Here is a 55339-nt window from a genome sequence, read left to right on the forward strand (position 1 = left end):
TAATAATAAATTAATATCATTCATATTAGGTTTACAGAGAATTAATTATTGTAAATCTCTGATAAAATTTTTTTTTATTCTTTTCAGAAGCAGAGACGTTTTACAATAGGTAACGTCTTAAGATTATCTGCTTAGGAATAAAATTCTCTCATTTTTACACAATTAAAACATATCTTTAAATACGTTTTACGATAGTTTATAAGAGATACACAATTAATAATTGTGTTTTTCAGACATACATTTAATGTAGCTAACGCCATCTTTGATCTAAACCAACGATTCCCAACCGGGGGGTACGCGCTTCGTGGTTTACAGTACGCGAAAAAAATTAATAATGGCGGATTACTATAAGAATAATCGGATTCTGCGCCGAAACGTTTTGCGACGTCACGGCACTCGATATTTATTTTAAATTCTGTGCACTTCCTCCAATGCTTTTCGATTTAAAAAAAAAACAAGTTTTTTACATGTAATTATACAGCGCTGTATAATTAATTGACTAAGTTGCCACTGTTTGAATAAAACGGAAATAAAACTTAGTAGAAATTGGAAATAAAGTTGGGAAAATGGGCTGACAAAGGAGAGGCAAACCAAAAAAGGTTGGGAACCGCTGATCTAAACAATCTAAATTAACATCGTTCTCGTAATAAGTTTATATTTATATCAAGAATTAATTTCTATTTAATTTTCTAGGAGCGAGAGAACAACTGAATCAGTTAACAGCTTACATCGATGGGTCAAATATATACGGTTCGACTAAAGAAGTGGCGGACGAATTACGAAGTTTCAGCGGTGGTACGTTGTATCGCGTTAGTAATAATAAAAATCCATGTAAAAAGACATCTTTATAATCTTTTTCTTTGTAATGTTTTAGATCTGAATTTTGACTAACGCTAATCAAAGTTTTACTGACGTAACATACTTTTCTTTCGGTGTGAGGCTTGTAAATTGTCAGACTTCACAAATAATTTATCTACAGTAAAGACTATACTTTATTGCAGATATATTCGTATTTCTGTAATCATAAGATATTTGTTGTTTTATTATGAATATATTTAATTAATTAATTGTAAAGCCATGCTACCTAATATCGTATTTAAGTATAGTATAATAACATTTTATAACGACAGGTAAATTGAAAATCAATTATCAAAATGGAGCGGTGATGTTACCGAGAGTGAATAAAAGAAACGAACAATGCGAAAGAAAACAAACAGAACGCTTTTGTTTCATGTCTGGTAAAAGTTTGATTAAATCAATTATATTATTTAAATATTAAGGAAAATTAAAGAAACATTCTTATAGTTATAACTTCGATAAACTTTATATTGTTAGGTGATATAAGAGTAAATGAAAACATCAATTTGGCCATTATGCACACCATCTGGTTAAGAGAACACAACAGAATCGCAGGAAAACTCCAGGAGATTAATCCTTCGTGGGACGACGAGAAATTGTATCAGGAATCGCGTCGAGTAGTTGCTGCTCAAATCCAGCACATCACTTACAAAGAATTCCTTCCGTTGTTACTAGGTAAAATTTACTCTAACTTCAATCAATATAATTAACTAACGTACGTAAGTTTTTGTTAAGAGTATGGGTTCGATCCATTCGTTTCAGGACATACGGTGTTTAATATTTTCAAACTGAATTTAAAATCGAGGGGATATAGTTACGAATACAATCCATCAATTAAACCGTCGATATTGAATAGTTTCGCTACGGCAGCTTATAGATTTGGACACACTTTAGTACAAGTAAGCACTTTGTTATTTAATATTTTTTTTGTTCTTTATCCATTCTTACAATATTCCGACCAACGATGAACGAGTGAATTAATTTTCCCATGCAGGGCCTAGTCGATTTGAAGAACGAAAAAGTCGTCACTCGTCAGTTCTCTCTTTCCGATAACTTATTTAATCCGGCATTGTTATACAGAAAGAATCACATAGAAATGTTACTGAGAGGAATGATCGATCAGCCGTCTCAAACGTTCGATAGATTTATTACTTCACAGGTCAGTATATTTTTTCAGAAAATATTGATATTAATTCTATTCGCCACAACAATTTTGTTCGTAACAAAACAAATTCTTTGAAATATCCGTATTTTCTAGTTGACCAACCATCTTTTCGAGAGACCGGGAGAAAAATTTGGACTAGATTTGATATCGATGAACATCCAACGAGGAAGGGATCACGGTCTTCCCGGCTACAATCAATGGAGGAAAATCTGCAAACTAACTCCCATTACAACTTTTTCGAAGTTGGAAGAAGTCACTGGAAAACAAACGGCTGATATATTCCGTCGGTTGTACAAGTCAGTTTCCATTGATATTTTTTTTTCTATTACAAAAAATATAACAATAAAATGTAATGTATTTTTTATTCTACAAATAAGCCTACAATGCTTGTTCATTTGTCATATACCTAATACATATGTATGATTATTCTTGTATTTAAATTTATTTTTAATATAGACTATATATTCATTTCATTGAAATTTTTACTTCTATTTCTGTACTATTTCTGGAATGTTTTATCTACATAAATTAATTTAAATTATTATTGTTAATAGTATAATTTTATTTGTTTGTTTGTCTTTCCATATGAAAGACGGAGTTTTCCATCACAAGCACACGCCTGTGATGGAATATTCATTGACAAGCGCACTCTGTCTTCTACCAATAGATATGATCATGCTTAACCTACAGTAAATACTACATATTGAACAAGCCTAAACAACGATTTCTTAATATTTTATGAAAAAACTAAGAAAAAAACAGTGTGTTTAATGCTCGAATGATTAGCAACGTTTATATCTTTTAACATTTGTATCATATATCTTTTACTCTTTTTAATTTAATGCATATAATAATTTCGTTTCAGATCGGTCGATGATATAGATTTATTTGCGGCAGGAATTGCGGAATATCCTATGTCGGACGGCATCGTGGGGCCGACGTTTGCTTGTATAATTGCCGAACAGTTTCGGAGACTTAAATACGGAGACAGATTTTGGTACGAGAATGGCAAACAAGAAACGTCTTTTACTCCGGGTAATTAATTTTAAATACAACTACTTTAGCCAAAAGACAGTCATTTCTTTTCAATTGCTCGTTACAAATTTAACAACCAGAAAAAATTAACATATTTAATATAAAGCTAAAGGTAGTAATATTTGCCAGATCAAAATCCTCCCAAAGTTTGTACATACGGCACTTTAGAAAAATAGCAAAAACTATTCGATATGCGAAAGTAAAAGGAAAAGAAAATAAATCACCTGAAAGATTATTACAATATTCACATAATAGCAAAAAATTAAAATCATTTTCGTATTTTTTAAATACCTATGCTGTATAAATTCTACTTCTTGCATGGGGGGATTTTGAGGCATAAAGTAATTTGTTATAACATCAACGTTAAACAATGTAATTTCGTGCATATTAACGCGATATTAGCGTATATTTATACGCTAATATCGCGTTATGCAAATGAACTGCTACTTGATATGCGTCATCAGGAAGAAGCTTTCCAGTGAGGAGAAACTTCGTATTGTAGACCTGCTGAAGAAAAGGTTTTCTGTTGAGAAAACATCATCAGAAGTTGGTGTTGTGCGTACGAGTGTATCAAGAATACAAAATAGTAAGCTAGCATATCACGAAAGTTTAAGAGCCGGCAGGAAGAAAACGTTGAGCGCCAAAACAGAAATGTTTGATAACGAATAGACGTTGCGATCACAAGTAAAGAGGGACTTAGGATAGAAGTGAGAATTATCCGCACACAGTAACAATTTGAAAACCCAAGAAGCCTAAACTTACCAAATTACATAAACAGAAACGTCTTTAGCCAAACGCTATAAAGACTGGACCTTAGAAGATTGGAAGAGGATTGTANGTGAGAATTATCCACACACAGTAACAATTTGAAAACCCAAGAAGCCTAAACTTACCAAATTACATAAACAGAAACGTCTTTAGCCAAACGCTATATAGACTGGACCTTAGAAGATTGGAAGATGATTGTATGGTCAGATGAATCCAAAATTAATAGTCTATACCTGTTTTCAGATGGCTGAAAACAGGTATAGACTACATCGATGAAGTCTATAACTGAGCGAAATTGAAATTTGGTGGTAGTGGTCTGGAGCTGTAGGCCTATTACATATTTTGGGCCTGGAATGCTATTTTCTATACCTAATAGAACGGCTAGCGTTATTTACACTAAGATACTTGACAATCTGTTGATTATCATAACATTCATAGGAGCCCTTTCATTTATCAGCATGATAACGATCCAAAACATACATCCAGAAGGGCAGTGTCTTGGCTTCGGGATCAAAATATTAGCCTGCTTGAGCGGCCGCCTCAATCACCTGATGTCAACTCGATTGAACACATCTGATCCTTCTTAAANCACACAGTAACAATTTGAAAACCCAAGAAGCCTAAACTTACCAAATTACATAAACAGAAACGTCTTTAGCCAAACGCTATAAAGACTGGACCTTAGAAGATTGGAAGAGGATTGTATGGTCAGATGAATCCAAAATTAATAGTTGGTTCAGATGGCTGAAAACAGGTATAGACTACATCGATGAAGTCTGTAACTGAGCGAAATTAAAATTTGGTGGTGATAGTCTTATGGTCTGGAGCTGTAGGCCTATTACATATTTTGGGCCTGGAATGCTATGTTCTATACCTAATAGAACGGATGGCGTTATTTACACTAAGATACTTGACAATCTGTTGATTATCATCACATTCATAGGAGCCCTTTCATTTATCAGCATGATAACGATCCAAAACATACATCCAGAAGGGCAGTGTCTTGGCTTCGGGATCAAAATATTAGCCTGCTTGAGCGGCCGCCTCAATCACCTGATGTCAACTCGATTGAACACATCTGATCCTTCTTAAACGTCGCCTGTCCGACTATGCAGCTCCACCTGAAAGAATAAACCAATTATGGGAACTGTGAACGTGTACAGGATGATTGAAACAAAATAATATTGCAGGTTTGCACGAATATTATTAATTGTATGCCTGATAGCATTAGGAAGGTTTTAAAGACCAAAGGAGGCTATACTGAATATTTAAGTGTACTTTTTCCACAAATATGATAAAGATTTTTGTCTGCGTCAAAATCTTTCCAATGCATATATCCTTTGTAATTATTTTATTAATAATAGTAACTTTCATTGTTCAGAAAATTATATTATAACTAGCAGATAGGCCCGGCGTTGCTCGGGCAAAAAGTAACGACAACAAAGATTAAGATTATTACGTTATAGTCAATCTTGCCCGTTTTCACAGAATTCAAGAATTAGGTCCCCCTGTTTCCAGACTAATTTAAAAAAATTTTAGATGGTTCTAAAAATATTTTCGATTTCCCGCAAAAACGAAAAAACTGAGTCTGCGTCTGTAAATCTTGCAAGTCGCATTCTCTTAACACTTACATTGTTGAAGTCTTAATCCTGTCCTCTCCCCCGGGGGGAATTTTGAAAAATCCCTTCTTAGGATACGTTCTCGTGACGTATCCTAACTGTGTACCAAATTTCAACTTTCAACTCCTAACGGTTTGGGCTCTGCTCTGATTATCATCATCAACCCGTCTCGATTATATATATAGATTATATAGGCTATGTAAACAAATAAGTATGCAAATAAATATAAAGTTTTTCGTACTAAATGTGCTTTTCAGCATTTTTCAGTTCTTTAAAATAGTCTCCTGCGTTCTTTGGGAGGATTTTGAGTCTTACTGTATAATCACTTATTTTGGCTTATTTAGCTTATCATTAACTTTATATTGACTTATTTTTAAAATTAACTTTAATTTTCGTGCTTCGACTACAGAAAATTAACCTATTTATTTTTCCATTGTAACTATGAAGCACTACAAATAATTTTCGATTAAATTTTAGAGCAACTAAAACAGATAAGAAAAGCCAGTTTAGCTAGAATCCTCTGCGACAACTTTGATAACTTACATCAAGTTCAGAAAGACGTGTTGATTAGGCACGCCGATTGGTAAGGTTCAAATTTTATATTTAAGGTGTTAATATATTTAATATTATAATACTTTTATCTTAAAAAGAAAAAAGTTGATTAAACTTAATTCTAATAGGAATCCCAAGACATCGTGTTCGGACGAAAACATCCCTCGTCTTTATTTGGATCCTTGGTACGAAGAAACTGGAGATTCATCCTCGAAGTAAAGAAAGAACACCTGTTTGAAGATTGTCCAAAGTTGCCAAATATTTGACTGCGCAGTATTTTTTTTTTCTTGTTAATTTTTACACCGTTCTTCCTAAAATTATTATTTAATAGCTATTTAAAATTAAATTATTGTCGAAATTCAAATCGGAGACTTTCGTTTATTGTTACCAGAAAAACGACTTATGTGGAGACAATTTTCAAAATTCAAAAATAGCCGATTTTCTGGTAATTCCGGATTTCTGGAAGCTTGATATTTGGTCCGGTACTTTATAAACACCAGACAGAATAAGCTAACGAAACCGCTCTCCGTGCTGCACGTCATTATGAAGATCTACCGAAAACGAAGGATTATTAGGGTCACATGTTCGTATGATAGTATTGTGTTTGTATATTGTAGAGAAGAGTACGGTACTTCTGCGCATTCCTCCAATTTGACCGATTTCACTTTGCAGGAATGGGAATGTGTAGAAATTAATGTTTCTGAAAAACAGTGCACCTTCGCGAACTGATCGACGAGTTTAGGAATTTCTGCTAACAACTTTAGGAGCTAATCGAATAATTTATAGAGAATTTCCTCGTTTCTAAATTCTTGCAACTGTGTTTATGTCTTGACCTACAGTCGCTTATCGATCTGAAAGCGAATGTTAAATGGAAATTAGCCAAAATCTACATACTACACGAGACTGTAACCTTCATTTTCGGCATATTATCTCCAACGATGTAGATCAGCTCCTGTAAAAATACGTTCGTGAAATCAGTAAACACGAAATTGCTATCCATGTCCTCCTATCTTGTGTTTATAATGCCATTTTTTTTCTTAGTAGGCGAAAACTTAAATAATTTTTCTCGTTAAATCTGTACGTACTTTAGAAAAGCTCATTTGTAGGTAGGCTATATGTATATCGGATGTTTTACATGTATATACATACCAATAGGTAAAATTTCGATATATATATTAAAACGTTAGCATTGTACTTTTGATGTGCAGTGTCTACTTACAGAGACGATTTATCAAATAGTGAATATTTCAAAATAAAGCAAAGCAATATACAAGCGCAAGAATATCTAAACCAAAAATTTATTTGTATAATCTCTCTTCTAAGTAAGCCTAGGCCTATAAGGCCAGTAAATAAAAATATATTTATTGTCTTAAATAAGGTGACCCGAAAATATAATTTTAAAATCGAATTATTAAACGAATTTGTAAATAAAAAAATAAACAAATAAAGATATTTAATTAAAATCGAAATTTTAATCGAGTTTGATAATTAAAACAAGGAAACGTTTATCGATATTGTTATATAAGTGGCCTTCAAAAGGAAAATAAGTGCGCAAGATTTTTTTTACCGTTCGGTTACTTTTGGCGCCATCTGTTGTACCTATTACAAAATAAAAACAGAACGAATTTCTCCTTCGCGTACTTAAACGATTTATCGAAGTCGTCCAATTAAATTAAAGAGTTTACCGGAGAAGACGCTATCGGTAAGCGTTTTAGCTGGCAAAAGAGCCAAGAAATGAGAAATACATTTATAATCCGAAATGACCGGTCATTTCGGATTATAAATGTATTTCTCATTTCTTGGCTCTTTTAGTAAAGAAGCGGAGGAAGAGATGCAAAAAGTCGCGAAATTATTCGGACTTTCTGCTTCTAAAATTCGAAGAAATTATGCCAACTTATTTACGTAAAGTGGTAGCAGTAATTCTTAGTATTAACTCCTGAGTTCTATCCGTTAAACTTTGATAGATAATTCTGCATTGCTATTTAGAATTACGATTTTAAAAAATTCAAAATAGGAGGAGAACGTTCTTTGGACGCTTGTGTAACTTACGATTGCGTGATAACGAGATGCAGAACAAATGCAATTTTTTTCTTGTGACGTCAGATATCTTGTTTTGTTGCCAGAAGCGTCGTGTGTAGAAAACAAGTTTAATTTAACCAAAAAATCGTACGTAATTTGAGAGCAGAAACTGTTAACAAAAAAGCATTGATAAATAAAAGCAATCTTCAATATCGTATTATAATCTAACGTTTATCAAAACAGATCTGTTTTTATATTTTCGAGACTTATTTGAAATGATTTCAGAAAATACACATTATTATAATTATGTATATAAAGTAAATTTTGAACATTTTTTCTCTGTTTTTTTATTATGCTAAATCGGAAATGTTTAACTTTTTCTAGAAAATAATAATATAAAGTTCTGGTGATAAACATTTTCTAAGGGAAATCCTTTGTTGTGAATCCGGAAAAAATGTATGTGCATTCGATTTATTGCTTTCAAAATTGACTATATGCACGTTGAATTACGTCATAGATATATAGCCTAATTATTTATTTGCCATTAGTAACTGTGTTCGCCCTTTAATTTCCCTTTAATTACAGTATTAAAGGAATTTTTGTTTTTTTATTTTTACAATAAAATAACATTCAGTAGTAATTTTTAATTAACATTGAAAAAATTGGTTTAAAATTTTAATTTTTGTTAAAACTTTAATTTCGAAATAAGCCGGTGTTCACGGATTTCTCAAGTCCATCGCAGATTTCCAAGAAGTGGATGAATCCTGAGCTGAAGACTTCATACATCATTTTGATTCTATATGTAATTCGTAATATAATTAAGTAGTAAATGCTTATGACAAACCGATTTATTTAATATCTTTAAGACTGATCGACTAATTTATTTAGAAATATTTCTGAAACCTTTTCCCCGAAATTATTCGATAACAGAGATTTTAAATGTAATGAAATATACGAATATAAATATAATAAAAATGGAATAACGTAACATGTAAATGACACACGAACGTCTATAATTATAATTGGAAATGAGTACGATTACACGCCAACTATTATAATAAAACTATAAATATAGGGAAGTTGTGAAACAATACTTAATTAATTAGCCATTATATTTTTAACATAATGATGCGTAACAAAATGTCAATTTTAATTTCCTTCTCCCCTGAAATGCGATGTAAAATGGAAATAATAAAAATGTTTTATTTGTATTTTTTCTTTTCTTGGGAAGTTTGTTTTTGAATGTTTATCGTTGCATTTGCGTAAATCAACAAGAACCATCATTACAAAAGTAGCCTACTTGTGGCATAACGCTTTTATATCTTTCGTTTGATATTAAAATTTATTTATTTATTCCATTTTCTCTTCCATAGCCTTTATTAATTGATAAAAATTGATACATTTTATGTGGAGTGGCAACAAAACGGATGACTATCGTCTTGATCGATGACGACATTCCGGTTTTAACAATTGTAGGATTTTCGAAGTGCCTTTCAAAGAATATCAAATAAGCTCTTCACGACAAAACAGGTTTTCAGTTTTTTCCCGAGAATTTACTGGTGGCGCAGGTCAAGTACGTTTATGACGTTTGAAAGGACAGACAGTCGCTTAAGAGCAAACCCAAGTAATTTTGCAACGAATGACTGATAAATATAATTAGGTAAATTCTTCATTGTTTGAAAGACAGCTCGCTTTATCCGAATTTCCGAAATGTCAAGGCGATAATGAATGTTAATTCGTTTCAGAATATCCGAAAAATGTACGGTCTGACAGTATTTTTCTTGCTTATATTTGCATCTTGTTTATTTCGTGAAACTCTGGTGAAAGCGAAAAAACAAGGTGGGTTGTTAAAGTTTTATTTTATTATCTACATTCTTTACTTTATAATGATATCTAGAAAATTTCGAGTTAAATATTATGTTTTTTTTTAATATTCGAGCATTACGAAAATGTTTTGTAGAGGAAGCGTTTGAATATAGGAACGTTTTCTTTTTATTAATGACCTTGAACACGGTAATCGTACTACTCGCGAGTATTGTTAAAAACGATGTATTGTTACTCTATGTGTATGATTTCTGTCCATCTTTGATAAATAGGTACGCATCTTAAAGAAGCAAAAAATAAAAATAAATATTAAATAAATAAATAAATTAGATTAGCAAAAGAGGATGTGGACAGGAGAACATTTCTATAAAATGTCTTGCACCGATAAATGGAAAAAATTTGTTATAAAAATGTGTAAACAGAGAAACAATGCAGATTAATAAAAAAATACTTGATTTACTCGATTATTGCTAAAGCTAATTCTTTAATTTAAAATATTTAAAACTAAATTTGAAAATTAATTAAATCGTTATTATGGACAAGATGATAAAATACAAAAAGAAAAAAAACTGGTAGCATTTCAACCGAGAAACTGGAGAAAATTCAGCTATACGATGTCGTCAGTGGCCGAGTGGATAATATCACTAAACTCTGGTTCTTAATTTGCGCCTGACGAAAGAGCCGGCACACGGAGTTTTCCGGGTTTTCTTCATCTAACAACTGAGTAGGGGCGTTTCCCATAGAAAGCCCTCCCTGGAGGATACCTCTTGTCAGAATGATTTCATGTTAAGTTGCCTTATCAAACAAACATGCAGACAACTACGCTACGAAATATTTTCCTCGAAGAAAGGAAGAAATACTTCTCGGAAAGCCATCAATATCTCAGTTAATTAGCATAAAATTGGGAAAAAACAAAGTCTGTCAAATATACTGTCTTTAACCTTTGGGAACTCAGTGGAAGACCACATCCGCATTCAATGTCTACACTCAGAAGGCGTTACACAAACTGCCTATTTTTATAATAATTTTTGGCACAAGTTCAATGCGTTTTTATTCGATATTTCGTTTTGTTTCGTGGGACGGCACCGAATTCAGAATAGACACTTACAAATTTCATTTTAAAATTTGGTAGCATTTTCAAATAGTAAATATAGTAATTAAATAGTGACCTGAAATTTCTCGCAGATTTTGAATATTTTAAAATTTTATTTCAGTCGGTAAGCGCTGATATTTCAGAATCTTATGAACTTGATAGATTTAACTCTTGTCTTCAAGCGTTCAAAGATTCAAAGTTAACAGAATGAAAAATTCAAAGAAAGTCATTTTATGTAGGCCTATCATACAATATAACCTACTCCAAAAATTATGTAAATCAGAGTAGTCAGAATACAAGTATTTACAGAAAGCCACATTTAAAATAAATTCTTTCTGCAGTTACATACTTCTGCCAACGTTCGTACCATTAAAGTTATTAAAACGGTCTTTCAACCCATTCCGCACCTAACTCTTGCATTCTTTGTACCTCGTCGCAACCTTATTTATAAGTGAGAAACCTCATGCATTACGATGAAATTTCCGGCAGTAAACTTGTCAACACAGGAAGATTAAATTTAGCGCATTAGAGAAAGCCCGAACCGCGATTTTCCGGATTGACGGGAAGAGATGTCAGAAAGAGGATCTGTGCTCCTATCTTAAGTGTCTGCTAAAAATCAGAAGTTGACGATCTTATTAGAACCCGGATTCTTCTGATAGGGTTTAACTTTTCGCGCTGCCATCTGGCCGAATAATAAAAAAAGTGATAGCGTTATTCCGATATTTCTGACAAAATAACTATTTTCATCCGCGAAACAATTGTTTTGAAGAGTATTCAGAGAGAAATAAGCCGGGGATACTACTTTTGGGGTAGAGCTTTGGTGTTTTTCCTCTACTTTAGTCCAATTTTATTAAAGCATCACATGCATATCTGATTATTCTAGATACCACTTGATTAATAGGATTGTTTACAACAGATTAAATATTGCCGCTATGTAAAGTCTGTTTTAATACGAATAAAAAACAAGTATCCGTTAGAACAGTGGTGTCCAAATCCAGTCCGCAGCACACGTTAACTCGAGAAAATATTTGACGTATCACTTACAAATAACAGGAATAAGTCTACTTTTAGTATAGCCTACAATATATGGAATAAACAAAATATCTTTGGAACGCCTACCTACGACTTATGAGCAATTTGGATTCGCCAATCGAACAGTTTGGCACCACTGCATTGGAATGGTGTTTGCTCTCTTAGTAGTTATATCTTTATATTATATACAATCGGTGAGAAACGATTAAATTAAAAATTACTTCTTTTAATGATAAACAATATACAATAAGTTTAAAAACTGATATCATCGATGGATAGATGAAATATGTATAGATTCGGTTGAATGCTTATTCTCATTATTTACTACGAGCTGTTTCTTACGCCATTTTGAAATAGTAAATCACGACACCTCTGTTGTTGTAAAATAACAACGCAGATTAGCTGACGATTTCGTTCTTTAATAATCGGTCTTATTTTATTGTATGCGACGTTTCGGTTCTGTATGGAATAACTCCATATACAACAGAAGCGTTGGAATGTTAAACCTTTGTTAAGCTTATGAATTATCATTTACAAGTGAATCAAAACTGGAAGTTAGGAAATCAGTCAATTTATCTCTAAATGCTCATATCTAATTCCTTCTGATAACTGTGAAAGAAAACAATTGGAGTTTTTATAGAGTTGAAATGTTAAGAAAAATGTACGGTTTTAATAATACTCTGCAAGCAAAGGATTAGCTCAAAAGAATCTTTAACGAAAAATAATTTCTTAAGCAATAATTGGATGAAAACGATGTGTTCTTTTCTTCTCCGACAGCATTTCGTTTCACCGAGATATAATCTTATTTTACATAAATAATAATACATGATTCGTTGCATATATTGATAATATATGATGAAAACTTTCTAGGCTCAAAAATTTATTTTTGAGCTTAGAAACTTTTTTTGAACGTCTCATTTTTAGAAAAACGGATTTAAAATGTGACCGAAAATCAAATGTAACGTTACGATTTCGCGACTTTTATATTTTCGTAATAGAATTATTTTGTTTTCTTTATTTATTAAATATTGAAATAATGAATTTATAAACCCAGAAATGTAACTTGTGCAAACAAACAAATTTATTTTATTCACGTATTACGTTATACAATTATCGTCAGATACTTTTTCTTTTACGATAACTTTCCTGATATTTTATTAATAAAACAAGTTTATTAAAAATTTCGTGGAAGCAATGTTTCAAACAAGTTGGGAACTTATATAGCCTATAGTAGATCTACATAACTATGACGACTTTCCTTATGCAACCTAAATCTCTGTTAATGCATAAATATAACCTACTTATTTCTTATTTTTCGATTTAACTACGATTCCGTTCAATAATAATAATAATAATATATACGTATTAGTTTTTAATGGAGCCAATGTAATATATATGTATTTCTTCTACTTTATTTTTCTTCTTGTCTTTTACTCTCTAACAGTTTACGGAAGCTACTTAGGATTGTGTGGATCACAGATTATGTACCATAATGTGTGGTGTGGATCGCCTTGATCTTCTGTCGAGGTGAAAGCCTCGATTGCTTCGCTCGAAATGAGACTTTTCTAAGAAATCTAAATTTTTCAACGTTATTACGAAAAAGATTTGAATTTTGATTGCTTAAATCATAAATTTTATTCTACTTACAATCTGAAAATATCCTACTGTTCTTTAAAAATTATCCTCTTCTAGGGAATATTATTATTATTATTATTCTGTACTGTACTTTCATTCTCTTCTGTCATTAAATGTTAATTTTTTTACAGTCGGCATGTTAATGTTTATCTATAACAGTTTCAATTAGTATTCTGTAATCTGGCAAGATCGAAATTTATCTATTTAAGATTTATCTACGCATCACGTAAGAGGCCGTCCATTAATTACGTGTAAAGTTTCTAAGCCGTTTTTGACTTTTTCTTTCCCTATCGTGCACAATGATATACTTTTGGCAAACCTCCTCTCGCTTAATTACGTATACATTAGTTCATGAACCTTCCTAACAATCAAGAAATGGCTTAAAAAATGTTCTGCAAATATTTTTTGATAGTTGATTTATATGACAAGTAATTAGGCTTGTAAGGACAAATCTGTATGACTCTAATACCACTAAAAAGGTTTAGGTAGACAATGACCCTCTCTCTCCCCATCGCTAACATTTATGTACTTTTCCTGACCCTCTCTTAATCTGTGAGCATAGTTAATGGTTTCCGCTAACTCAATCAGAAAAACGTTGGATCGGTTTTGAATGAAATACAAAACAAATTCAATTTATAAAAATTGTTTTGAAACTTCGCATTTTTAAATTGTTGTCTAGTGATACTTGAACTATCTCAACAGATATGATCGAAATTTTTTATTACTCGATTATAAACAATATTCAAAACAAGTATTTTTTGACTTTGACGGCAGAGATGTGTAAGTTCCGTCTGACGCCCAAAATATTCGTAACCTGACAAACCTGCTATCACAAGAAAACTGCGTTAAATTTTCATCCACCAGTTCTCCGGGTAATGCCAACTTGCTATTTGTACATTGAGAGTTTGGAATTCTTTTTAAATAAATTGAAAGAACATTGCTGTTAATTACGTACAGTACATTTATATTGAATTTTTAGAAAGAAACTGTTCAAGGCATCGGTAAAGCAAGTAGAAATTTTGGCACGTTTACGAGCTCGAAAAATGTTTGTCTTTTAAAAATATTGTTTCTGGAATATTTCTCAGTCGTATTACATTATATTGTAATATAATGCAATTCATAGACCAGCTCGCAAGGTCGCATGATGGCCAGACGTTTTATTTTGAATAAGACAGTCCTATTTTATAGCATTACACAGTATACAGTACGTCCAGATGTCACAGTGAATGCTTTCGTGATTGGTCCCGGTGCTGTTTTTGTAGATAAATTTCTACGAAATTTATCTTTTTTTTAAATGCAAAAATATTTATTAAACAATCTTTTAGGTGTAATAACAGTCGCGCGTTATAGCTTCGTGGAGACCAGCCAAGATGAAATCGTAAGTGATACAGATCGTTGAATATAAGTTATGTCCGCGTCAGTTAAAAGAGTTGTTTTGCTCATTACGAGAATATGAGTTCCAGATAAAACAGTTATCAATAGCAATTTTAAGGTCATTGGTACTCCAATCAGGTCATTGGTACTTAAAATTGTGTATTAATTTTTAGTACATCCATAAAAATAAATTATTCAGAATTTTTTAATTTTCTTAAAACTCAACTATTAAAAAAATTAACAAACAAAAATATATGTGAATTGTGTCATTAAGTGATCATTCTCGAAGAGAGGTTAATTTCTTTCTATGTTAATTATTTTATTAATAACCAATAAGTTTTTTTGATTTTTGCCCTAAAAAATAATTTTGTTTAATGTAATTTGCTGTTTACTTACCTTATACAATAATATATATTTTAATAATAACATAGTAAAATGTAATAGTAAAGTGAAAATGCTTTAGAACATAGGTTTCCTATGTTCTAAAGCATTTTCACTTTACTATTTTCATTCTGTTATTTGTGAATGTTTCATTCACAAATAACAGTCTTTTCTGTTATTTTGTGAATGTTTCATTCACAAATAACAGAAAAAAATACTATAAAATTTTTCCGAGGAAAGTCCAGGACATTTTTTCACCCTTGTAATGAAAAACTATGAATTTGTTTCTTTTTCCTTTTCAACATGGTTTTTCTTCCCTTGATAGTGTCTCGTTTTGTGTACAAATGTATTTTTTTTTCATCTCATATTACATAGAATTTAGAAAAGTGTTATATGTAAAAATTTTCAAAGCTTTGTATTTGTGTCCGAAAGATTCACAATACAAAGCAGAATGCTAAGAGAAACGTAAGGCTATTGACAAATATTGGAAATTCTCTTAAAAAATATTAATTTTGTTGACAAAAGCATAGTCTGACCTGATGCGATGGGTTGAGTCGATATCTTTAAAGAAGAAAAGTTTTCGCAGACATTGAACATTAGTCAAATCTTTCCGTTTTTAAAAGAGGTTCTATTAGTTTGTCCCAAAATTACCAGGCTATTTCTCTATTGAAAAGTCCTTCATTATAATAATGTAGTCTTTGCTATTATCGTAAACTTAATCATAACTTATAAAAGTTATCATGAGAGTGGCTTCTTGAATTTTCTCGCGAATCAATGCCAAAATCATCGTAGAAATTTATGAATAATAAAAATGTTTTTTAAAATTCAATTACTGAATTTTTGCTAGAATTTACTGAAACTTTAAATTATGTAGTTAAAAAAATTCTGGTGTAAAGTCATTGTAAATTCGTTTTAAAAGAATAAAGTTGGAACACAGTGTCAAGTAAAGTACTGTACACTACATGCAAAATAAATTAAACGTAACGTGATTGTGATTTATATGAGTTGCGTTTCGAAGAGCGAATCCTCAAATCAACGCCTATTAACCTATAGAACTATATCAAAACTGAGATGATTAAAGTCCAGGAAAGAGTAGTCATTGACGTAACATACTCGTATTTCGGATGTTTATGAATTTAATTTTTAATACTAAATTATTGATTTTGAATTAATGCAATTGTAAAAATTCTCGAAAAGTTCTCAACGATTCGAAACGCACTCGAAGCGGATCCTTTAAAACACCGGTTATAAATGCAAAGTCTGATAATTAAGACGGCCAAGATCCACATAAATTTTTAAAATATTCACACTATTCAATATCCTCTGTATGCTTCATCAACAGAAATGGCTTATAATTCACCTATAGTTCACCATCTGTCAAAAAATTTACCCTCATTGAGATTTCAATTATGCATTACCCATTTAAAGAATTTTTATTTTTGGTCTTACCCAAAATCTTAGCTATGCTTTACTTCTCAGTTCCATATATCTATTAATAACAGCACTATCAGTAGATTTTATCTTCTGAACATATTTAAATACTGATTCCACTGCAAAAGCCAAAATCACCCTATGACATTAGTAATCAAACCAATGCCAGTGCTTTTTATAATAGGTTACGTATTATTTAATTTATTTTACAGGTTACTATTTCAGATTACTGGAAAATGTTCTACATTTTCAATAAATCTGCATTTGTATAAATCTCCAAAAAGTTGTTAAATGTTTCAGAAAAGATATCTATATATTGAAAATAAGTTAAAAATACGTTTCTTCGGCTGTTATTTAATATTAAATTATTACGAAATTAAGAAATATTTTAATAAATATAAAAATTAACTCTTGCAAAGAAAAGGAATTGATATAGAAAATAAATATCTTACCTTAATCGAATTTTTGACGGGTAAATCGTACATCGAGGATCAAAGTTTCTCTAAGTGCTATTCACAATTTATTTATTTTATTATTTTACCACAAAACAGAATAGGTACGACTACTCATAAGGATTATAATGGAAATATATGTTTCTTTCAGGAGGAAATGGTAAAGGAGGCCAGGGTCTGCCTCCCGGTCTGAGAAAGCAGATCGAAAGGGGAGGAGCTCTACCACCGGGTTTGCAGAAGCAGGCCGAAAGAGGGCATCTACCTCCGGGACTGAGGAAGAAATTGCCACCCGACGAACAACCACCTGAAGAACCACCCGAATGGGATCCCTACGAACCCTCTAGACCGGTCAACCAACCGGTCAGCCTGTTCGGAGAACGCGGAGGACCGCCTATCAACGATTCCAAGGCCCTTAAAGAACTGTCCGATCTCATTTCTGAATCGGAAGGGCGATTCGGATTACCCGCCATAAAGTTATATGTTTATGTACCGGATGCGCAACCTTACCACAAGTTCGAAAGTTGTAAGACTTCGAATGACGAAGAAGGACACTGTCGATTTCTACAGTTTTGTGTTCTGCCCGACTTTTTTTACGACACCAGCTACTTCTTTAATCAAGTATGTATGATTCGCAGAAGATTAGTGGGAGTTTGTTGTCCCGATAAATTCTTCGATCGATGGAAAGACTATAATTACGTCTATCCTCAAGTACCTCCGAGACCGACGACGGGACTTCAGCCACCTGTAACAGTACCTTCGGTACCTAAACCCACCCCACCTCAGGTCTACAAAGGTAATCTTTCTGTCTTTTTAAATAACAAAGCGCTTGTAGACGGTACAATACTAGTGGGAATTTTCTATTTTTAGATTGCGGATATAATTATAAAACGAAAATTGTCGGCGGAATCATTTCGGACCCCAAAGATTGGCGATGGATGGTACGTTCCTATGAACGGAGATGATTTCATGTAGAAGTGAATTCGCTTATTTTTCCCGTTTTGTTTAGTTTCGTATATTTAATCTTACCACGCAAAATATTGATAGTTACTTTTTCAGGCAGCGTTGATGAAGAAAAAAAAACCTTATTGCGGAGGAGCTTTAGTTTCCGAAAGTTTCGTTTTGACAGCCGCACATTGTTTGGAAGGGTAAGTTCATTTAGAAATCGAAATCATTACAAACTATATTATAGTTTATATATAAATCATCCTACAGCAAACTTATGATAAAGATTGTTTTGTAAATATTCATCCAGCCTAAAATGCTGTGTTATACAGTTACAGCTATACGTTACAGCATCACAGGCAAAACTGTCGCTCTCTGAAAATATGAAGCACACTTTATTGAAGCTGAGGAATTTTTGCTCAAATTGAGTAATTGTGATCAAAATAGATTTATAAAATATGTCCGATATCGCGACTGCTTATATGTGCATCATTTATGGATTGAAAGCTACTGTTATTTCTGCATCGCTTCTCCCTTTCTTGACTAAAGATTTATTAATTAATTGCAAAAATAATTACTGCTAAGATTATACTAGATAGGGGTAGGCAACGCGGCGCCCTCAGTGAGATTTTAATGCGCTCTCATTATATTACACATATTACTTCACTTCGTTAACGCATTTTCCAAATGTAAAACGTATTCTTGAAAGTTTGGTTAACAAAACATTTAATGCTACATCATATATAAAAATTATGGAGAATCTTTCAGAAAAATTTTCTTCCCGATTTGCAGATTTTACAAAATTAGAATCTGCTATAATATTTTTGTTAATCTGTTTAATGAGTGATACAATATTACGGCGTGGATAACAAACATACCAACGACCTTCTCTTGCTGTTAAAATTCTCATACAGTTAAAATTATTAAAATTATTTAAAATTATTTTAACTGTATGAGATAACTCTAAACGATATATTATTTATTTATTTATTTTATTTATTTTGCTTTTGGTGAGTTTGAATTCCAAATATTTTGTATTTCCAGTTATAAAGAGTCGGATGTGGAAGTTCGTTTGGGAGAATTCGATTTTAGGAGTGACGACGACGGTCTACCCGAAGATTATGCGGTGGTATCCATAGTTCGTCACACCCAGTTTGATCCTTTCACGTATAGAAACGATATCGCATTGTTGAAGTTAGATCGATCGGCCATCACAAACGAATACACTCATCCTATCTGCCTGCCCAATCCCAATCTTGATTATACCGGTCTGGTTGGAATCGTAGCCGGTTGGGGTACCATGACATATGGTAAGGATTCTTCGCTCGATTCAAAATTTATTACCAATAACTTAAGAGTAAAGCAATTAATTTGTCAATTTACATTTAGCGTAATGGTTTCAGCTTCCAAACTGGCTTCTGAAAACTTGTAGGACAAGATAGTGAGTTCTTGTTTCAATATTGATCTAACAATACTCCTATGAAGTCTAACTGTTAATGAGACGATAATCTTGAAATTCTGATAGACAGGTCTATTCCGAGTTAGCTTTACGTAAGAAATATAATTCTAAAAAGAATGAAATATTGATTGAATTTTTCTTCTTACAACGGAAGGATTCTTCAAATCATCTCAGATTTAACAAGATTTTCAATAAATTTTTTATACGAATTTTTACACTTTGTTGTTCTCACGTTTTAAGGATTTCGTTAGATTTTATAACACATATTTTAAGGGACATTTGACCGACATCGGTTTTGTCCGTTAGAGCGAACCTAAAGCACTGATGTCGTTAGCGGAAAACTAGAAGGGATGAGAATTGAATACTTTCTTACACATAAAGGTCGGAAAACAGATGTAAATTTAAAAAGCGAGGATCAATGGCGCAACCTTTCCTGGAGAAACTTCGCTTGATTGTTAAAATGAATATACACTAAATAACTGAAATTTCGATGTTTAAAATATTCATTTGACGTAGCATTAAACGCTATAACGAGGTTCATAATGAGCTCATTATTCACGTTTATCTCGAAATAGCGTAATCCTTTAATATGAGTAGATTTTAATGAAATTTTTGTATCAAATTTATTAAATCTAGCAAGTATTAAAATCTATTTTAAATAGAATAGCATAACGGATAATTGGCAATATATTGTGTTATTTTAGGAGGTGTCGCGAGTGATGTACTTCGTCAAGTTTCTCTTCCTATATGGAATAACAGCGAATGCGACGGTAAATATTCTCAAGCCATTACTCGTCATTATCTTTGCGCAGGGGTAAGACAGGGAAAAGAAGATTCGTGTCAAGTTAGTATATTAATTAAATACCTTAATTCTGATTTTATAATAGGATGTACATTACTAAAAAATAATTATTACGGAGACAACTTCATTTAATTCGTTATTCAAACAAATGAATTTTTCTTTAGGGAGATTCCGGAGGTCCTCTGATGGTCGAAGCACGCAATAATAGATGGATGGTGGTAGGAATTGTGTCATGGGGAGTCAGATGCGCCGATCCCGGGTTTCCAGGCGTCTATACAAGAGTTACCGAATATTTAGAATGGATTAGATTCCATATGGTATAAGAATCTTTTGCCAAACAAACCCGAAAATCATTCACAATCGCATCGCAAATAATAAAGTTTACATACAATTAATTGTATATTAAAAAAAGAAATTAATTGATTCAAATCTTGTTTGTAAGTTTAGTAAAACATATTTCATAAAGAAAAAAGTTGGAATTATTAATAATTTATAATTGTACTATTTCGAATGAAAAGATGATCGGCACCATTTTATTTTATATAAATACCCAAACATGTTATTTTGTCATCTCTTTTTACAAATAAGCTACAAATAAAATATTTTTATAAAAAACATTAAAATTTTTTACTAATGTCTTTTAGAAATTATATTCTTCTCGTTATTTGTTGTAACATAAATTTATAGAGAAACGTTCAAACTTACGCCGTAACATTAAAATTCTGTAGTAATTTTCACGACAATTTTTCTTTACTTACAAATACGGAATTTCATCGTAATCATCACTGCTTTCATTTCTTCCGTGCAAAGCACTGTTCATATCGTATAGTATGTGTGTTTTTGGCGTTAATAATTATTTGTTAATTACGTCTTGTAAAAAATCAAAATAAACAGATATATCTTACGAATATTTATTTATCAGAAAGAGAAGAATAAGGTAGTGTTTTATTGCTAGTGAAACATTTATTGGTATAAAACATTCAATTTTGTATGGCTTCGTTATCATACGTGAATATGAATAAATAAGAATGGGAAGTTTGTGTTCACATTTAAAGACGGTAGTCTCGATTGCATAGAAAATATAACTTATTAATCTATAAGCAATAGGAACTGTAAAATTGGCAAATGCAAGCATATATTAACAGCAATTATTGTTTTAAAATAAAATAATTTTTAAAAATGTATATAATGAATTACTACACCTTCGATTCATTTTTATATTTTATTCAGAATTTGTATTATTTAAAAAATTTTTGAATTCGCTAAAAATAAATCAATTATATAAAGTAATATATGTAAGTGAATGTTTGCAACATTCAAAATTATGGAAATATCATCTAATACTATGCATGAAAATAATATAATTATATGTTGCTCTTTATCGGAAGACAACAAACAAAAACTATATCTCAATCAAGTTAATTGTGACGAAGAAATGACGTCACAAAAATTACTATGCTAGGTGAACTGCCGAAATACACTAATATACTTACAATATAAAGTTCCATCAAAAATTCATTTACAACACGATAATTTTTTGTTTACTTTAAGACTATTAACTTATGAAAACTAAAAACCAGTATACAATAATAAAAATTCAAATCATGATGGAGTGGGAAATTCAATTCTGTTCAAGATTGCTGAGAGCGAAGTATTGTTTACCAAGCACAAAAAAAAGGCAAGGCGACGAACAGTGGTAAAAGACAGATGGTTTTGAATATTTATAACACTTTCTGTGTTGCTTATTGTGAGTAATTTTATAATGTAAGGACTGCTGTAAATAAATATTTTGATGTAACTATATTGTGTGTAAGTATAATGGCGTTCTTTGGTAGTTCATCTATCACGGTGATTTTTGTGACATCATATTGTCTACGTCACTATCAACTTGGCTAAGATAAAGTATATTACAATTACAAGATAAATACTAGAATAATAGACGCTACCATTCAAGTGTACTGCGTATTCTTCGTGAATACTAATTGTATCTCAACTATCTACAGCGAGTGTAAGCGCGTCACGCCATTTTTCTTCAAGAGTTCAATTTTGTCAATGATGTATGCGAAAGAATGTTAATCCTGGTTTTCTCGGGAATATGTTTTTCACACATGAAGCGATATTCACTCAATGTTATGAAAATGTAATTGTGAATTTTCACAACAATCATCAGGAAAATCCTTATGCTATCAAGTCTCGATATCAGCAACAGTTTAGTTGAAACTTTTGTCGGAGTAGCTGATTATTATTTGATAGTCTCATTTTTTCTGCCTTTAATTCATAGACCAAACTTACAGATATTTCTTGAATGAAGAACTGGTAATCTGTAGGAGGATATTACTTTGAATTTAACTGAAAAATGAGTTTACTGAAGAAATTATGATTACTAATATATTACATAGTTATACTTAAAACCGGAAATGACGTCACTACACTTCGATGTTTCATAACTGGTAGTTAAGGTTCAGATCAAAACACGGCCGTCAACATTTTTAATTCAGGTTTCCCCACTCTATAAACCTCTAAAGTTTGACCAAAATTTTCTACAATACCATGTATAAATATACTTTAATGTTCAATTATTACTTTTATTAAGTTTTAATTAGGTTTATCCTATTTATATTTATAAAAAGTCCTAATTTCATTTGTTAAAGGAATCTTAAATTCTGTAATAATAAATGTAGCAGTATTACATTAGTAAAACTTCTGTATGCAGCTAATCATAATAAATTACTGTAATGTAGTCTATATAAATCATTTCCTTTTCCTCGGAGAAGATACACGCTGGTTGGAGTTAAATTTTTGCGTGTAGCATTTAGCATGCAGCAAAACGACGTTAATTTAATGTCATATCAACGCTACGCAAAGCTTTCGCTAGCATGGATATGAATGATATCGAGTCATTTTGCTGCACGCAAGATGCTACAGGGAAGAACTTAAAGCCAGCTTAACTCGGACTTTCGTAAACTCAGACAACCGTCATATTTATTTGACACTAAGCATTCATACCGTATAAATTTCTATGTTCGATTGCAGTTACTGGTAGTTATCTCTTTTTGCTGCAAGAAAAGAGGGTGATGTTAAAATACTTTTGATCGAATTTTGCTGCTTAAAATTTTTTATTTAGTAAAGTTTACTTTTACATTGCATCATCAAGCTATTTTGTACTAAACTTTTTTCCATTACGCGAAATGGTATTAAATTCAGTTGTAGCAAAACCTCGTTAAATTGAAATTTAAGAAGTAAAAAAAAATCCCGACTTCGAATTAGAGAGTTTCAAGTTAACGAGTTTAATACCCGATTTTCTCAAATTTTCCTGTGTCCGTAAATCTCCCGTTTTTCAAGAATCTGTTCATAGAATTATTACAAAATTTTACATAGTTTATTGCGCTTTTGAGGGTATTATCAAGGTGGCTCTTGTGTTCCAATCAGAACGCCTGCAACAAACTGTATCAGTAAAAGGATGAGGACTTGAAGTTGTAGTGGCGTGGAGTTGTGCTAGTCAGGTTCAGACGAACGAAATACACGGTGTTTATAATTAAAGTTCCACTTTGAAATGGTCATAAAATGAAAACTGCTGGACAGAATGTTATCAAACTTGGTAATAGTGTACAGGACATCATAGGATTTTATTTCCCGTAAAAAAATAAATAAATTTATTTTAAAAAATTTAATTTTAATTTTTAATTAAAAAAAAATATTTTTTCGCGGAATCTGTACCTACACCCTGTATCTGCGGAACGTTGGCCACACCAATTGTCATGGTATACTAATTTAAATGTAATAATTCATATTTGAAAAAAAGTCTGTGGTTGAGGAACATAACCAGCAGCATCCCCTATGATGGCGTGGCAGCCGCAGACTGCCTATCTGCTATTGCATCTTTCCAAATAATTCACACCAGCGGAAGCGACAGTTATGCGGAAAGTGCATAGTCGACGTATCGCGCGCCTACTGGGATTACTCTGCATATTTATGACGTTATTACAGACTAGAGGCCAGCATTCTCTCTAACCGATTTCTATTGGCTAATGAACTTAAGTGATACAAGGACGCCATATTTCGTCTGCAATCTCCTATTACTGTTATACGATATTAGCTGTTCGGATAGTTCAAAGCGCAAAAAATAAACAATAATACAACATCGGGTAGCTTTACGATGGATTAGCATAGAAAAAAATTGGCTGCAAATCTGTTTTTCTTTTTGGTTAAGAAGGAGAATGTTTCTCAGTTAACACTGACAATTGGAAACTCACTAGCAATTCATACTTGTGTGAGGAAAAATAAGTGTAGTATACTTTTTAGGATTTGAATGTGCAAAACATTTTTGAATTGACTTTACACGTAAATTGTCATTACTGTGAGAAAACAGCTAATACTATATAAGATTTTTCCGCTTACGAATACCTGGAAAGAATGACAGTTTCGTCAAAAAAAATGGCTCCCACATTGACGAATATGTCTTATTACATAGGGCTACTATTCCTGACTATGTTAGCTACCTCTTAAGTCTTAAGAGAAAGCTTGCCGAAACGGTTGCAGTTAACAGGATATGCATAAATTTAATTGAAAGTTTGAATGGTATATTAACATTTTCATGGCTAATAGTGGCCAGTTAATCAATGCATTGATCATTTTTATTCCAAAGTAGTCTAGATAGAAATGATAAACAAGAGTAAATGAAAGATTTTATCACTAGCATCCGTCTTAAAGATAGAGGAGGAAAGCATAAAAAAATCAAAATTTTCAAAAGAATTTGTTATTCCATTGAGTAATCAATATTTTATAATTTTTCGAAATTGATCTCTGTCTCTATATATCTGAGAAACAAAAAAAGGATTTTAGAAAGCTTCGATAAACAACAGTATCGGGCAGAATAGGAAAAGAAGGCGATTTCTCGGAAATTAATTAATACAGCAATATTGCTTTTGTTAACTGTCCCCCCAAAAAATATTTTGCAGGGACTTCAAAATTATGGTTACACCATTGGGGAATTGCTAAATATTCCTCCAACATTTTTAATGCTGTGTTTAGAGTGCTCCTATTTGTAACCATTTTGGAATTTGTCTATTGATAACATTAAGCGAGTTGAATAAATCAGACAATTAGCGGAAATTCTAATATTATTAACTCTGATGCTAAAGGGAGACGCTAAATCCACATAAAAAATGCATAACTCGAATGTTTAGTAATTATTATTATTAGTTAATAGTAATTCATCCTGCATTGATTGCCTGCTAGTTTTGTAGTGCAACCTTAAATAACAATAAATGAGATCTATTTAAACTAATGTACCGTTATCAAATAATCATTAAAATGCTAAACGATTGACATTTGAAGTTCTAGTTAAAACAGATTATGATAATTGATAACGAGGACCGCAAAAAAGACATCTTAAAAATACTCAATTTAACTGTAGAAAAGGATAACAGTAACCGAAATTCCAATTACAATAAGCGACGTTTTATAAGCTTTTTTAAAAAACACGTTTTGAGATATGTTAATACTGACACCTTAACATTAAACGACTGATTACAAAAGCCGCTATTACGAGTACAGAACAATAACGGATTCTATTGTGCGTATAATTTCCTTCTGTTTTTAGGGGGCTACAACAGAAATCATTCAATTAAGCTGACATTAATTTAAAATTATATGCGAAATAGTAAGTTATAGAATGAAATAAACTTACAGAACTTCATATGCTATCTAACGAAAATATACTGTAACAGCTGAAAAATTAGCTCTAAATAAAATATCTAATTTGCTCACTAAAGGTTTCTATCCTTTAGTGAGGTTATATAATTTATATAATGATTATATAATGATCGATACCCAAGGTATATACTTTTATAAAGTCTTTAAAGCAAGCTTATAAAGTCAAACTGTACTGTAATTTAAATGTAAGATAAAATTAGTCTATCTTGAATAGCAATAAAAATTTAAATTTAATTGCTAATTTTATTCCGTATTTACGTATAATACAGAACAATATACATAATATAAAAAAGACTATTGAAAAAAATACGATTTTCATATTAGACTGGGGGAGGCGCGAGAAATGTTACGTCCTTGTTCACTTAGAAGAACGATATTTACTTTAAAAAAATAAATTCCGGTCGTTTATGACAGAAACGTAAATGTTTAGTCTAGTTAATCCGTCAGTTTACACTCTATTTACCGTAAATTTCACGAAAAAGAGGAGGAAATTCGATTGTATTGGCTACACGAAACGAAGCGCATCGAACAAATATAGTATATATAAATTTATATTGGAAGAGGTTAACGTCACTTAGTTTTAAAATTTATGGATCGCCGACTACAAAAGTATATTTTTATTGCTATTTAATTTATTCGGATGACCGTTTTTATAAAGAAGTGGTTTTCTAGTCTAAATTAAAGTATACTTTCAATGCAAACGGAAGCAGTAGTTTCATCTCTTTGTAAGATACGTTCTATTTTCCACAATCGGACATTATAAGTTTAATGCCTTCTAAGCTATCATTTTTAACCAAATTAAACAAATGGATGTAAAGGAACACGTGGCAATGTCGATCGTAGCGTGAGTCGACGTCACAACAAAGTTTTACGGCTCGCCTGTCAGAAACATCGCACGACGCTCGAGGGACGTCGAGAGGTCACGCCACCGGCGGTCGATCCCACCGAAAAGCGTGAACTCGGCTCGCGCGCCCTACATTCGTCGCGCCGTGACCGATGCTCCGACGTCGATTAACGATAAGTAACGAGAAGATCGTTTCGAACGTTACGTCTGTTGGGGATCCCATCCTATAATTCGAGCGTACTATCGCTTCTGTCACGTTCGTGGAAATCGTTTTCAATTTGTTTGATGTATAATAATAAAAACGAACACTTTTCTCATTTTCTTCACTGCATTTCCTGCCGTTTTCGTTTCTATTTACCATTAAATTATTAATAAAACGAAGTTTATTTTTGGAAGATTTATCCGTGAGCAATAACAATTTGAGAAAATCGCTTTCCCGGTGACTGTGCCTCTAATTATCTTAAATTCATTTATCTATTTTCTCTTGTAAGCACGCAGTGCGCGCGTTATAGCTTCGCGGAACCCAGACAAATTTGTATTAGAGGGCCCCATGTACTGTGTTGACTTCGGACATTTTTCTTTGGGGAAATTTTTTGGGGAAAATATTTTCTTATAAATGATTAGTTTGGGGCCGCCTGTTGGTGGGGTCCCAAACAATTGGCTTTTTTGCCTATAGGATAACGCGCCATTGTAAGCACGTTCAGTTTTCTTCAAAATAGTTTTTATTTTTTTACTTTTAATTAAAAGAATAAAAAATGTACGACTTTTTAAAATATTTCCTAGAATTATTTCCCGAATAACGCTTAATATAATTACCTTTCTCGATTTTCCGTGATTAAAACCATTCGATACGATTATTAAATTATTTGCAAATTATTTAACTAGTATTTAATTTATTTAAAAGTTGAGGAGTTGAAAATGCGTTTTATGCGCTTAAAAATCTATGGGAAAATTATTTTAATTTAACTATCATTTTATAAACGAAACGAAAGGTCGGATATCAATCCGTAACCTACGACAAAAATGCGTGTCATGATGGTGATAAGCTTTTGTTATGAACTATAGTGATGGGAACCACAGCGGAAGTGCGAACAGTATGCGATTTTCAATAAAGGTTTATAGAAATTCGGCCTTTTTTCATTCTATGTTTCATCGAACAGGCATATTCTGTCCGGTTCCGAAAGTTAAAAATTTTATAAATATATATTCTGGAGAAATTATCTGGTGGAGAAATTATCAATTTTATTAATTTCCGAATGGCTATTAAATCGATTTGCTGTTGAATACTTTGGGCTAATGAAGGAGGACGATACCGCTAAGAAAAATAAAAGAAAAACATGAAACGAGACTTTTCGCGCCCGTTCTAAAGTGAAAATCATCTCGGATGGGTCGACGACCAATAACGGAAAGCGGTTCGTTTTGGCCAAGGACGAATTTAGAGGATGACGTCGAAGACAATTTTCGGGCATCTTTTATAAAAGTGAGGAATGACGGGGAACCGCCATATCCGGCAAAAACGGATTATATATCGAACAATTATTATAAAAAACGAATATTTGAATGTTATTAAGCCGTCGTCGTTTCGTTCGTTTTATTTATTCCTCGTCAAGCTTTCTCTTTTCTTTCCTTGTCAGAGACCTTATTGTCTCGAATGCACTTCTCTATCTTTTTTAATTGCGTTTATGCATCCCGACCGCTTTTCCTCGCTATGTTCCTTGCGAAATGGCTTTTTTGTTATTGGTTGACGACTCGTCAGTCACGTCCTCGGGATGTGACGGCAATAATCTTCACTGTTCATTCTATATACCGGAGTAAAAATTAATTAAGTAAAATAAAACCCGAAAAAATTGGCTTTCATCTGGATTTCTGACCTGATATTTACACTCTTTACGTCATATTGAATCTCGAAGCGCTTTCTGTAATTAATTTAATATGTAGTAACACGAACGTCTCTACGAAATGATGTGCTCGGTAATTAAGTCTAATGACGGGCCCGGTTTCGCATTGTTCGTGACAATTTGCAAGCAGTATATTTTGACACTTAAAAATATGTTTAAGAGAATTCCGAAATATATTTTTAATACTTACACGCTTGTTTAATAAATATTTAAGATAATAGCATCGTAATAAACGTTCATATTAATGTATTAATTGAAATAATTTGTTCTTCATCGATATAAAGAATAAATAAATATCTACTTAAACACCTCTCTTGACAATATAAGTGTTACAACATTAGTTTTCTAGGAGAATTTCAACGAAAGTTCTGAAAAGATATTGAAACTGGAGAATTTTGAACAACCTGAATCATTTTGAAATCTAAAAACAGTTTAGAAAGAATAGCTGAATCAAAAGTATACTTTAACTATTAAAACAGGGGAAAATTTTTAATTATTGAATATTTAATTTTGAATCAACATAACGAATGAGCTGTTCTTCNGAAGCTATATATATATAGTATATAGCTTCATATTAAAATTCGTAGTTAATATTCTCTACGATGAAATCGGACAGCTTCGATTTTATTTTCTATTTTTCATAGACTATTTTTCATTAGAATTAGTTCGGAACGTTATGTCAAATATAGTTTCGAGACCCTCAGGAAAGTACTCTCTTTTCATCCTATTTTTGGTAAGATAAAAATATTTGCAATTTTTTTCTTTTTTAATTTGTAAACCGAATTTTTCCTCCGTTGTTCGCTCGGTTATTTCCACTTTTTTCGAAGCACGTATGAAATCTTTGTATGAAAGCTTAAAGCGTAATTTTCCTTATTTGGTAATCGATTCTTTCCTGCAAATCTACTCTATGAACAATATGAGTGTCAGTTTTTCTCTTTCTCAACGCATCGCGCTGATAAACTAGAATTATTTCGATGACGTTTCTACGATAAATGGCGATTAAATTTTGATTTAAAAATAATACTCGATAACGAGGGAGAAATTACGTCTAATAAAAGTTCAAAATATAATTTATTAATAAGAATATATAAATAAAAACTTATTAACAATTAGGGAATAAAGACCCTGTAGAAAAGAGGAATACAAAACATCTATAAATTTAAACATCTTCAGGTTTGAACATAAATCATGTTGCTTAATTAAATAAAAAATAAAGCTGAGAAAAACGTGAAAACGTGATGACAAATGACGAAGGTAAAAAATAAACAAGACTGCAATCACGTGATCAGATTAAAAAATTTATTTCGATCCGATGGTCGAGACAATAAAAGCTCTGGGACATTCGGGTCAAAACCTCGGAAATTTCGTGACGTGCGTCGGGCCGTCTCCATTGTGGACTCGGCCGAACCCGTCGTGTGTTTGGAAAAAAACGACCTCCAGAACCCTGGAGGCTGAAAAGGTCAAAAATAAAATATAAAGAAGAGGTAAAATTTAGATCGGAATGGATATTTTTTTACTTGAATATAAAAGATATTAAACTGTATTCGCCATGAATATTACATCATTCTTTAATTTGAATACGGAAATTGATAATATTGCAAATATTGGAGAATGTAAGACTGTGAAATAGGATGAAATTTATCTCTAGAATGAATGAATACAGGTACAAAGTTGAATTCTATAAGAAGAAAAAATATGTACAACATTCCATAGATGAGCAACACCAAATTGCCCTTCTATACAATAGAAACATGATTGATCGTCTTTCGTAATAGGTATATTTATTTGATATTTAAAACTGTGAAGATTAAAACCATGTTAAATAAATTTCAATAATTTTTCTATAATTAAATTCTGCTGTTTCCAGTCCTCTGCATAATCCGAAAACGTAGAAAGACACAATAGGGGAAGGTCGGGTAGTACAGGACAGCGGCTAGTATCGGACAAGCGTTGTTTCTAACATTTGCTACAAATGACAGAACCTGTGAAGATACAAGCATGTTGGGTGAATAAAGAAAGTTCAGATTTCCATCGTATTTAGTCAATCAGTAGTGCTGTTGACACGTGGCAGAAAATTTGGTAGTTTTAATAGTGTTTCGAGTGAACGAAGATGACTTCTGGTTGTCATAGCTTGCCTGAAAATGAGAATAAGTTGTTTTTTTTTTTGTTTATTGTTGAAAACAACATTTATTGTTCTTTAACTTGTAGGCCGGAAATCTCCCTAGGCTTACTAATATGTATGTGGTAACCGATGTTTTGTTCTATGATGTTTCGGGTTGTATCAGACAATAACGTTGCGGTTTGTATGAGACAGAGGTGTTACAGGTTATATCGGAAACAGTTTAATATTGATAATAATTATATTCTCACGGAACGTTTTTGTTTTACGAGACGATATGGGTAAACTAAGGCAGAATAAAGGAAAGAAAGAAGAAAAAGAAAGAATCTATGCAGCTAAGAGAAAACTGCTGGGGGAAAATCGTCTACATAAAGAGAAACAAAAAAGAAAACAGTAAATAGACCTAAATCAGTTCAAGAAAAGAGAGAAGGCCAAGAGACTCACTGCATCATCTGTGGTGAAACCTTTGAAAAAGACTGGATTCAGTGTAGGATTTGTGAAGGTTGGGCTCACGAAAATTACGCAGAGGAAACAAATATTTTTATGAATGTGATATTTACATTACCAAAATAAATAAATAAATAGAATAAACTAAAATAAATAAATAAACACAAAATGCATTTGTCATTAAAACGAATTGTTAAATTTTCAGACTGATAATTTTTAAAATTTTTCTCATTTATATCACTTTCTTGTCATATAATAACTTAGTTTTACGATCAGTAATTTGTACTTTTATAAATTTCTCAATAATAACTCTGCCTAATAATAAAAAGTTGTTTGCGAAGCCAAAAGTAATTCTCTTCTTGCAGATTTTTCTCATGCCCGATACAACCCTCCAAAATTAAACTTGATAAAAATGTAATGACTGTAAAAAGTGTAAAAAAAATTATTAATATTTTTATCTTAGAAAAATGAGTTTTAGCTGGTGTTTTTATAAGACGATGAANAACTAAAATAAATAAATAAACACAAAATGCATTTGTCATTAAAACGAATTGTTAAATTTTCAGACTGATAATTTTTAAAATTTTTCTCATTTATACCACTTTCTTATCATGTATTAACTTAGTTTTACAATCTGTAATTTGTACTTTTATAAATTTCTCAAAAATAACTGCCTAATAATAAAAAGTTGTTTGTGAAACCAAAAGTAATTCTCTTCTTGCAGATTTTTCTCATGCCCGATACAACCCTCCAAAATTAAACTTGATAAAAATGTAATGACTGTAAAAAGTGTAAAAAAAATTATTAATATTTTTATCTTAGAAAAATGAGTTTTAGCTGGTGTTTTTATAAGACGATGAAGTTTTATATGGAATGTAATCTGGACAATTGATCTGTAAATTTTTTTTATAATATAGGCGAAGTTTAAATGTCCGACCTTCCCCTACTGTCTAAAAAATTATCAGTTGTGAAAACATCAATTGAATTTTCCTTGTCACGTTTTGTAAATTAATATTCATTGAACAATTAATAGCTAATTAGCTATTGATTATTTATCTAATTATTGATGACACGTATTGTCTAGCCTACAATGCATGTCATCGATATAAAGAATAAATAAATATCTACTTAAACACCTCTCTTGACAATATAAGTGTTACAACATTAGTTTTCTAGGAGAATTTCAACGAAAGTTCTGAAAAGATATTGAAACTGGAGAATTTTGAACAACCTGAATCATTTTGAAATCTAAAAACAGTTTAGAAAGAATAGCTGAATCAAAAGTATACTTTAACTATTAAAACAGGGGAAAATTTTTAATTATTGAATATTTAATTTTGAATCAACATAACGAATGAGCTGTTCTTCATTCTGGAAGATAAGCAAATTTATAATCAAAAATGAAATTAGAATTTAGTAACTTTTTTCTTTATTTTGTTGCAACAAATTGAAAAATTATTAGAATTTTTGCAGTTACTATTTGCAATAATTGTATTCCAATCTAATAAAATGAATAAGTAAACAATTTATCGAAAATTTTGAATAATAAAAAAAAAAAGTTAAAGGAAGTGAGTAAGACGGAAATTACAGAAATTCCATTACATTCTGGCGAAAAATTTTTCTATTTGCATCGAAAAACAATCTATAGTAAATTAGTATTTAAAATATTATAAATAAAAAGCATACATTTTAAGAAATTCTTTTCTTCGATTGCTAGCAGATAAATCGATAATAAACCAGATGTTACAGAGAAAGATAAGATGGCATCTTCTGTGAATCTGTTAACATATAAAATTACCGTATGTGAAACAGAAAACACTTTATAAAAATAGAGCGATAGAAATTCATACTCTTCTGTAATTTGAAGGCAACATTTATTCGTTTTCGTCCACAAAAGAGTTATAGCTTTTTCATGTTAACCAGCAAGTATGAGAGTATAATGAGGCAATTTGAAAAACGAGAATACAAAAATAGGAAAGAGACAATTGTTTCACGCGAATAAATTCATAGCAATGAATATGAATATGTATTATACTTTAAAAGTTTCTCCGAAATAGTGAATCTGAGCGAACGACACGTAACAAGAAAAATTTATTTACTGCGTTCGCGACCAAGCATATAGAACAAGAAACAAATTACCATTGAACCTTCGAATCTTGCGCTTTGTTTCCCAACACCAAGAAGTAGCTTGAGTAGAGATTCGGCCAGAGCTGTTTCTAAACAAGCCAATTTTTAAGATTACCAAAAAAACTCTTTTAATGACTATTGGCTGTATTTAAAAATACCTTTCAGGTGCTGAATTTAACATTGTGAAAGATGCACGGAAATTTGAAATAAAATATTCGAAGTTAAACCAGGTTTTTATTTTGGATCAGTTTTGAATATTCTATTTTAAATTACAGTATTTGAAACATATGAATCCATTAGCAAAATGCTGAGAATGACCATTGAAGAAATTTCTTGTTTGCGCTTTTGGGTGGAGTGCAGGCATGTTTAAAAGAAAGCTTCTGACTAATGGAATAAAAACGTCCCGTCTAATAACTTTCTCACTAATTCACAAAATAGGAAGCAAATAGATAAGGAATGGTGTTAAAAATATGCTGTTAATTGAAAGACAAAATAACAAACAAAGACCCAAATTCATCGAGATATTGATGAGTGCCATCTCACTAAACGGAAAGGAAAAAATGTTGGAAAAATACCTATATAGATTTAGCAAATTTCATGCATGCAAACGAATTTTCTGACGTTTATCTCAAGTTATTTATTTATGATATTAAGAATTTTTATATATCTCGCCAGTTTTCCGTTGCGCTTTCAGAAAATATTTTCTCCAACTAAATCTTGTAAAAATTTCTTTATGATCTACTATGTCAGGTACAAAAGTTTTTGGCATTCTAGTTTACATCAATAAAACAGAAAATAGTTGAGATTATTATTTGTAAAATAGTTTTCGAGTATTAAAAATTATCGGCAAAATTTAATAGCTTTTAGCTCCTCAGACAATAACTTTTCTGAATTGTTGCGTCTGAGGAACTGAAAACTATTGAGTAACTGAATGTCTAAATCTAGCTCGAAGTTCGATCAAACAACAAGATTTCGGATATTCAAAACAATCCCACAATTCGTCCAAATCGATATCTGGAAGACAGGCCACGAACATATGAAACCGATGTTTTCATAAGGCCATAATTTATAAAATCGATTTTTATTCTAAAAATTTGATTCCAGTTGTAAGTTTCCAGCGGAAATATATAATACTATATTTCATTGAGAGTAGTGGCTATGCTAAAGAGCAAATTAGAATTGCTAATGCATTATCCAATTACCATCACACTTGAGCGTAAGTTAGATTCTGTTATCTCTGGTAATTACAGCGTTCGTTTTACACCAATCACATCGAATGCAAACAAATAAACTACTAATCGATTCGCGAATGCTGAAATTTGCTGTAGTATAACATACTATTATCTTTGTTTTCGCTAGCGATTCTCTATCAGTGTGTAATAACTTATAACGAAAAATTATTTTCTATCATTCAAAAACTGACTTAAGGCCTGGTCCTACTCGCAAGTTCTTCCCGCTGCCGATATAATATATATATATATTGATATTATATCAATGGTACCAAAATTAGCGGACCAAATTGTGCTAAAGTCGTAGATAGGCGGGCAAAAATATTTTATATATTCCATATATACCAAAGGTAAGCCTATTTCTATCCTTTATAAGTTGTGTCAAATATGTTCGCTGGAAAATTAATAGGTGCCGAAGTGTGGATTTGGCCCGGGAGCTATAGTTTGGGCACTACTCGTCTACATATTTGATCAATTAATCCAGATTATATATTTTATTGAAAGCGGTTTTAGCGAAACTGTAGATTATTTTTTGAGGCCCTAAAAGATAGATTTATTTAGATGCACAATAATATATACATTTTTAAGTCAGTAAAATATACAATAAAGAAAAAAGTGTACACTATTTTTACAATGAATTGGAAAAATTCAACAAGTTTACAGAAATTACCTATAAAACTGCTTTCCTACTAAGTGCTGAGTTAATCAATTACCGAAAATGTCCAGTTCTGCAGCAATATTTATTTTAATGAACAAAATTGAAAGTGAAGAAAGTCTCTCTTGACACATTCTTGATAAATTTTAACTCTATAAATGATCGTTCTGCAAATATGATACGATTGTATTTTCAATAATTACTAATTTAATTATTTAAATAATATATACTACGAAATTTATGAAGGCTCTAAAAGCATGAAATCCTAGGCATTGCCTTTTGCTCCTATATGTATGGTCACTTCTGGGGGGAAGGAATTTAATGCGTGACAAACCATTTATGAAAAATGATGATGGGAATGAAAATTGAAGCAAGGGGAGATAATGATATAAAACAAAAACTCTAAATAACTTTATAAAAAAGTTTAAAACGATAACATGTAGTATATTATAAATTGATTTGTTTCTATTATCTTTTAACATTTGATTTCAATGTGCGACAAACCATTCGTGTTAAGATGTAGCTACAAATCTTTTACATTCTTAATTTTTAATTCGAAATGGTCGTGGATGTCCATTTTATCCGAGTTTTCAGTTATTCGAGATAGCATCGGTCCCGGATAATTGGGTTTCTACTACAACATAAAACATTAATATTAATTAACGCTGTGAAACTACGAAACCAGTTAATATTCGTACTATTAAATTAATATTACTATATTAATATAGTATTGATATACGATTTTTATATAGCATAAGTTAATACAATTAACCAAGTTTTAAGAACAAGACAAAATTTGTCCAATTTAATTATTACCCGATAGTGAGTACTGCATTTGAATTTTGATAAGATATAAATATTTAATCAATTATTGAATCGATTTCTCTTTTTTAATTTAGTGATAGAAAAACAAAGTAACTTTCATATTAAAAATTGAAAATAAGATATTATCATAGTGATAGATTAAAGTCAACCTGCAATTATTTATTGTGACATCGTCACAAAGCTGGGCTACAATTTTTAATCATATTTTTTTAAAATTAATTTAATTTAATTTAATGTCTTGCTCTGTACAGTACATACATCATACTTTTCTCTTAGCTATACGTGGTAGCTATAGAGCTACCATCTTCTACCTCAATACTTTCACTTATTTCCAAAGGTACTGTACAGGGTCATCTATTAACAACTTTCAGAAGGAAGTTTTGAATTGAAATAACGTGACTTCCGGTTTGCATCAAAAGTTCTTATATAGTTTATCGGGGCCTCCTGCCTCTAAGCTTTCTACATCTGGTCTCAACTTTCAATTAACTAACTCTGTTCTTGAGATTAAAGAAAGGCATACAGACAGACAAACGGACGGACTAGAGTGAGAATTTATAGGTCTACAATTTTTTCAAAAAGCTTTATAAAAAAGACATTTTGTTACAAAAATGTATTATGCAAACAGAAGATAATTGTCATCAATTTTCACTTTGTTGAATTAAATCAAATTGGATTGTTTTTCTTGTTTCACTTTTGACTTTCCACCCGAACGGCACTAAGAGGATCTTTCATCAGGCTTATTGTAGATTTAGGTTGCCAAAATGAGACAACCGGTAGTGAGGAACAAAACTCGACCTATCCAGGACAGACCACTCCGAAAAATTCCTAGGAATTCCGACTCGATTTTATTTTTGGCCAGAAGGCTAGGCAGACATCTTAATTGCCTTGGCCAACTGGCCATTTAAAATATTTATGAAAACAGATTGATTTAATACTGTTATATTTTTCGAAATATAAAATTTACGTACCATTTTACATACAAAACATACAATACAAACTTAATTGCTGTTTAAAAAATTGCTTATTGAATTTTGCATTTTTAATGTGAAGAATTGTGTATTAAACGTTATTTTTCCTAAAGATGAAGGCAAAACGAATTAAAAGAACTTATTAGCTACATATAAGAAATAGAAAAAGCTCTAGATACGATGCGAATTCTCGGAGAACTATGAACAAAAAGTGATTTTGGAGGTTCCTCCTTATTTAGGATATTTTTTTATCACGAATTAGTCACTCAGTCATTGAAATTATGTGTCGGGATATTCTTCGTCTCCTGAGAGAGAGACTCCATCTCAAACAGCTGCAAAATTTTGGAGATCAAATTATTGGCTTTGTACAATACACCTGCACAATAGTATCTAATTTTTACTCAATCTGGCGAAATGTGGCATAATTCTGCTCCAATATTCATGTTACTCTTACGATTTGATCCTTCCATACTTTCACTTATTTCCAAAGATAAAGTGTCTCTAAACAGACCGCGAACTGTTGTAGTAGTCAAAACAACTATGACGGCATGCTACAGTACCTGTCACAGGAAATGTGTAACAGCCGAATGGATGTACAGTACAGTACAGTACTTCAAATCGTAGCAGAAATCATCAACGAAAGCATGGTATTTATAATATATAGTGAAGTATCGGAACTTATTGACTGTATATACAATATGTAAAATAATTACTCCATTTAATATTGGAATACAGATTAAAATAATAATTAAACAAAAATATATTTTATTTCATTTATTTGGTTAGAATAAGTGATTTAATAATAAATGATCCTAGTGAAGATTCAGCATGAATTGAACTGTCATCACATTCAGGAACTTCAAAACTTTAAGTCATTTTCATATAATGAAACACTTTTGTTAATTTTATTATGTATCATTTATTATTTTATACTGCACAGTGGTATTGTCGAGTGCTCATATGTGTATTAAATATTATTTTACATAGTATATTTATTTATCCATATTCGTATACCCGTATGCTGTCGATGTTCTCGCTATGATTTCAGGCCGTAACGTTTAGGCTACCATAATAAATATTTGAGATTTTTAATCTTACATTTAAATGACATGTTATTCAAAATACACTTTGCACACCAGCTATACGTATTGGTAAAACATCTTTCTTATGAAAACGTCTAAAGAAATATCATCAGAAGTCACAAAAAATTGATAATCATCATCTGGTAAGACTCAAACAAGATATAATTAAAAAAAGAACAGATCGATAACTGTAGTTGACCGATTAAGAAATTTATCTCCACAAATATGAGCAAAGGTTCGCTTTAAGATTGAAGAAATAATGTGTAATATGTTAAACTACCATTTTTAAATCGATTAAAAATTTTGCAAATAACATTTTTAAATGATTTTATTTTTAAACACTAAATTAAATATTTATTCGTCATTTTATATCCTTCACATAGTTATTTGCCGAGACTATTGGAAAAGTAATCTTTTCAATGAAGATATTGCGAGTAGTTTCTTAAATTTCCTGCATACTATAAATAATTAAAAAAACGACTGTGAGGAAGAAAACATACTATTGCCCTCTTCTTTTTTCCACTGGCTTTGTAAAACGACACTATCAGCACTTTCTGTCAGTAAATAAATGGAAGCAATGCTATATCTCATCCGTACATTAACTTTATCGCGTTAAAGTTATATAGGCACATACATTATAATGTTGCCCTGTTTCCTTAGTAGCTTCAATAAGCTTGCATAAAATTCTCCGGTTGACAGATTTTCAAATGCATTTTCTACCACATGTCTGACTCAGTAAAACTTGTAATTAAAAATTATTTCTTCTTACTAAAATTCTTATCAAGGAATTCAGAGGAGGAGTACTAGAGCATATCCTCTGTCGTACTTTGGATAATATACTCTTAAACTCTTTTATATTACCGAATTTTATATAACTTTTAATTTAAAAAATTAGTGTTTAAAATTGATAATTAGTCCATACAGAAATATAAACATTTTTAGAGTGTAATGTAGCAATATAATTAACTTTATTATGATATTCCTCCTGATATTTTTTTAATCTGCCATTGCCATTATAAAATTTCAGTCTTCACATCTTACACGTTTCTTAACAATTCATTACAAAAAAATTTTCCAACTTGTTTGTTTATTTTTGTTATTCTATTTCTATGCAGAAATATTCTAATAGAAAATGTACTGTACAACATCGTTATATTTTCGTTGCTGTCTATTTCATATTAAAGAAAATGCAGTTGACATACAGTTCTTAATAAGGATTCTAATCAAACTTACTTCGTCGTGTTACTCCTTACAAATATATTCTTTAATGACCTCATTAAGTGTTGGTTAATACGTAAGCTGAAATATAACGGTTAAAATCATGTTGAAAACATGGATTAATAGGTAAATAGATGATTTGCAATGTTTTAGTGGTATTTAGGTAAATTGGTTGAGATGATTCGGATGGATCTAAAACAACTTAAAATTTTTCCATAAAAAATAATGGTAAAATCTTTGAATCGTTTTCTAGAAAACATTCGATTTGGATAACGAGGTATGAATGTATATCTGTTTCTCAGTTCTCTTGACTATAAAAGGAAAGCCAAGTAAACCAAGCTGAGGCTAGCCTTTGTAATTACAAAATGTCCTCTAAAAACAAGTTATTTAAATTATTTGCATGAGTTTTCATCGATAGCATCAAAACAAGGAGGAATGTTTCATACATTTCGAATGTATTTCGAAATGTTTGAAACGTCCTTTCTTTGCTAATTGGAAATTTCAGAAATTTCATTGACAATAATACCGAAAAACTTCATTTGTCTCCTCGATGACGATCGAAAGTGTCAAAAATCTTCATTTGATACGAGTAGACATAAAAATTTCGATAATTTTCGCTAAATAATTTCTTGAAATTATAAAGAAATAATAATATTTATAACTCAAAAATGCATCGTAAGAATTTTATTAATTAGCTGCTATTTGAATTCCTGTATTTATAATAGAATAATAAGTCAATTGCAGATAACAAGTCATCGTATCGATATCGAGAAACGATGTATTGCAGTGATCAATATCGATTATTGGAACATAAAAAGCAATCATGTAATTATAATTTTAAATAAAACTATATATTTTTTACTTTAATTTATACCTATTACTTACTATCTGAATTTTATAACTGTATTACAGGTACTGTAATGTACTGTACTGTACTGTACGTGTTTAAATACATTTTTTGAAGGTAACGAATTTCGCATTTCCATGCCAAATGATCAGGATCTAAATTTTTAACTCATTAGAATTATTAATAAGATAAAAATACACGCGAACCATCATTTAAACATTGGATGCATATAAAGTTTTTTTAAATGTTATGCATATATCGATGACAAAAAGTAACAAACCATTACAAGAAATTATTCGAACCAAAAGTAAGTTATATCGAAGTTTGGATTTCTAAGTATTATAATAGAACACAACTAACACAACCAATTCTTAAGTTCCTTTTTAAATCAACATTACACTACAGTTTCTCATATAATCCTTTGATCAGTCGAAGTCTTAAAAGAGTATAAATGGGCATTTATATAATATAAGTTACTATTTCTAAAACAAGTCAAATCAAGCATCAATGTCAATACTTACTTTTAAAAGACGTCACTGTCGATCGGTGTCGTCTATCACTAAATTATTGCCGTTAGCCAATAATTGCTGGCTTTTTGACGTATTTTCTTTTTTGTTGGTAACAAAACGTAATACAATAATACGGAAGTCGCCATTTTGTTTTACAGACGGCGATTTCATCGTCTGGTCCGACTTCGTTACGCATTTCGAAGTCGAAACCTATAAGCCAATAAAATTGGCTTTCGGGGCTTCTCGTCGGCATCAATCGAACTTCAAACGAAATAACTTCTTACGATGGTGAAAATCATCCCGACTACACTCGAGCCGATCGACGACCGAAGAATCGAACGGCCACCTTATTCTCTTCTCAGATTGCCGAAAGATAGCAATTTCCACCCTCCATCCACCAATCCAAAACGGTAGATTGCCGATCTCGGAGAAATGGGACGAAGACAAAAAATGTCATCTTACAATCCTTTTCTTCCACGGTCATTACAGAAACATTTATCGTTTCTAGCTTTGCTCAACGAAATGGCTGGAGCAGTTTCTTCTCGCATCACTCGTGTTTTCTCCTCCGACAAAAAGCGAAGTTTCCAGTTTGGGCAGAAACTATCTGCCACCACCCGGCATCTCTCCTTCGTCTATTTTAGATTTCTAACGAAATCGGAGTTAAGACTAGTCAGTCTTCATCGACTGCTGATGGTGGCTATCTCTTTAAAAGATAATGGTTCTTTTTCTTCCTGGACTGATACATTTCGGCCGAGTACGCAATGACTAAGTGACGAAAAGAGGCGTGTTGCCAATTGTCTAGTATAAAGTAGGCTAAGTTGTTACCAAGTTCCCGTAGTTCGCATTTTCGCTGTCGTCATCACTTTCTCTAAACCATTCCTTTCAAATAATTTCCAATAGAACATAAGTAGAATTTGTTTAAAAGGCGAAGTTCTCGGCAGCGTTCAACGACTCTCCAAATAAATTCGGACAATATTCGGTTTGCCCATTCAGACTAAGGCCGTAGCCATAAACGAAGGTACTGATTATATTCCTTGACGGCTGTCCTTCTTCGTTCATTTCAAACAGCTTTTTTCTGTAAATTTTTGCGCGTCCGACAAAGTAACTCGCTATGGAGAATCCGATTCGGTTTGATTCCCTTCCTCCGGAGCGTTAGCATGGCGAAGTAATCAGAACGAAAGATGTACAGTACAGTACGGTACTTACCTCATCCTTCACCCGACGTAACGGAAAAACTGACGAATAAACGTCGTCGTTCATCGATTGGGAAATTTCAAGGGCTACTCGAAACTTTTTCCTCCGTCTTTAGGAATAAAAGAAAAATCAACACAGACTTCTAAATCGAATTTTTAAAATATATATTAAATTAAATATTTACAAAGATAATCATGATAAACTGAATTAATTAAACAAAGTTACAGTACAGTATATAGTCTGAAGCCTGATAACAGATCCGTAACAACACGTATGTATGTAATACCCAATATTCACATATATTATTTGCCTTTTTCATAATATCTACAATATTAAGAAGTTAGCTTTAACATTAGCTGTGTTTAACGTGGGGAACAAATACGTTCCAATAAGCTACGGCTCTGTCGTTTGTACTTTTTGCCCTGAGAAAAGTGCGCGCTCGGGCAGCTTATACGCAGGGCCATCGAGAGTGGAGGAGAAATGAGCTTTTTTTCTCGAGCCCGAAGTAAACTTAGGAGCTCTTAGTTATTTCTACCCGTATAAAATTAACATTACTTTCCGTTAGCGAAAAAAATCTTTAAGACTGCTTTTATTAATAAAGGAACATACCACGTAGGCTATTTCATATGTTTAAAAAACAACAGGTTAAAGGACCCACTCTACTTCGGTTCCCATAAAAGCTCTCGACGGTCCTTCTTATACGATCGATATTTATGTTTTAGTTTACGCGTACAGTACTGTACATTATCTCTCGAAATTGTACTAATTCGTTGGTCAATAAACATTGTTTAAAGAAATTACAGTAATCTACAGAATCTGTCTATAATATAAATAAACCTTCATATATAATATTCTAGCCTAGAATCTTTATCCATAATAGACTATTAAAAGGATAAAGGTTTGTTTAACAAGATGTCAGCGAAACCGTTTTGTGTCATGTACAAAAAATGTTTTCTATAGATTGTTAATTTTCTGGAATTTCACACCATTAGTCAATTTAGATTTACAAATAGCTACACGTGTACTTAATAGTAACTTTAGTTTCGTCGCGATTGTTTTATGGTTCCGACGAATCTGACAGCTTACATACACCGTATACAAATATCGCAGTAGAAAGCTTTACGAGTTTAAATCTCGAGAAGTTTGTCGTTCCAGTCGGAGGCAGATATTCCCGGCTGGGGGAAAAGTTCGACGTGTCGGAATGTCGGCGTCGTCGGCCAAACGGAAAGTTTGCCGGAAACGACGTCACCGTCGACGCCACGTCGGTCGCGTTTTCCGCTCTCGGCCGATCCCGCTGGAGCCGAATTGGATGGTAACCACTAATAGAGGCCCTGTCCTCCGATGGTTTAGTTCTCGGCACCGACCGGTCCCGTCCGGAAGGCGGGAGAGAGCCGGAGGGATCGACCGGAACCGGAAACGGCCGCCCGCCTTCCTAAAAGCGCGCGCGCGCTGCCGGGCGGAGAAGAATCGGCGTCGTACTGTACGTCCGAGTCGGCGCGCTTTCGCCCGACCGTGACCGACCGGTGGCAGGTTAACGGTCGATCGAGTCGACGTTCGAATCGCGGTCCGTTATTAATAGAGCGAAGGCCAGCGCATCGGCCGTGGCCGGGCAGAATCGCGGTCGGAGAACGGAATTCTCCACAGGTGAGTCTCACCTGCAATCAAAAAGTTACGGGACAGGCGAGATGGACGACCGTCCCTTCCCTAACGATCGAAGCGACCATCGCCCTTCCGTACGATTTCTCCTTTTTCGTAAAATTAAATGCACTTCTGCTGTCCTGCGGATGGTCCGGGAGGCCTCGGCGCCACTCGGTCCCCGCACGGAGACGGGACCGGCTTCCAGAAACGGAGAGGGGTGGAGAAAGGGAGGGCGACGACCGCTTTTCCGGTAAGGAGCCGAAGGGGAGGTCGACGGAAGAGGGAAAAGTCGGGCGACGACGGCAAAAGGAGGACCCGGACGCCGTCCTATGATCGGTAACGCCTCTCTTTTCAGGAATAAGTCGACGGATGCCGAATTCCAGTCGCAGCGCCGTCCCCAGGGAAGTCCGACGACATGAACATCACTTTGGTCTTCGCCCTCGTTACCTTTAAGCAAGGTAAGTCTCCCTTTAATTGTTCTCTCTCTCCGGCCCCCGCGCCCGACCCCTTCCCGGTCTATCGCCGTCGACAATTTAAGGATTAAACTAAGGGAAGACAGAGTCTGTTATCAAAGACGATCAGCCTTTGACTTTTCGCGTCAATCGAAAATTTTCACGTGGACTTAAACGTCGCCCTCAGAGTCCGAATTAGAACCCTGGGAAATTTCGTCACTATCCCGAAAATAAAATCAACGACCGAACGCGACGCCGTCCTGTTAATGACGACGTTCCGGCCGATCACCACCGAAAATAATCGAATTAGCCGAGTTTTAGGCGTGGCGTTGTCTAATGGCCCACAGATCATTAGATCGCACGAGCGGTCCCACCTCGGAAATCGTTGAGTAACGCCGTCTTAGTCGGGAACTTTACTGGAGAGAAGGGAAAAAAGTGGACCGCCGCCTTTCGATACTTTCGGGGTTTTCGACCTGTCGTCTACGGACGCGCGGCCGTCGACTGGGAACGCAGTCCGACCGGCCGGTGACGTCTCGGTAACCCGATTAAAGGTCGGCCGACCGCCGACCTTCCCCCTGGACTTTTTTCCTCCGTTAACCACCCGGTTTGGCCGTACCGGTTCCCGCCAAAGCAGAGTGACGAACGAGTGGATCTCCAAAGATGGCAGAAAATAAGACTTTTCCACTAGCCGCTTATTAACAATTCTCTGTTTACGCAGTTCTTTGCGATTTCGTAGTCACCCACTCCGTATTTCGATGCTTACATTTTAATTTGAAACTTCAAAGTCACACTACCCGATGACTCACTCTCGGTGAGGATATCGACACTATATTGAATGAAAAATCATAGCAATGCACAAATGAGGTGTAAACGAAAGTGTATCTTCGGTTCTGTGCTAAATATATGACCACGGTTATTAAATCGGATCGGAATGGTTTAAGCAGATGACTCGGACTACGAAAAAGAAATTTGAGTGAATCTTCATCTGAAAGTATTGTTACAATTGAAAGATGATGACGTAAAAGCATTGTTGATATCCATCAGTACTAGACTTTTTTCAAACGCTAACACATATAAACGGCTAAGGAAACTTTCCATCATTTCGAATCCTGCCTTAGGATCTTCGAACAAGAATGTCCAGATACAACAAAACTTCGCTCTTAGGAGNGGCCGCCGTATCTAATAGTACATACTATACCTAAATATTTCTAGCGGATTATATTTGACGATTTTGGCTGTTCTTTTCTTGGCATATTTTGGATTGCATTTGCTTTGTTTCGGTTTAGTAGTTTTGGTTATAGACTCTGCTTTGTATTTGGCATTTGTTTTGTTTTCGTTTGGTTTAAGTATAGGTTTTGTCGGTTAGACTTTTTTAAAATGGCTAAAGAAAATCTGAACGTTAATGGAGAAGTTGAAGAATGTTCTCTCATGGACAGTTTTATGTTGCTTGCTCACGAGTAAGTTCACCCAATAGCTTGATAGTTTTAGCGCCTAATGACAGATTAGTTAAGAATATTGTGTACAAAGAAGTTTTGTAGGCCGTAATTTTTTACACACGCTAAACAAAAGTAAAGCCGCAAAAACAATACCTAATTAATAATAATACTTCTTAACGTGAGCGAAGCCGCGGGCAAAAGCTAGTTTAATATAAATTAGTTTATTTTCTACTGTCCAAGATAATTCTAATAACTGTATTTGTTATTTAACCTTACAAAATCATCTTATTTTATAATGTCTTAGAGCAAACCACATTCACAAATAAAGAGTCCGCGATGTACTGTAAACATCGCCAAATTGTAAACATCTACATTTATAAGTCTGTACGTACATGAATTCATAAATTTAGATTACTTTTTTCTGTACTATATCAAAAACTAAAATTTATTTGTTTGTAAGCTTAAAATAGATTCTTATTAACCATATGTTATTAAAAATGCATTTATAAATAAAATACAGGACTGGGAACGATTATTTGTGGCAAGTAAATTCGACTTACGTCGTTTTTCGAATTAAGTCGCCTCTCCTGGAACCAATTACCGACGTAAGGCGAGGTATACCTGTACCTGATCATCCGTATAAATGCAAACATAAACAAAATACAGAGAAATGCGTGAAGCGAAATAGGCTACAATTGTATAAATTAGGCTATATCTTAATATTATACACATAGACATTCTATAAGAACTTTTTAACAGTGAAATGATACAAAATATTAACCTAAATACTTTCTATAATACGGATATAATAGAAAAGGAAGGGTATTTTAAAATTTTCAAACTCAAAAAGAACATTTATGATTTCGAATGACATAAATATAAAAATTTTATAAAATATAGCCGATATAATAGAGGAGAAGGTGGTATTATGGAACACTGCGGGNTACTTACCTCATCCTTCACCCGACGTAACGGAAAAACTGACGAATAAACGTCGTCGTTCATCGATTGGGAAATTTCAAGGGCTACTCGAAACTTTTTCCTCCGTCTTTAGGAATAAAAGAAAAATCAACACAGACTTCTAAATCGAATTTTTAAAATATATATTAAATTAAATATTTACAAAGATAATCATGATAAACTGAATTAATTAAACAAAGTTACAGTACAGTATACAGTCTGAAGCCTGATAACAGATCCGTAACAACACGTATGTATGTAATACCCAATATTCACATATATTATTTGCCTTTTTCATAATATCTACAATATTAAGAAGTTAGCTTTAACATTAGCTGTGTTTAACGTGGGGAACAAATACGTTCCAATAAGCTACGGCTCTGTCGTTTGTACTTTTTGCCCTGAGAAAAGTGCGCGCTCGGGCAGCTTATACGCAGGGCCATCGAGAGTGGAGGAGAAATGAGCTTTTTTTCTCGAGCCCGAAGTAAACTTAGGAGCTCTTAGTTATTTCTACCCGTATAAAATTAACATTACTTTCCGTTAGCGAAAAAAATCTTTAAGACTGCTTTTATTAATAAAGGAACATACCACGTAGGCTATTTCATATGTTTAAAAAACAACAGGTTAAAGGACCCACTCTACTTCGGTTCCCATAAAAGCTCTCGACGGTCCTTCTTATACGATCGATATTTATGTTTTAGTTTACGCGTACAGTACTGTACATTATCTCTCGAAATTGTACTAATTCGTTGGTCAATAAACATTGTTTAAAGAAATTACAGTAATCTACAGAATCTGTCTACAATATAAATAAACCTTCATATATAATATTCTAGCCTAGAATCTTTATCCATAATAGACTATTAAAAGGATAAAGGTTTGTTTAACAAGATGTCAGCGAAACCGTTTTGTGTCATGTACAAAAAATGTTTTCTATAGATTGTTAATTTTCTGGAATTTCACACCATTAGTCAATTTAGATTTACAAATAGCTACACGTGTACTTAATAGTAACTTTAGTTTCGTCGCGATTGTTTTATGGTTCCGACGAATCTGACAGCTTACATACACCGTATACAAATATCGCAGTAGAAAGCTTTACGAGTTTAAATCTCGCTCTTTCTGATCTCGAGAAATTCGTCGTTCCAGTCGGAGGCAGATATTCCCGGCTGGGGGAAAAGTTCGACGTGTCGGAATGTCGGCGTCGTCGGCCAAACGGAAAGTTTGCCGGAAACGACGTCACCGTCGACGCCACGTCGGTCGCGTTTTCCGCTCTCGGCCGATCCCGCTGGAGCCGAATTGGATGGTAACCACTAATAGAGGCCCTGTCCTCCGATGGTTTAGTTCTCGGCACCGACCGGTCCCGTCCGGAAGGCGGGAGAGAGCCGGAGGGATCGACCGGAACCGGAAACGGCCGCCCGCCTTCCTAAAAGCGCGCGCGCGCTGCCGGGCGGAGAAGAATCGGCGTCGTACTGTACGTCCGAGTCGGCGCGCTTTCGCCCGACCGTGACCGACCGGTGGCAGGTTAACGGTCGATCGAGTCGACGTTCGAATCGCGGTCCGTTATTAATAGAGCGAAGGCCAGCGCATCGGCCGTGGCCGGGCAGAATCGCGGTCGGAGAACGGAATTCTCCACAGGTGAGTCTCACCTGCAATCAAAAAGTTACGGGACAGGCGAGATGGACGACCGTCCCTTCCCTAACGATCGAAGCGACCATCGCCCTTCCGTACGATTTCTCCTTTTTCGTAAAATTAAATGCACTTCTGCTGTCCTGCGGATGGTCCGGGAGGCCTCGGCGCCACTCGGTCCCCGCACGGAGACGGGACCGGCTTCCAGAAACGGAGAGGGGTGGAGAAAGGGAGGGCGACGACCGCTTTTCCGGTAAGGAGCCGAAGGGGAGGTCGACGGAAGAGGGAAAAGTCGGGCGACGACGGCAAAAGGAGGACCCGGACGCCGTCCTATGATCGGTAACGCCTCTCTTTTCAGGAATAAGTCGACGGATGCCGAATTCCAGTCGCAGCGCCGTCCCCAGGGAAGTCCGACGACATGAACATCACTTTGGTCTTCGCCCTCGTTACCTTTAAGCAAGGTAAGTCTCCCTTTAATTGTTCTCTCTCTCCGGCCCCCGCGCCCGACCCCTTCCCGGTCTATCGCCGTCGACAATTTAAGGATTAAACTAAGGGAAGACAGAGTCTGTTATCAAAGACGATCAGCCTTTGACTTTTCGCGTCAATCGAAAATTTTCACGTGGACTTAAACGTCGCCCTCAGAGTCCGAATTAGAACCCTGGGAAATTTCGTCACTATCCCGAAAATAAAATCAACGACCGAACGCGACGCCGTCCTGTTAATGACGACGTTCCGGCCGATCACCACCGAAAATAATCGAATTAGCCGAGTTTTAGGCGTGGCGTTGTCTAATGGCCCACAGATCATTAGATCGCACGAGCGGTCCCACCTCGGAAATCGTTGAGTAACGCCGTCTTAGTCGGGAACTTTACTGGAGAGAAGGGAAAAAAGTGGACCGCCGCCTTTCGATACTTTCGGGGTTTTCGACCTGTCGTCTACGGACGCGCGGCCGTCGACTGGGAACGCAGTCCGACCGGCCGGTGACGTCTCGGTAACCCGATTAAAGGTCGGCCGACCGCCGACCTTCCCCCTGGACTTTTTTCCTCCGTTAACCACCCGGTTTGGCCGTACCGGTTCCCGCCAAAGCAGAGTGACGAACGAGTGGATCTCCAAAGATGGCAGAAAATAAGACTTTTCCACTAGCCGCTTATTAACAATTCTCTGTTTACGCAGTTCTTTGCGATTTCGTAGTCACCCACTCCGTATTTCGATGCTTACATTTTAATTTGAAACTTCAAAGTCACACTACCCGATGACTCACTCTCGGTGAGGATATCGACACTATATTGAATGAAAAATCATAGCAATGCACAAATGAGGTGTAAACGAAAGTGTATCTTCGGTTCTGTGCTAAATATATGACCACGGTTATTAAATCGGATCGGAATGGTTTAAGCAGATGACTCGGACTACGAAAAAGAAATTTGAGTGAATCTTCATCTGAAAGTATTGTTACAATTGAAAGATGATGACGTAAAAGCATTGTTGATATCCATCAGTACTAGACTTTTTTCAAACGCTAACACATATAAACGGCTAAGGAAACTTTCCATCATTTCGAATCCTGCCTTAGGATCTTCGAACAAGAATGTCCAGATACAACAAAACTTCGCTCTTAGGAGAATGCCGAATTTATCACTTTGCCACGTGCATTTGCTGGACAAACGCCATCTTTTTTAAGTGGGTCACTTAAAAACGAGAACTCGCCGTACTTATACCCGAAAGGATTTTTTCTGAGCAAAAAATGTCGCTTGTGGAGGTCGGCCGCAGAATTTCCGTCTTCGGAAACAATTCGGACAGAAAATCAGACGACCGTCGACCGGAAGTTCCTAAATTACTTTGCTTTTTTTTCAGCCTGGTCGGTCTCCATCAAACCCAAACCCTGTTTCAACGGCAAGCGTCAACGAGGAACCTGCATGTTCGTTTGGGAATGCATCCGAGCCGAAGGAAAACATCTCGGAACCTGCACCGACTCCTTTCTGGTCGGAAGCTGCTGCTGGCGCCGAGGAAACGCCGAAGAACAACCTCCCGCCCAGTGGACGGCTTCCCATTTCCACAATTCCTCCTCCGAAAACGGAGTCCGCCCGACGGAGACCGATCGCCGAAAGAAACCTCGTCCAGGTGAGTATCTCTTCTTTCACGTTTTTCTCACTCGCTAGAAAGTATCTGCCTAGCTGCTGTCCATCCTTACGATCACGGGTTTATTTTAGTATAGCAGAACACTTCCAGACCCCACCACAAGCGAAAATTTCCCGATTTCCGACTCGGATCCCACGCCTAGGCGTCCACTAATCTCGGGGTTAGGAGAATATGTTGTCTTTCGCGCTTTTCCCGGATTTTTAAAATTAATATACATGTACTGTATTTGAGCGCCTTCTTACATTGAAAAGGGAGAACTTTATTTTCTGTTTGACGTACTTACATCGGATTAAAATCGAAGGAATTTCTTCCAAAGTGTAGTCCTTTCGTAGAGTGTACTCGCTCTCGTGTGTGATGACCGACGATCCTTAACGAAATGCCACTTTTCGGAATACGGAAATCGTCTCTTCCTTAACCTATTTCAGGGATTAATTGACGCAGAATTTCCAATCGGAACAACGTTTTTTCTTTTTATTAATAAAATTGGAGTATGGTACCGTGGGCCGAGGAACGATCCGACCTCGTCCTCCTCGGGGGCATTGGCCCGCGTAACGACACGGTCCCGGTGTCTTCGCCCGGGAAAACAATTAGTGGGTCTCCGTGTAATCGGGCCGTTCACCGCCACGCCCTACCGATTTCTCGTTAGATTTTTCCCGGAATGAGTCGGGTCGGAACCCTCTCGGCGGGTCGAAGTTGGCGTTGACACCAGTCACCGGAACCATAAAAATTTCTTTCGCTCTTTTAACTTATACGCGCCGCTTTCCTTTCTGTCGGAGGACCGATCGGCGATCTGTCTTGAAAGTTCTTTATAAGAGTATTGTTCTAATTATTAAAGTAACTCGCGTCGTAATCACTTTTGTTTCGTTCAGAATGCGGAGTTCCCTTCGACACCCACCGATCCAAAGTAGTGGGAGGAAGCGACGCCGCTTTTGGTTCTTGGCCTTGGCAGGTGAGCTCCTCGTGTTCTTAATTGTGGGCTGACAAAAATTACAAACGACCTCTTTTTAGGTGTCCATCAGGAAAGTTCGAGGAAGCTACGGATTCGCCAGCACTCATCGATGCGGAGGCGTCATCCTCAACCGATTGTGGATTGCCACCGCCGCCCACTGCGTTGAAGAGTAATATTTCTCCCTCCCTTCTATCCATCTATTGATCCTGCGTTTCTCCGCGTTATCATTTCGTCAAATTACGTTTTTTCAGTGTAAACTTTCTCGATTTCAGTTTGTACCCGTCCAGGATGAGAATCAGAGTGGGCGAACACGACTTCGGCAGCACGAACGAACCCTTTCCAGAAATGGAGAAAAACGTGGGAGGTAAGGTTCTGCACCCGGGTTACAATGTTTTCACTTACGAACACGACTTGGCCTTGGTTAGACTGACCGATCCCTTGGTCTTTCGACCCCACGTTTTTCCCATATGTCTGCCGTCTACCGACGATGCTTTCGCAGGAAGAGAGGCCGTGATTACCGGATGGGGTCGACTCAGAGAAGGTATTGTATTGTACTGTGCTATTTCTTTCTCTTCCATTTGTTTGTCCTCGACTGATATAACAATTCTTCGGCAGGAGGAATCCTCCCCTCGGTTTTGCAAGAAGTGAGAGTGCCCATTATCAGCAACCAGCGATGCAGAGAGATGTTTCGCCAAGCCGGAAAACTGGAAGTGGTTCCGGAAACGTTTCTATGCGCCGGATTCGCCGAGGGAGGTCGCGATTCCTGTCAGGTGAGTATCGGGACGTCGATGACGATAAATTGTAAATAAAAAATTAAACGTCTCGGTGCAATGGTAAGGCAAATTTTTCATCGCAGGGAGATTCGGGAGGACCTTTACAGATAAAAGATGACGATGGAAAGTGGATTTTAGCGGGAATCATATCATGGGGCGTCGGATGCGCTCAACCCAACATGCCCGGAGTCTGCGTTCGCATCACCAAATACAGAGACTGGATAACAGGAATCATCGCCTAGAGTGGAAGAGCGCCGAGTAACACTGGGTAATCTCTTATCCAGGAAGTAAATTAGCAAAGCTCTCTTCGTCCTGATCCGGGGACGTTTCGTAACTCGGAAGGAGTGGTCAAGATTTCCTTCGTCATCTACAAACAACTTGGAGGGCGTAAGCGTTTGCCGAAAATCGGCGGAAATTTAGTCTGCGTTCTTATCCGGAGATCGATGGAACCGTCTCGACATCAAACGCCGTCTCAGAAATGTGATATTATTCATGATTCGGGACAAAATTATGCACCGAAGACATGGTCAGACCCCAAAAGGTGTAGACTTCGCATGGCGTCAAAACCCACATGTAACTTGTTCAAGGTGTAAGAGAAACGCTTTTCCGTTTTCCAATCCCGTGGAAGAAACTTTCCGGATCATCTATTTTCTTCCATTACCGGCATCATTAGCTCGGACGCCCAGACCACACCTCAGTTATATTATGAAAAGTGTCTTTAATAATAATAAAAAAATAATTCGAGTTGGAACCTTCGATTGGCTCGTTTACGGTCACGAACGAAAACCATAAATCGCTCATCTTCATCTTACGGAAAGATTAGGAAGAGACGACCGACCACATGACACTCATTCAAACACTTCTGTATTTATCTGTCGAAGTTGTTTCTTCCATTCTTTGTCGAAAACGACCGCAAAACAATCGCTTTTTTTACTTTTCACGTCGGTCCGATCGGTTTCTATTTTGTCGCATTGCATTATGGTAACATTCGGATAGCGTAATCGATATGATAATCGATTATTGTTTGTTAGAAAGAATATTGACTGAAGACGCTGGATATAGAACAATTTCACGGAACGAGAGTCTTGCGGAATTGTTCAAAAACTATCTCTGTCCAGTGAGAGAATAACGTATTATATTTTATGAATATTCGCCCAGATGTTGGCAAGAGATCTTTTTGTTATTAAGGAAACCCCTAAAATAAATAATGGATCTCAAGTTCAGGGACTGATCTAAATTGAAACTAATGAAGCTTAAGTTTCAAGTCCCGAATCCAGGGGACCCCACATAGATGAAGTTTTCAAAATTTATTTTCAATTTATATTGATAGTTGTAGTACGTTATGTAGCAGTAGTATTTTCATGTTGCTTAAATAAAATATATGTATATTTTCTATTGCACTGTACGTTGTAAAAATTTTTATTTTAATATATACATGTAAAAATATTTTAAAGCGGTTCCCAGAAATTTAAAACTTCAACGTTTCCCCAAACTTCAACCTTCTTACGTTTCCCCTACGATTATTATTTTATTGAGAATTGGATAGCGATCATTGTTTGATCGACGGAAGAAGAACGCGCCTAATTTGATATATTGCTCTCGGATGACGTCCTCGTCTTTTTAATTTCATCCGAATAAATCAAAGAATGACCGAAAAGCGGTGCGAATGCTCCAGCCGAGGAACCAGAATGGACGTGTTCCAGGAATCTACGAGTTTCCGGAAACGGAAAACGAGAAATTGTCGTGCTAATTCGGACTGAAGCGAATGGGAAGAATTTTCTCTATTTGATTCGAAAAACGAAGGATATAAACGATCTTTTAGGAACGGAAAATCCGACTGGAAATACAAATAACATTCTTATGTCATTTAAAGAAAAACATGCAAGGAATACTTAATCATTTTCGTCGTAATCGTCGAGGAACGATCTTATTTACGGAGGGAAACTTTTCCAAAGGATAAGAACGAGTCTACCGATGGTAAAAGCACCGGCCAACATAACCGTCGACCTCCTCCGGCCAAAATAAACACTAGTAATTACTGATTAGTACGAGTGGCGGAACTTAAGAGAATCGTCGATAAGTAAAGGTGTTAGAAGTCAATTAGCTCTCTGGTGTGTTCACGCCCTTCTCGAAAAGAATCTGTCGAGAGCTCTTTTCTTTTTTTACCGATTTGTATAAATTAACGAATAGTTCGATTTAAGAAATCTTTTCGCAAAGTTCGGTAAATAAATAACAAAGAAGAAACAGCAGAAATGAATAAAAGTTTTATGTTGGTATTAGAATATATCTAATTATCGACAGTAATAATACGAGCTACGAAATTGTAGACGACCGGTAGCAGTAACCGGTTTGGGCAACAGAAATACGAGATAAATGATTATTCTGTTTTTATTACCGATTAATCTACCGTACAGACGGCCTTTCAAACACGTCAATGGAACAATTAGGTCTGGTAATTACACCTTCGTGGCGGAATTCATTGTTTCTTTTTGATACTCGAAAGATCCCGGCAGCAATATTCTTAATCAAATCAAACAGATTAATAGAAAACTCTAAGGACAACTCGAGGTATACTACAGGTATACCTCGAGTTACGTCGTTCTCGATTATACGTCGTTTGTCAAAAAATATATAGAAAAATAAAAATCAAATTTAAGTAATTTTATTCGACTTTACGTCTGACCGCCACAAATATTGAAGTCGTTATATCATTAGAAAAGCGTTAAAACACATAAAATCATATTAAAATATGTACATCTACAGTAAATGTTAATATAATCATCATAAATCCTAGAGAACGAAACATGAAAACATCTGTGTTTCTGTGTTGTCGTCTTATTTAGCGGTCTTTATTGGCATTTTCCACGGTAGCTCCAATATCCAACGTTTAGCATCGTTGTCAGCGCCACTCGATATTGGTAAATCTAAATATATATAACTCAAAGGTGACTGACATAGTGATCTATCAACGCACAGCCCAAACCACTGGACGGATCGGGCTGAAATTTGGCATGCAGGTAGATGTTATGACGTAGGCATCCGCTAAGAAAGGATTTTGATCAATTCTACCCCCAAGGGGATAAAATAGGGGATGAAAGTTTGTATGAAACTTTGTCAATTTTAAACCGATCGGGCTGAGACTTTGCATGCATAAAGCTACTATGACGTAGGCATCCCCTAAGAAAGGATTTTGATAAATTCCACCCCTAAGGGGATAAAATAGGGGATGAAAGTTTGTATAAATC

The 55339-nt window shown here is 34.3% G+C and overlaps 3 protein-coding genes across 5 annotated transcripts; all 3 read left to right on the plus strand.

Moving 5' to 3' along the window:
* Window positions 1-704: 704 nt before the first annotated feature.
* On the plus strand, window positions 705-6135 carry LOC111612488 (chorion peroxidase-like). Its single transcript, XM_023353710.1, has 9 exons — window positions 705-795; window positions 1131-1238; window positions 1336-1533; window positions 1621-1757; window positions 1853-2017; window positions 2117-2319; window positions 2889-3058; window positions 5923-6028; window positions 6103-6135. The coding sequence occupies exons 2-9, from the start codon at window positions 1166-1168 to the stop codon at window positions 6104-6106; spliced, it is 1056 nt and encodes a 351-aa protein (XP_023209478.1). The 5' UTR covers window positions 705-795; window positions 1131-1165; the 3' UTR covers window positions 6107-6135.
* Window positions 6136-9524: 3389 nt separating this feature from the next.
* Window positions 9525-21052, plus strand: LOC111612489 (proclotting enzyme-like). 2 transcript variants are annotated; one of them, XM_023353712.1, is made up of 8 exons: window positions 9525-9676; window positions 9762-9855; window positions 17390-18031; window positions 18106-18176; window positions 18295-18383; window positions 19225-19490; window positions 20344-20483; window positions 20606-21052. In XM_023353712.1, the coding sequence occupies exons 2-8, from the start codon at window positions 9774-9776 to the stop codon at window positions 20762-20764; spliced, it is 1449 nt and encodes a 482-aa protein (XP_023209480.1). In that variant the 5' UTR covers window positions 9525-9676; window positions 9762-9773; the 3' UTR covers window positions 20765-21052. The 2 variants fall into 2 exon arrangements, with proteins under 2 accessions (XP_023209480.1, XP_023209479.1); XM_023353711.1 differs by having other exon boundaries at window positions 9596-9855.
* Window positions 21053-47856: 26804 nt separating this feature from the next.
* LOC111612490 (serine proteinase stubble-like) lies at window positions 47857-52893 on the plus strand. 2 transcript variants are annotated; one of them, XM_023353714.1, is made up of 8 exons: window positions 47857-47910; window positions 48592-48694; window positions 50088-50354; window positions 51242-51321; window positions 51381-51490; window positions 51594-51862; window positions 51937-52091; window positions 52178-52893. In XM_023353714.1, exons 2-8 carry the CDS (start codon window positions 48652-48654, stop codon window positions 52334-52336), a joined length of 1083 nt encoding a protein of 360 aa, XP_023209482.1. In that variant the 5' UTR covers window positions 47857-47910; window positions 48592-48651; the 3' UTR covers window positions 52337-52893. The 2 variants fall into 2 exon arrangements, with proteins under 2 accessions (XP_023209482.1, XP_023209481.1); XM_023353713.1 differs by lacking the exon at window positions 47857-47910 and adding an exon at window positions 48012-48242.
* Window positions 52894-55339: the final 2446 nt, after the last annotated feature.

The sequence above is a fragment of the Centruroides sculpturatus genome, unplaced genomic scaffold (assembly GCF_000671375.1).
Source record: "Centruroides sculpturatus isolate CEXI.00-Female unplaced genomic scaffold, Cexi_2.0 scaffold1703, whole genome shotgun sequence".
NCBI lineage: Eukaryota > Metazoa > Arthropoda > Arachnida > Scorpiones > Buthidae > Centruroides > Centruroides sculpturatus.

Bases quoted from the DNA above. Each gene is read 5' to 3' on its own strand.
- LOC111612488 (XM_023353710.1), top strand. From the start codon at position 1,166: ATGTTACCGAGAGTGAATAAAAGAAACGAACAATGCGAAAGAAAACAA. The intron at 1,534-1,620 runs GTAAAATTTACT...CATTCGTTTCAG, and splicing joins ATTCCTTCCGTTGTTACTAG to GACATACGGTGTTTAATATT. The intron at 3,059-5,922 runs GTAATTAATTTT...ATTAAATTTTAG, and splicing joins AGAAACGTCTTTTACTCCGG to AGCAACTAAAACAGATAAGA.
- LOC111612489 (XM_023353711.1), top strand. From the start codon at position 9,741: ATGAATGTTAATTCGTTTCAGAATATCCGAAAAATGTACGGTCTGACA. The intron at 18,032-18,105 runs GTAATCTTTCTG...TTCTATTTTTAG, and splicing joins CCCACCTCAGGTCTACAAAG to ATTGCGGATATAATTATAAA. The intron at 18,177-18,294 runs GTACGTTCCTAT...TTACTTTTTCAG, and splicing joins CCAAAGATTGGCGATGGATG to GCAGCGTTGATGAAGAAAAA.
- LOC111612490 (XM_023353714.1), top strand. From the start codon at position 48,652: ATGAACATCACTTTGGTCTTCGCCCTCGTTACCTTTAAGCAAG. The intron at 51,491-51,593 runs GTAATATTTCTC...TCTCGATTTCAG, and splicing joins GCCGCCCACTGCGTTGAAGA to TTTGTACCCGTCCAGGATGA. The intron at 51,863-51,936 runs GTATTGTATTGT...ATTCTTCGGCAG, and splicing joins ATGGGGTCGACTCAGAGAAG to GAGGAATCCTCCCCTCGGTT.